Source organism: Chenopodium quinoa, unplaced genomic scaffold, assembly GCF_001683475.1.
Source record: "Chenopodium quinoa cultivar QQ74 unplaced genomic scaffold, ASM168347v1, whole genome shotgun sequence".
Lineage (NCBI taxonomy): Eukaryota > Viridiplantae > Streptophyta > Magnoliopsida > Caryophyllales > Amaranthaceae > Chenopodium > Chenopodium quinoa.
The window spans coordinates 2,419,256-2,491,344 of NW_018745684.1; the positions used below are offsets into that span (position 1 = coordinate 2,419,256).

Sequence of the window (72,089 nt, forward strand, 5' to 3'; positions counted from 1 at the left end):
CCTCTTTGGTCAATCATAAATCCAAGGAACTTTCCAGACTCAACACCGAAAACACATTTTTTAGGATTTAGCATGACATGGTGCCGCCTGAGTGTGGAGAATGTTTCTCGGAGGTCTGCCAGGTGTCCGTCTGAAGTTTGGATTTGACTATCATATCGTCGATATACGCTTCCACGTTCCTTCCAATTTGATTAAAGAAGACATAATTAATCATTCTCTGGAAGGTAGCAGGCGCATTCTTAAGACCAAACGGCATCACCGTATAACAAAATAACCCCTGATCAGTGACAAAAGCTGTCTTTTCTTGGTCCTTCTTCCATAGGGGTATTTGGTGGAAGCCTGAGTAGGCGTCCATAAAACTCATCAAGGCATGGCCAGTTGTAGAGTCGACTAGGCTATCAATTTTTGGGAGAGGATAGCTATCTTTTGGACATGCCTTGTTCAAGTCTGTGTAGTCCACACACATGCGCCAAGTTCCATTCGGCTTCTTTACTAGAACAACGTTGGCAACCCAGTTCGGGAAGTAGCATTGCCGAATGAACTTAGCTTCCAAAAGCTTTTTAACCTCGGCGGCAGCCGCCTGGCTTCTTTCCTCGCCATGGTTCCTTTTTTTTTTGCCTTACCGGCTTCTTTTTAGGATCCACAGCGAGTTTATGTACGGCAAGATCCGGGCTGATGCCTAGCATCTCGTCCACTTAAAAGGCAAAGATGTCTTTGAAGTCCTTCAAGAGTTGGTGCAAATTTGCACCAAGTTCGGCAAAAGCAGTCGTCCCAACCTTAACAGTTCGGTCAGGACGAGAGTCATCTAGGATAATGTCCATGTGTTCTCCAGCCCGTTGGGGACGAAGTTCATCCGGCCTCTGACCGGGCAGTGACTGCTATTTGTCTTTTTTCTCGGTCACCAGTTGGCTGACCTTTCTCTTTTTGCCGGCTGCTGTTGCAGCAGGCGCAACTTCTTCATTGGGGCCGCCGACCGTAGTGGTCTTGACATCAGAGAGATAGCACTCCCTGGCCATTTTTTGGTTTCTCCGTAGAGAGCCGACTGTTCCATCATCCCTCTCAAACTTGAGAAGCATAAGAGATAGAATGATCACAGCCTTAGATTGATTAAGGGTAGGGCGCCCCAAAATCATGTTATAGGCCATCAGTTCTTCAACAACTAAGAACCGGACCACCATGTGGCGTCCCTTTCCCTTCTTGCCCAGGCGGACAGGTAGGTCTATCCGACCTACCGGATAACTACACCACCCCCAAATCCCACTAAGGGATGAGAGACTTGATGCATACTTTCAGATTTGTACCTGAGCTTGGTCAGGCACTTGAGACTGATGAGATCGGAAGAACTCCCAGTATCAATAAGAATGAGGCCGACTCTTTAGTTGGCCACTTTGCATTCGATGACCACAGGGTCATCATGCGGTCTCTTGACCTGTCCCCGATCCTCTTCAGTAATTATGACTTCGGGGAAGGGGTCCTTGGACGCCTGTCCCTCGTCTACTGAGTTAATATCGAGGCCCCGGATGTAGTCCTTGTTACCCCGAATGGTCAGGCCACCTCCAGCGAAACCGCCTGCTATTATATAGATCGGAGTTTCATCCGTATCCGAACTATTAGCAGAACCGGGCTTCTTTTTAAGATGTTCCCTAGAGTTTGTTTGTAGGGTAACCTTTGACCTTAGTACATAAGACTTTAGTACCCCTTTATCAGCCAGTGGGTCCAACAAACGCTTGAGACTATAGCATTCGTTAGTGTCGTGACCGATATCCTCATGAAAGTGGCAATATTTATTTTTGTTCCGATTTTTTGCGGAACCTTTCATAGGGGCCGGCTTCTCAATGGAGACCCGGTCCTTTATTTCCATAAGGATGGAATAACAGTCTTTGCTGAATTCGTACTTTGGGGAGTACGTCTTCCCTTCTTTCTTTTTCTTCTGGGATGGCTGTTCAGAAGTCTCAGCCACCTAGACTTGTTTTCTTTTCAAATCTTCTTTTTTAGCCGGCTGCTGAGGCCGACTCTCTTTCTTATCGGACGTCTTTGAGTCCGACTTTTTTTCGACATTGTAGAGCTCGGTCGCCTGTATATAGGCATCCGCCTCCATCAATGCCTCTTGGAGGGTAGCAACCCTCTTTTTGACGAGGTCGAACTTGAAGGCCGACCCGTCTTTCAGACCCTTAAAAAAGTCTGTGTAGGCTACCTAATCAGACAGCCCTTGAATCTGAATTCTCATCATATTGAAGCGCCTGATGAACGAGCGCAACCCTTCCTTCTCTCCCTGCTGTATGGTGCCCAGATCAAGGCTCGTTTTCTTAGCGGGGATGTTCATTGAGAAGTTGGACGCAAACAGGTATGCAAGCGTCCTAAAATTATTAACGCATCTGGCTGACAAATTGCCGAACCACTGCTAGGCGACGCCCTTCAATGTGGCCGGGAAGCATTTACACCAAGTGGCGTCGTCCAACCCTTGTAAATACATAAGGTTGGTGTAAGCCATTAGGTGGTCCTCAGGATTGGTGGTACCGTCATAGGTGCCCACCAATACATTCTTTACCTTGGCCGGTTGTGCGACCTCTGTTATTTCCTTGGAGAAAGCTGTAGGCTGTTCCCCAAGTCTCTGCAGCCGAAGCTGCCAGTCCAGAGGCTAGACTATAGGTGCCGCCTGTCCCCCAAAAAGGGTAGGCTGCACATAAAATTGTCCATACGACCCGTATGGTTGCTGGGGCATATACGGGGCCGCCTAGAACAACTGAGGAGTGGACTGGGCGGACATGCCGCCTGTCTGACCCCCTTGGGGCAGATTGGAATACCCCATAGAGGTATTCCGAAAACTATCATTAAAGTTCGACGTGGAGGCCGACTCTAATAGTTGCATATTCTTCTTTTGCTGGATTATCATCCGAGCATCGGAATATGTTTTCTTGGAGCCATCCGGCTGAATATGTCGGATGGCTTTCCTATTTCCTGGCGCAGGAACTTTAAGTCCGGCCAAGGTTGTCGAGGGCTTCGGCCCTACCCTTGGCTTAGGGTAAGGAGTGGGCTCTCGATCCTTGACTGGCTTGCTCCTCCCGGAATGAGAGGGCTTTTTGGCCGACTGTTCCTTGGTGGAAACAACCGTCCGTTCAGCAATGAGATCCTTGATCTCTCCTTTGAAACTTGTCATGAGATTCATGAGCTCGTTCCTAGTAATAGGGGTGGATCCCTCGGCCTCCTGGGAAACGGTCGGCGGACCGGCTGTTTCACTGGGCCCGACGTGGCTGACGATCCGTTCCTTCCTTTCGGTGGGACAGATGCGTCGAGTCCTGAGGGACCCGTCAGGTGCCGTGTGAGTCACGACTTCATAGTCGTCATCTGTGTCCTGGTCTGAGGTGACCTGGCCTTCGGCCATGGGCCGCTTCTCACTTAGACTCGGTACAGGTTCTTGGGAAGCCATCTTAAATGTACTCTCCCCACAGACGGCGCCTATTGTTTCGGGGCTTTTTGATGTCCTACGGAAGAGTTACAAATCCAAGACTGACCTCTGGATGCCTATACCTGCAAAATAACGGAGACTCCTGTTGGTGGGAGCTCCACCTCCAGCGATCAAGTTAGAACGTGTATGAGGAGTTTAAGTGCGGAAAGTAAAGTCTCTCTTGGGGTCCAAGAGAGGGTCTGCAATGTGAATTGCTTAGTTTTGGGGTGTCAGGTGTCTGACTAGTTCTCTTTGAGAGTAAGAGTAGGTGTGAGAGTCAATCAGGATTGATATGAAGCTCTTTGAATGTGTTTGAATATTTCTGAATAGGTGTTTCCTTTGGGGAAAACACCTTATTTATAGTCTAGGAGACTGTGCCAAATATTAGGTTTCTAGGAAACCTAGGACTGATTGGGCTTGCTTGGGAAACTGGACCTTTGCAGACTGCTTTTCCTGACAGGCCTTTCTGTCTGCCACGTGTCGTGGCTTGATAGGTCCACTTTGGACCTCTCACAAGGTGACACGTGGCGGACTCTGATTGGTCCACGTGGAGGCCACATGGCAACGCATGATTGGTCCACGTGGCGGGGAAAAATCCCCTAATCACAAGTCAAATAAGTGGAGTATATGTAGTAAAAATAAATTAAGTTCAGCAAAAAATGTTAAGTTCAGTAATAAAAAATTTGATTTAATCAGTAAAAAATAAAATAGTTAGTTTTAATCAGTAAAAATAATTTTGCAAAAATATTTTAATTTTAGACCTTGTTCACTTCACCTTAAAAAATAACATTAAGATAAAATAATTTCAATGCAGTAAAAACAAAAATATACTTTTTAATCAGTAACTTTAAGTACTAATAAATAGAGATCAGTACAAGTAATTTTGATTCAGTTTTTTTAATTGAAAAAATCCCTTGGATGAAATTAAATAGAGTTGTTTTTTTTAAATATTCCTTTTAATGGGATTTTGTTGTAGAGTGAGTAATACATAATGTAAAATGGTAAAACAATAAAAAGCCAATTATTCTTGCACTTATCTGCTTTTTAGTTGATATGATTCTTTAGTCACGTATGAAAATACAAAACTTCAATAATCTATATATCTATCTACAAATAAGCAAAAATAATGTTTTAAAAAAGTGAATATTAATAAAATATAAATTAAAGTGAAACGTACAAGATCTCCCTCATTTGTTATTTTCACAAGTATAAATACATAGTAAAAAAAAAAAAAACACAAACAAATGTAAAACATGTGAATGATAAAGTCAAAATGTATCAATTAAAAAAACAGAGATAATAACACGGAGTACATGTTTTAAGGTTAGAATTCTTAATGAAAGAAAGAATATGGTCCCAAATTCAATTTATATCCGTTGCTTTAATGAATAATAAAATAAATGCTTTAAGGTTATTTTGTCGAATTATTGATCGATAAGGTTTAATATTATTCCTTATAGATCCTTATTGTCTTCACTAAAAATAATAAAAAAAAATATTATTCCTTATAGTATTAATGTTAAAATTCTTTTAATATTATTCCTTATAGTATTAACTAACCAAAGACATTCATGCCAATTCCAATATTCTAACTGTACGGATGTACCGTATGTCTGTATGTATAGCCGTATTTGTCCTTAAAAGAAACATAGGTGAGCCGTACGGCGTATGCGTAGTTGAAAAGGAGCCAAACATTATACGGTCCTTTCCTTAAAATTTAATTAAATAATATTTCTTTTAATAATAATAGACTTTGGATGATGTTGAGGCATGCAATTTGATGTGGTTGGATTCTGTAATTAAGCCTTGGTCCTCTTAATTTTTCGATAATTGTTTAATGGGTTTAGCCACTTGCTGGTCCAAGTAAAATTCTATTTGCAAAATAAGTTATCATTAGTTTGTGTCCGTACTAATAACGGAGAAAGCTTATTTTTAGCAATAACATTGAACTTCCCTCGTCTCTTATTAATTCTTTTTATTTTCACATACGTAAACTCTTCATTGCAACCAGTAATAACATTATAAAAAGTTGTTATTTTAAAAAAATATATTCATTGAGACGTATCGAATAAAATTTCATGTAATTAATTTTTATAGCAGATCACCAAATATAAAGATTACACAAATTTTTATATGTGGCTGGTCACATCGTGTGGCCGAGGTTATTTATTAAGGAGTTACTTATTCAGAGGTTACATACTCGGTCAGGAGTTACTTGGTCAGGGGATACTCGATTGGTCAGGGGTTACTCAATCAGGGGTTATTCAAAGGTTACATACTCGGTCAGTAATAACATTATAAAAAGTTGGGTTATTTTAAAAAAATATATTCATTGAGACACATCGAATAAGATTTCACGTAACTGATTCTTCTTTGAGTATAGCAGATCACCAAATATAAAGATTACACAAATTTTTATATGTGGCTGGTCACATCGTGTGATCGAGGTTATTTATTAAGGGTTACTTATTAAGGAGTTACTTATTCAGAGGTTACATACTCCGTCGGGGTTACTTGGTCAGGGGTTAATCAATCAGGGTTACCCATTAAGTGTTTTGGTGTGTGTAAGCCGACCACACAGAAAACGCATTAACCTATCGAGTAACCCCAGAATAAGTAACCCTTGGCCGACTGAGTAACCCCATAATAAGTAACCCTTGACTGACCGAGTAACCCCGACCACACAGAAAACACACTATAATGATTAATTTCTCTGATTATCAATAATAAGTAAAAATTTTATAAATTATACATTGATCGAGACGATTCTATCTAGATTTCACATACTTATTATGTTTTATCATATTTATAAATCAATATTTCTTTTTTAAGGAAAATTTATAAATCAAGGTAGATAAAGTATAAATGCATGGTATCAATTTACATATGCTTATTTTAATTTCATGTACTTGATTCCTTCAAACAATGGACAGTTGTGTTTCAAATGTCATGAAGGAGACATTAATCTTAAAATTTTGTACAAACATGGCATTGCATGTAACGTAATTAAGATCCATTTATTTTTATACATACTTGACATATAGCAAGAGTATATTCTTAGAAGATTACGGAGAGGATTCCAATCCGGAAGAATGTGTAAACATGATTTCCATTTAAATACTCGTCTTTGTTCCCTCCATTTCCTTCACAAATACAAATATTCTTCTACTTGAGTTTCTTCCTTCATAACGCACAGGTTGGTGAATTTAACTCTCTTTAGTATTTTTGTCCAATTTTATACATACCATAAATTTCTTCCATTGTGAATGTTACAATCGTTTAGAGTTTATGTGAGTCGATTGTTGGAATTGAACTATAGTAGTTAAATACGCAGTTGATCTTATAATTAATTAGTGATTTATAAATCAAATGATTAAATACTCTAATACAATGAATTTACCTTGCAGGGCGTGCATGAAGCTAGAAGGATAAAGTAAGTAAGAGAAGAATTTTTTTTTTTTTTTTAAAAAAAAAAAAAAAACCAAAAAAAAAGGATACATATCATGGTGAAGGGACAACAATTAGAAGTGCTAAATGCACTTGATGTTGCAAAGACGCAATGGTACCATTTCACAGCAATTGTGATTGCTGGTATGGGATTCTTCACAGATGCATATGACCTGTTTTGCATCTCCTTATTGACGAAGCTTCTCGGCCGCATTTACTACGATGTACCAGGTTCTGGTAAGCCAGGAGCATTGCCTATCAATGTCTCTGCTGCTGTAAGTGGAGTTGCCCTCTGTGGGACTCTAGCAGGCCAACTCTTCTTCGGTTGGCTTGGGGACAAGATGGGGAGGAAGAAGGTGTACGGTATCACCTTGGTTATGATGGTTGCGATGTCTATTGCCTCTGGTCTCTCCTTTGGGAGCACTGCCAAGGGTGTTATGACAACACTTTGCTTCTTCCGCTTCTGGCTAGGATTTGGTGTTGGAGGAGATTACCCTCTATCTGCCACCATCATGTCTGAATATGCTAACAAGAAGACTCGTGGAAGTTTCATTGCCGCTGTCTTTGCCATGCAAGGCATGGGTATCTTGGCCGGTGGGATTGTATCCCTAATTGTTTCATCCGCATTTGAGGCCAAATTCAAACCTCCCCCTTTCAAAGTCAACCCTATTGCCTCCCTCCCACCGGAGAGCGACTTTATTTGGCGTATTGTCTTGATGTTTGGGGCTATACCTGCAGCCACAACATACTACTGGCGTATGCAGATGCCTGAGACTGCTAGGTACACCGCTCTTGTGGCAAAGGATGCTAAGCAAGCTGCTTCAGACATGTCCAAAGTCCTAAAGGTTCAGATTGATGCCGAGGAGGAAAAGGTTGACAAAATAGCAAAGAGTGAAAGAAATCAATTTGGGTTGTTCACTAAAGAATTTGCTAGACAATACGGTATTCGCCTTCTAGGAACCACCAGTACATGGTTCTTACTCGACATTGCATTTTACAGTCAAAACCTTTTCCAGAAAGATCTTTTTAGCTCCATCGGGTGGATCCCACCAGCAGCAGATATGAATGCTATTAGGGAGGTGTATATGGTGGCAAGAGCTCAAACCTTGATCGCTCTATGTGGAACCGTCCCCGGCTACTGGTTCACTGTCGCTTTCATAGACGTCATTGGACGTTGGTGGATTCAGATGATGGGATTCTTTTTTATGACCGTTTTCATGTTTGCAATTGCCTTCCCCTACAAATACTGGCAACAAAAGGAGAACCGTATTGGGTTCATTATTATGTATGGGCTTACCTTTTTCTTCGCCAACTTTGGCCCCAATGCTACCACCTTCGTGGTCCCTGCAGAAGTCTTCCCAGCTAGGTTGAGGTCTACTTGCCATGGTATATCCGCAGCAACAGGAAAAGCCGGGGCTATAGTAGGAGCCTTCGGATTTGTGTACGCCTCACAAGAAAAGGATCCGGCTAAGAGAGATCATGGTTATCCAGCTGGTATTGGGAAGAGTAAGTCCCTTATTGTGCTCGGTGTTATCAACTTCCTAGGTATGCTTTGCACTTTGATGGTTCCAGAATCTAAAGGTAAGTCTCTTGAAGAATTAGCTGGCGAGGTTGAGGTGGATGATGTTGATGATGAGCGCAGAGGATCCGCTTGATCAATACTCCGGTGAATTGGAGTTGTTGCCTATCTACTACTTAATTAATTCAGCACATACTCGTTAATTATCTTTTGTTCGGTTCCAATATTTCTCTTATTTGCTACTTCAGTTGGTTTGTTGTTTGTATTGAGCTCTAATGTTGATTTGAGCAATTGGACTCAAATAATATATGCTTTTATTTTTTTGGTTGTTGTATTAATTTATTTAATTTGACACTAAAATGTGGCTTATGAATGCAATGAAATTTAATTTGAACAAAACTTTTAAAACTTTATGCGTCATTTGTTTATCTTTCAAATAACTAGTATCGTCCCTTGTTGTCACATTAATTTATCGTGAATGATTAAAATCACTACTAGAAAAAGGCCATTTTCCGACGGACACAAATTTCAGTCGCAAAAGTCAGAAATTCCGACGGAATTTTATTCCGTCGGACATTTACGACGGAATTGTGACGGGAAAAATATCCGTCGGAATATATGGGCTTTTCGACGGAATATTCCGTCGGAAAGACTATTTTCCGTCGTAAATTTCCGGCGGAATATTCCGTCGGAAAGTTAATTTTCCGATGGAATTAGAGTCCGTCGGAAATACCATATATTCCGACGGATTTTTATTCCGTCGGAAATTTCCGACGGAATTTTCTGTCCGAATCAAATTTTTTTAAAAAAAGGAGAACCCTAATCCTCCTTAATTTGTCCGCCTCTTTCTTTCCCTTTTCTCCTTCTCTTTCTCTCTCCTCTCCTATTCTCTTCTCCTTCCTCTCTTCGTCCTCTATTCTCTCTCCTCTATCCTCCTCTCTTCTCTTTCCTCCTTCTCCCTCTTCTCTGTCCTTCTCCCTCCTTCGCTCTCCTCTCCTTCTCCTTCTATCTTCTTCTCCTTCTCCTTCTATGCGCAACACCACGCACCGCCGCCGCTGCGCAACCAACACACCACCACCTCCTTCTCAAGGTTTTTCCAAGAACCATACGGTTTTTCATGTCAAATTCGACTTTGAAAACCCTAGATCTAGAGTTTTCATGGTCGAACTTGACCTTTAAAACCCAAATTCGAGTGGAATTGAAGGTATGTCTTCCTTTTTGTTTTCTATTAATTCGGTTTAAATTTTTTTTAATTTCTGTTTTTAGATTTAATTTGGTGGTTGTGGGTTTGGGTGGTGGTGGTGCTTGTGGGTGATTACGGGTTTGGTTGGTTTCGGGTTTAGGGTTTTAATTTTGGTGGCTGTGGGTTTGGGTGGTGGTGCTTGTGGGTGGTTACGGTTTTGGTGGTGGTAGTGGTAGTGGGGAGGGGATACGGGTTAGGGTTAGGGTGATGGGTGGGTTTTTTGGGTTATAATTAGGATGGTGGTGGGTTTTCTGGGTTACGGTGGTGGGGTGGGTTGGGGTGACAGTTGAGGGGTGGGTTGTGGGTCGTTGTAGGTTAGGGGTTGTAGTGGTGGTGGGTTGTGGGTAGTTGTGGGTTAGGGGGGTTTCGTGGGTGGGGATATGGGTTAGGGGGGTTTCGCTGGGTGGGTATGGGTGGGTTACGGTGGTGGGGTGGCTATGAGTGGGCTGGTGGGGGGTTTCGCTGGGTGGGTGGGTGGGTGTGGGCTGGTGGTAGAGGGTGGGGGCTGGTGGTGGGGGTGGGGGCTTTTTGGTGGTTTCAGTGGGTGGGTTTTTGGTAGGGGTGGTTTCGGGGGAGTGGGTTTTTGGTAGGGGTGGTTTCAGCGGTGGTGGGGTATGGTGTGGGTGGGGTTTTGGTGAGAGTGGCTAATGGGGTTACGGTGGTGGGGTGGGGCTGGTTTTTTTTTTTTAAATTCCTCTTCCGCCGGAATATTCCTGTTCCGACGGAATTTTCCGTCGGAGGTTAACTTTTCCGACGAACTATTCCGAGGAAATATCCGTCGGAAATTTGCGACGGACTGAAGTTGAAATTCAAATCTTCCTACGACGGAAATAATTCCGTCGGAAAGCCCCTTTCCGACGGAATTTCGCTCGGAAAACCCCAATTTTCCGACGAAGGGTTTTTCGGCAGACCCTTTCCGACGGAAAAATTCCGTCGGAAATCAGCTGTTTTCTTGTAGTGAATGTTCCCTTTAACATAGTAATATCCAATCCGTGTTTAATTGATTTTAACTTTGAAGTTTGTCAGTCACAACTTTGATTATCATTACATATATTCTTATTTACAAGTAAAAAATTTATAAAGAGAACTGATATTTCTAATTATGTTTTGCAGTACTTATTAACATTTTGTTATATTAAGTGAATAATATGGTCAAAGTAATGTTTGTGAGTATTGTGACTTGTGCATTTTGTGTAGTCGTTGATCAATACATTTAACCATTAATATGGTAAGTTTCATACCAACTTAAATAATTAGTGTAAACTAAGAATTAAGAATTTATGAGTAGTGTGAATTTATGGAAGAGATAATGTTGTTCACCTAAAACACCTAAAATGCCTTAATTTTTACTTATGGAGTAATATATATATATATCCTCAGACAACTAGCACCACCTCAAAATATTCACAAGTATTAATGAGAGCGAGATTGCACAGTCAATATATATATCCTCCTAACAAAATGCTAATTAAGTCTAGGATCTTAGAAGGGATCAAAAAAATTGTTGCTTTGTATTGGAAAGTTTATTTCTCAATAATATATATATATATATATATATATATATATATATATATATTAATAATAAAATGATACTTTCATTTTAATTTTTTTGGGTATGTAAAGGGGTGAAATCATTTTCCTTTTGAAAGAAGGGGATTTTACATTTTTCTCCATATTCTTAACATCTCTTTCCTCCCCTCCCATCCACCTTTCCTCTTTCACTCTACTTTCCTCTTCATCTATAATTTAACTTTTATTAAGGAAACAAATAAAGGAAAAATATATCTACATTTGTGTTTTCCTCAGCTCAAAAATTGTTTTACAAGGAAATTCATTTCCCCAAAAAATGTTTTCTACGCCATAATTTATGTACTGTAGAAATTGATAGTCACAAGGACTCACAACCCTTGCGTACAATAGTTATACTCCTTCAATTTAATTTTGTTAATCTTACTTAGAATCTCTAATTTTTGTGAGACAAAATTGATCTAAGTAGGAAAACAATATTAAACAAATGGAGTATAGTTTATTGTTCACTTTAAATTTCACACTTGCTGATACATAATTTCAAACATTTATACCTTTAATTATAAAAAATATATAGTATAAAAAAATTATTTTGTGAAAACAAATTAAATTTACAACGAAACTAACAAGATCCCATGTAAATATTTTATCCAACATATAAATTAACAAAGGTGGTCAAATGAATGTGATTATGTGAATGGTGCAACTATTTCCAAATGTTTCAACTGAAAGTGTACGGGGAGTATACATATTATCAAATGCTCTGGAAGTTTAGTGATTGATTGAGACATATAATACTAGTTTAACAAAAGATACCATAATTGAATTCATCAAACGTATGGTTGGATAGTTGTTTTCTAATTGTCATACACAACTATACAAGAAAATTTCATTCATACAAACATTAACAAATATTTGACTTATTGAGAGTGAGTATATGCGTATAAGATTACGGAGTATATTCTAAAGAATGTGTAAACATGTTTTACATTTAAATACTCGTATTTAATCACTCCAATTTCCCTCAACGGATTTATAGTGGACGAAGAGATCGAATTGTTGGTTTGTTACCCTTGCACGTACGTGCCAGGAACTTATCCAACCAACGTACAGAAAAAGGAGCAAGAAAGTGAGACATTATCTAATCGTTCTAATGCAACGGGAGGATGACTCGATTGGAGCTTTTCTTTCGATTTCAGGAGATTTTGGAATTAATTTTCATCACCTGTCTTAATGATTTTATAAAGACCAAAAATAAAAACATTATCTAATGCACTAATTTAGTTTGTTCCTTTCCAGAGTATGCTTTTTTACTTGACGTAAAATTTAAATAGAGTTGCAAGATTAGTGAGGTAGAATGGATTTGATTTCATGTATTGAATATCACCCACTAATTTAGTTGACATTATACTATTTTTACTTTCTCTGTTTTATTTATTTGAAGCAAAGCTTTAAGGCACGTTTTTCTAGGGGTTGGTTACATGAGTAGTAGGTAAACGAGCAACTTTATCAAAACAATTTTAACTCTGTAAGTAGTAGGTATTAAGTGTAAAGTATTTTCATTATTAATTTAGTAGTTTACAGCAGTACCTAATTTCTTCCTCAAAGTGCATGCCATTAGAGTGTGTTGCAAATAAAAGAAAACGGAGGAAATGTATTTTAATTTTATCTCTAATTTTCCATACAAATTATTAATTTAAATTCAACCAATATAATGTTATATTTTCTAAAACTTTCATTTAATTAGAGTAATCATAAAATAGAATACTTAATATGATTTATACGTTAAACAAAATATAATCATGTGGGATCTTGTTAGATTTGTCTCATGAAATACTTTCACAATATCAACTTTTATAATGTTTACAATTATAGATATTTAACATATAAAATGTGCTTTGGAATGCTTAATTTCATCTGTATTGCAATATTATTGGAACAAAGGAAGTATATCTTAATTTTATTTTATTTTTTTTAAAAAAAAGCAAATTATGTTCATTTTAGGTCTTTCTTAATTGGCGCATATAATGCCAAATGTACTCATGGGATTTGATAAAATGGATAGTTGTTTGGTTAACAAACAAAAGTAAAAATAGAGGAAGTGGAAATTCATGGTTATTTCAACTCTCACAAAACATGGGAAATATATTACCAAGTTTCTCCTAGGTCAATCAAAATTCATGGGAATTTTAAGTTCTCAAATTACCAACCAAACAAGTTTAGGCCCTATTCACTCCACCTTACAAAAATAATATTAAGTAAAAATAATTTCAATTCAGTAAAATAAGTTCAGTTCAGTAAAATTCAGTAACTTTAAAGAAGAATTATAATAGAAAGTCATTAAAAATAATTTCAGATCGGCAAAAATAATTTCAGTTCAGTAAAATTAATTTCAATTCAGTAAAAATAATTAAGTTCAGCAAAAATATAATTCAGTTCAGTAAAAATAATTTCAGTTCAGCAAAAATAAGGTGAAGTGAACGGTGCCTTAGGAAATTCCTAAGAATTTCATTAGAGAAATAAATTTCCATGAAATGCAAGTTTCTATGGGAATTTAATTCCGATGTCAACCAAATGAGACTTGGAAAAAGTAAAAAAGAGTAAAGGAAGTGCATAGTAATTTATTAAGAGAATTAATAGTAGTTTAACAAAATTAAAGATACTATAAATGAATTTATCAAGTACATGTGTACGATTGGACAGTTGTGTTATTATTGTCATACAAGAAACATGAGACTTTCCAGTTGTGGAAATTTTCTTTCATATAAACATATATATTTGCATGTAAACTCCATTAATAATTATTTGATAAAACGTGAAAGAGTATATGCTTATAAGATTACGGAGTAGATTCCGGAAGAATGTTCAAACGTGATTTCCCTTTAAATACTTGTCTTTCTTCCCTCCAATTTCTTCAAAAATTAAAATATCTCTCTTCTACTTCGGCTTCTTCTTCCTCCTCTACGAAACGGTTAGTCATGAATATTTCTTTCTATAATTTTTCTTGTCCTAGCTTTATGCCATAATCCTGTTATAAGTCTAGTGGTTTACTCATTATCGTTTGAGCTTGAGTAGTATAAGATCAAACGATCTCCTTCGATTATAGCATGCATGTGTGACCCTAAACATAATTGTAAATTAATAGATAAAAACATCATATAATTAACGTTACTTTGCTATAGTTTCTTGTTAATGTATACTAGAACTACGTATCATGCATGCATTTCTTAAATTGTATATATAGTCTTGTGATATTATACAGATATATATGTGCTACAGTATTAATGTCATTGCATATAATAATAACTTTAATTATGTGCTACAAAACTATTACACTATCTGTCACTAAACGATGTAATTTACCTTAGCTTGTAGGCCTTGTAGACCATAAAGTCGACAACGAGTTAGGAAACTGGAGAACAAAAAGAGACATACTAATGGTGAAAGGACAACAACTAGAAGTGCTGAACGCACTTGATGTAGCGAAAACACAATGGTACCATTTCACTGCAATTGTGATTGCTGGTATGGGATTCTTCACAGATGCATATGACTTGTTTTGCATTTCCCTGTTGACAAAGCTTCTCGGTCGCATTTACTATAATGTACCCGGATCAAATAAGCCGGGAGCATTGCCTATCAACGTCTCAGCTGCCGTAAGTGGAGTGGCCCTCTGTGGGACATTAGCTGGCCAACTCTTCTTTGGCTGGCTCGGAGACAAGATGGGAAGGAAAAAGGTGTATGGTATAACCTTGGTTATGATGGTTGCAATGTCCATTGCCTCTGGTCTCTCCTTTGGGAGCACTGCCAAGAGTGTCATGACAACACTTTGCTTCTTCCGTTTTTGGCTTGGATTTGGTGTTGGAGGTGATTACCCTCTATCTGCCACCATCATGTCTGAATATGCTAACAAGAAGACTCGTGGGAGTTTCATCGCCGCTGTCTTTGCTATGCAAGGCATGGGTATCTTAGCTGGTGGGATTGTTTCCTTAATTGTTTCTTCCGCATTTGAGGCCAAATTCAAGCCTCCCCCTTTCAAAGTAAATGCAGTTGCCTCCCTACCACCGGAGAGCGACTTTATTTGGCGTATTGTCTTGATGTTTGGGGCTATACCTGCAGCCACAACATACTACTGGCGTATGCAGATGCCTGAGACAGCTAGATACACTGCTCTTGTGGCTAAGGATGCTAAGCAAGCTGCTTCAGATATGTCCAAAGTCCTCAAGGTTCAAATTGATGCAGAGGAGGAAAAGGTTGACCAAATAGCGAAGAGCGAAAAGAATCAATTTGGGCTTTTCACAAAACAATTTGCTCGTCAATACGGTCTTCGTCTACTAGGAACCACTAGTACTTGGTTCTTACTTGACATTGCATTTTATAGTCAAAATCTTTTCCAAAAAGATCTTTTTAGCTCCATTGGGTGGATCCCACCGGCAGCAGATATGAATGCTATCAGGGAGGTGTACATGGTAGCAAGAGCTCAAACCTTGATCGCTCTTTGTGGAACAGTCCCTGGATACTGGTTCACTGTTGCTTTCATCGACGTAATTGGGCGTTGGTGGATTCAAATGATGGGGTTCTTTTTCATGACCGTTTTCATGTTTGCCATTGCCTTTCCCTACAAATATTGGCAGCAAAAAGAGAACCGTATCGGGTTTATTATCATGTACGGGCTCACCTTCTTCTTTGCCAACTTTGGTCCCAATGCCACTACCTTTGTGGTGCCTGCTGAGGTCTTCCCAGCTAGGTTGAGGTCAACTTGCCATGGTATATCTGCAGCAACTGGAAAAGCCGGAGCCATTATAGGAGCCTTTGGATTTGTGTATGCCTCACAAGAGAAGGACCCTGCTAAGAGAGACCATGGTTACCCCGCCGGTATAGGGAAGAGTAAATCCCTTATTGTGCTTGGTGTTATCAACTTCCTAGGTATGTTGTGCACTTTAATGGTGCCTGAGTCAAAGGGTAAGTCTCTTGAAGAATTAGCTGGTGAGGTTGAGGTCGATGAAGTTGACGACGAACGCAGGAGTTCTGCTTGATTAGTGCTCTGTTGTTTCGCGTACATACCGATCATGTTATTTATTTGGTCTTCAGTCTTGATATTTAATTTATTTTCTTTGTTCGATTCATATTTTTGTTGTTCGTGCCCCAAGCCAATGTTGATTTTTGTAATATTGGTTCGGATATGTTTTACTTTATTTTATTGTTTTCCATGTTTTTCCTGATTGTAATTTAATTTTTTTGTAAAGAAATTAAATTATTTGATTTGCTACTTGATGTAGCTGTTGAATGCAATAATGAAATTATTATTTTTATTTATTAGTTTCTCTCTTTTTATATATCTTTCTAAAAACTGCTAAATTATTGGTATCAATTTTAAAAATTTGTCAAAAACCGTGTAGTTATCAATCTTCTGTATTTTCTTGGTTATCCGCATCATATATTATTAATGTAAGGCATGTTCACTTTACCTTATTTTTGCTGAAATTGAATTATTTTCCCTGAACTGAAATTATTTTTGTTGAACTTAAATTATTTTTAATTAACTTAAACTATTTTTATTGAACTGAAATTAATTTTACTGATTTTCTATTATGTTTCTTCTTTGAAATTACTGATTATTTTTACTGAACTAAAATGAATTTTACTGAATTGGACTTATTTTTAATGAACTAAAATTATTTTTACTGAATATTATTTTTTTTAGGTGAAGTGAACAAGGCCTAGTATCGATCATCACTTATCTAATGCAAACAATTACATTATTTCTTCATCACCAATAACACAAATAGCACCTAATCACCCTATTTCCGGCTCAATCACCAAGGTCAAAACAACCCCTGAACCTTGGATATAACAAAGTGTCAAAGAGTGCATTTAGGTGCATAGGCCCTATGCTTTATACAATATCGTTAGAATATAGGTTAGTTGTCTTAGCAGTAATACTATATCTCACAATGGTATAATATCTGATGTATTATTTACATACTTATTTGTTTCATTAGAAAAATATTTTTACCATTATACCATAAAATAATATTATTTACCTATCTAGTGGTACTATATATGTTAATTTTTCCAACCTATTTGTTGTAAAATACGTAGACCCTATGCGCCAAGAGGTTTTTTTTATTTTTTTTATTTTAAGGTACACAGAAGTTAGGAAAATCTTCTCTTAAGACTAACTCCTAACTTATCTGAAGTAATCAAAAAAGAAAATTTACTATCTATAAAGGGATCTATATCTTGACGGGTTTGCATGTAATGACCCAAGGATGCAACATAATATGCTGCTCGATTGCCTTCTCCATAAATGTGCTTGGAGTCCACACAACAGAAATGACGAAGAAGCTCTTTGACATCATCCATCAATAGGTGAATCTTCCAGGGACAATGGGCTTTACCTTGCAAAATGTGAATAATAAGCAAGTTATCACCAAATATTAGAAAAATTATGGGCGCGGGCCAAAAGGAGCCCATTTCGAAGAGCTATAGCTTCAGCAATTAGAGGAGTAGTCGTTCCTAAATTAAACGCACGGCTATAGACGTTATTGTCAAAGTGATCTCTAATAACGATACCTGCAGCACCGGACCCGTCTCGAACAGAACCATCAAAATTAATTTTAACAACACCAACAGGGGGAGGGAACCAAGCTACATGAACAATTTTAATAGGAGTTGGGGCCAGAATAGGAGTAGCCTCAAGAGAGTCTAAATGAGTCCTAATAATCCATTCAGAGTAAATTACTTGAGCTCGAGAAAGAGTAGACAAGGACGAAACAGGGTTATTTTTAAAAATTAAGGCATTTTTGGTTTTTCAAATACTCCATAGGAAAGTAATAATCTTTTTTAAAGACAAAGAGAAGTTGCCTCTTAAAGTTTTACATAACAAAAAAATACCTATATCCAGGGGTAAAGAACCCAACCAATTGATAGTAGCCTCATGTTTCCAGAATGATTGCACAACATTACAACGAAAGGAAACATCCATACCTTTCAATACTTATGTCAGTGTGGATCATTATAGTTCTCTCTATTTTATATGTAGATCCAAAGACAAATTGTGTTCCCCATCATTCGAAATAAACATTTTCTCATAAGGTTAGCAACAATCATTTTTATGCAAGGGTTCGTTAGTTGTATCAAAATATCATCAATGTAAATAAGCACAACTAATAAATCAGTTCACCTTGAAAATAAAAGTGGACACTTTAATAACAATTTTCAAAAAATAACTTGGATAGTATTCTATCCTTAAGGTTATTCCACATGAGCGTTTATAAAGAAAATTTTGAGAAAATAAAGTTCTCGTTCATTTGGTTTCAACCTTAATTTCGTGTAAGCAACAAGAAAAAATATATATTCAACTAATTTATTATCTAGCTATGGGTGCAAAAATTATTTAATCAAATAACCTGACCTTGTTCCTTAGTGGTATACTCAAAAGTAGTTGCAATCATGTTTTGGAATTGATACCACGTGTTATAGTCAAGGTGTTCCAAATTGTCACAATGGCCTTGCTCCAGGATATTGATCAAATTGAATTTTGCTGTGTAATTTGGAACTTGATCCTTATTTGATCTACAAGTTCCTCACCATAGGGAGATGTAGCTAGATGTTGTTGCTTGACATATTTCTCCATCAGGAACTCCACTGTATAAAACACTAAGGGGGTGTTTGGTATGGAGTTAGTATAGGAAACGGAATGGAAATAAATTAGGAGGGGAAAAGGTAACAAAAAGTGTTACCCTTACTAGTTGTTTGGTACATCAAAGGAAACGGAAACAATTATCACCATTCCATTTCCTCTTGTTTGGTATAACAAACGGAAATGAAAAATAAGAATGAATAATATAATATTGTCTATGCTACATTTTTTTATGGTAAAAAAAAGATAAAAAAAAAATAAAATAACCTGTATTGCATATATATATATATATAGCAAAGTTGACACTCATTAATTATCCAAACATTGACTAATAATAAAATAACCTATATTGCTCAAGTTGCATATGTTCAACAAAAAAACAAAGACATTGCTCAAGTTGCTACTTCTTCTTAAGAAGATCAATTGCATATTGTTTTTTCATATTAAATGGTGCTTGATAGAAGATGCGAAGCTTATGTTCTTCCGCCATGAGAATAGTAGCAACCTCTAAAGCTTCGGATGGAGAAATGCCATCTAACTTCATCACCTCGTCCAATACCTTGTTCACCTTTTCATCCATTCTTTGCTCCCTTTCTTCCGCTTTAGACCATGCACTAGCCATAGTCCCGAGATTAACATTGATATTTTCAAATATCTTCCCAAAATTGTTGGAACAATCATGGAGGGAGGCCACCAAATCATCATCATCATTCCTACACAAACTCTTCAAATTTACCTTGTTCTTTCCTTTCACCTTAGTCTCCTTCGCCTTTATAGAGGGTTTTCCGGATTGAGTAGTAGAATCACTTGCGGAAGAATGAATTGTAGAAGCCTTCACTTTTGCCATTTTTGAAGGAGTTATATGATCATCCTCTATCTTCATGGGGCGTTTTCCGAATTGACTTGTAGAAGAATAAGTGTCCGAATGAGTAGAATTCACATCATCTTCTTCATCACTCTCGACATTGAATGGTTGCTTATCAATCTCTTGACCCATTTCTTCTATAGCATCAACAAACGACTCACTTGCATCTCCGGTAGCTTTGTCTTTTGCGTATATCTCCGCAAGAGTTTCATAGTGAATGAATGGAACTCCAAACAACCCTTTAGCTTTCTTATGAGTCTGCCATATAAGAGAATGCAACAAGTCAAAACATGAAAATCAGAACTGAACCAGGCAACTGTTAATCACAGAAAATAAAACAGCCCCAGCAAAGAAAATTACATAAAAAGTCATTCTGCCCAAGCTTCTTTTGCACTTATAACCACTAGCTATTGTGTAGCCTTTTAGCATCATCAATCCATATATCACCACAAGAACCAGATTTCATAATATCTCTTATTCTCCACACTTGCTTCCAATTCCAGCTTGCATTCTTAGGACACTTGAATCTCTTCCAGGTTTTTTTTTTAATCCATGAATAATCTGCAGAAAATTTGACAGCACTTCCCCTAAAACAGACATATATCTAATTTTTAACCTCGTAAAAACCTGCACAAAAGACCAGCCATGCTTCATACATGGCAACACAAAGAAACCAGGTATAGATTTAAAGCAAAATGAGCATTTGTAGCAGTACATAATTCATATATAAACTGTCCAGCACCTACCCCTCTCCCCTATCACCTATTCCCCTCCCTGCCCCCTTCCATTACACACACTGCTTCTCTCCCTGTCCAGCAGCAGTTCATACCTTCACCCATTCATACCTTTACACACAACTGTCCAGCAGAGCAGCAGTTCTAAAGTGTAATTGAAAAAAATGAACAAAGAAGAATGAAATAGCAGTTCATACCTTCACCCATTCATCGTACACGACCTTGTCTACTTGCAACAATGTCTTCTCAGCATCCCATCCAAATCCCGAGGTGGATAGCATTTCTGCAAATGCACTATATTTCTCCGACCAATGCTTGATCCTCGACTCAATGTGGGGAATTGCTCTCAAGCCACAATTAGGAAGTACACCATTGATCATCTCTTCCAACTTATTCATGTAACCATTCTTAAACCCATTATCACACTTCCACTTCGGATCGCAACTCAACTCATGCAAATATCTTATTAGAACCGCATCTTCTTCATACGTCCAATACCTTTTATTTTTACCTCTTCCTCGATTGCTAGCCTCCATCCTAAACAAATTAGAAATAACATAAGGCAGATTAGAAATAACAGTAGGCAAATTAGAAATAAAAAGAACAGAAGGCAGATGACCATGTCTATAATATAATCGAAGGTAAAAAAAATCATACATTTTTTGCTATTGACCATGTCTACCTCTCGCCCTCCAATCATTAAACATATCTTGGGATAATTTGTTTCTAAAATTGGTCCAATGATCCGAAGTAGCAACACTTGTAATAAATTCCCTTTCATCATCGGAATCACTTTCGGAATCATCATCGGATTCATTCAATTCATCTTCGTTTATATCATCCGTAGGCATGAATTTTCTAATTAGATTATGCAATAAACAACAAGCCATCACGATACGTCCATGAGTTCTTATAGGGAAAAATGAAGGACTTCTAAGAATACTCCATCTTCCTTTAAGTAGGCCAAAACATCTCTCAATCACATTTCGCGCCCTAGCATGTTTCATGTTATAGAACTCCTCGGCACTTTCGGGTTGTCGATCCGTCCATTCTTTTAAATGGTATCTTTGACCTCTATATGGAGCAAGAAAATCCTCACAATTCGTATATCCCGCATCAACCAAATAATAATTACCTTCAAAGTTATTAAAGGAAAGGATTACTACCTACCAAAACTAACAAAACTTATACACTCACAAAAGAATGAGCTTCACTTACCTCGAGGTACCCTAAAACCGTTTGGTCTAGAGAGAGCATTGCGAAGTACACGCATATCATGGGCCGAACCTTCCCAACCAGGAAGAACATAAATAAATTGCAAATTGGGTGCACAAACACCCAATACATTCATAGCAATTGTTCCTTTTCTTGTTCTATATTTTGGTCGTTCTTGTGAAGGCACATTTACATTAATGTAAGTCCCATCTAATGCCCCTAAACAATTCTACAAAAATAAGAAAAAATATTACTTACATACAATCAAAAATAAGAAAATCCTAGAAAAACTTAGGGGCTTAAAAAAGACCAATACCTTGAAAAATTTCCACCTTTCATCTTCACAATCATCTAATATTGGTGTGGGATTGTAAAGTAATACTTCGTGTAATTTGAGAAGAGCCCTTAGACAAAGGTGAAATTGTCGGCTCACGGTTTCTCCACTTCTAAAGAAATATTGTCCAATAGACCTATTCTTCTTGTGGTGAGCCAACGTGTATAAAAACATGGCTACGATCTCTTGAAGTGACATGTTTTTTGTTCCACTCAAACCACCAATGTCTCTAAGCATCTCACAAATAATATTGAAAGTTCTTCTATTAACGCGAAGCTCACTCTTGCATTTCACATCACTCTCTTTATAAAGCCCTCTCAAAACTAACATTCGTAGCAACTTTTTGTTTCTTTTTCTTTCTTTCAATTGAACACCCTTTATTGTAACAACACACATCATATGCCACATCCAATACATCATCAAAATAATAATAACCATTGAAATAACTAGTTGTATTTGTTTTAGCTTTTTCTTCCTTGAGGAACGCATAAGTCGGGGCATTGTAGAAATCTTGAAAAACTAGTCCAAAAAATATACAATAGTATCAATATATTACCCATCAAAAACCATTAAAATACAAGAAACAAATACATCATCGATCAACATAATCTGATTTTTGGCCGGATGGAGCAATAACATACATGAGGTAATCGTCTGCGATAGAAAACTAGAAAATGATTTTATTTATTATATAATAAGCACACAATTACAACATATAAGAGGTTGAATATATATAATAAGCACGCAATATCCTCTATCAATTAGATAGAAATAATTTGGTGTGTTAACAGCAATCAATACCAATTAGACATTCGTTTAAGAATTTATAAATTAATCTACCCAAGCCAACCCCTGTCCCCCATATAATAAAGGAAAAAAAAGTCATAACCAATATCATTTAGTTCATACATACGAATTATACATTATTAATCAAGTAGATGGCTTGATGGTATGATGTTTAAATGAAAGTTCAACAAAATTGGAGATTTAATAGTAGAAAAACTACTGCATTTGACTCTTTCCGAAAAACAAAAATAAAAAAAAATAAAAAAATTGACAGCTATTATGAATATCCAAATACTGCACAAATCGGATGAAATCATTCGTCATCCCATTGTGAATTACTCACTTGATACTGATACGTTTCCAGGCGTTCCAGGTAAAATATACTACCATCCTTAACTTCAAAACTCACCCAAAAACCACCATCACCATGACATTCACTTACCCAATCAAAAACACCACCGATCCTCACCACCAGAAACCCCATCCACCTCTCATAAGTTCACCTCCAACCCTTGAACCCGATAAACAGCAAAACAACAGCAATCAACAAAGAATGTTCCACCAATCACGCAGATTAGCAAATAAAACATAGTAATTATATCAATATCTAGTTAATCAACAAAGAATGCTCCACCAATCACGCAGATTAGCAAATACAACATTGTAATTATATCTAAATCAGAGTCATGTATATTGTCGAGCGAGTATAGCAATAATCAACAATTATAGCAATAATAGCAATAATAGCAATATACTATCAAATTCAGCAGAAAATCAACAAAAGATAAAAAAAAAATTCAATCGAACAAGCAAGTAAATAATTCAAACCAGAAACGGCAAAATTGATATTGCATGAACCCTAGAAATTGAACGAGAGAAATGAAGATAGCAAACCTGATATTTGCAGTAGAAAATTGAAAATTTAGGAGCAAGATCTGGAGAATTGCAGCTTTCCTTGTAGAATCGTCTAGCAAGATCTAGAGATTTGCAGTAGAAAATCGAGCGAGCGAAGAGGAGGGAGAAGAGTTTTCTGTATTTTTTGTGTTAAAGGAAGGAAAGAGAATCTGTTTCCTCACTCATTACGGCGGAAACAATTGGGTGGAAATGGTTACCACTTACTAACGGTTTGTGTTACTTTAGTCCGTAACCAAACACAATGTAACGGAAACACTAACATGATTCCGTTTCCACCCCTTTAAAAAACCTATACCAAACACCCCCTAAAATCATATTCTACTGTTTGCTAGGAACAAACAGGTTAGTTTCACATATATTAAGCATAGATTAGTGTTTTTGGAAACACTAATGAGATAACTTAGGCTATTCCCCCTTACTAAGAACAACCTTTAAATTTCATGTTCCAATAAGCTAGAACGTGTTCTCATGGTCTTCATGACCATTTTTCAAGCATCTGTGCTATGATAAGTAGGTTAGTCCAAGATATAAAAAGTTAAGCATAATAATAATAATAACACAACAAAAGAAATATTTTGTTTTGGAATTCAAGAAAAATATAGGAACTAGCTAGGACAGGAACTTTGTACATTAAATTCCTTAACATCTTAGTATCATATAAGGTTGTTCCTGTACCATTCATTTAGTCCTGCATTCACGAATTCACTACTAAGCACTGTTAATCAAGAGATGAAGCCTACAAAACAATTATAATTAAACTGCACAAAAATCATGAAGAGAGATGATTGCGTTAATCATGATATGAACAAAATAGACATCATGAATTAATATACGAAAAATAATGAGTAGTTGCAACATCATACCATTACTCATATCACATAAGATAAAATTCCTATAAAATGCTTAAAGGAACTTCTACTAATATATTTCTTATGAGTGAATTCGTTGATATGTACTGTTATCTTTGAAAGGAACATACATATATATATACCTGTTGGTGGAATTGGAACATCTTAGCTTGGTTCCAATATTAGTTCCTTTTGTCTGTATAACGAATCTAAAACGTTATCAAAGGGCACCTCAGCACAAGCCAATAAAGCGGCCGTCTAACTGAAATTGATTCGGCGTTCACCTAGTCCAAGAGCAATCATTATTATGATTTGATTAACTTACTAGTCGTCATACCCTTTAAGGTATAAAATCTACTAAGTTAATCAAACCTTCTTGAGTATGGACTAGGCGAAACGCCGAATAAAGGGGCATACCCCCAGTAAAAGCATTCGTACGCATAAGCAGAAAAATAAGGCATGAAATATTTATCAAAAATGCTAAGTATGAATGAAAGAAGAAAGCTTCATAAATTAAATCCGTAGAAAAAGACGGTGAAATAAAAAGTATATTACAAGACCGCTCAAAATAGGCGGCTAGAGATAAGATTGTTCTAAAACAAGGAAATAAAACTAAAGTACAGAAACCTTTAAAACAACAGCTGGAGGACCTAAGCTCTTCATTCAACTGACTTATCATCTTTGGCAGGCTCCTCCTTGGCCGGCTTCCCATCGCCAGTCGCAGCTTCGACAGGCACCTCCTCGGTCGACTTCTCCTCGCCGGTCGGCTTCAGCTCCTCTTCATTATCATCTTCCTCGACTTCAGAGTCAGTGGAAGTCTCATCAAGTTCGGGAGAGGGTTGCTGACAGCCTCGGCCTCCTCCTTGAGGGAGACGTAGTTGAGGCGCTTAGTGAAGCGCTCCTCATAATAGGCCCTTGTGCCCTCCTCAACCATCAGGGAGAAGGCCTCGTAGAAGGGGCTCTTCAACTTTTCCTCGGCTCTATGCTCTATACGGATGACCTCCATGGGATCCATCGGTCGAGGGGCCTTCAACTGCTCGGACAAGTCCGCAATGGACTTGTTCAAGCGCTCAACCTCAAGTTTGAGGGGGGAGTCTCCTTGATCCAGGGCCGTCTGAAGAGCTTCTTGGGATGAGGTCAACTCATTCTTCAGTTTCTTGGAGGCTTCAAAGCCCTCCTTCCACTGAGAGGCATTTGCAACTGCCTCGTCCCGCTCCAGCTGAAGCGCCTACCTGGCCAATCGTTCTCGTTGGAGTGCATCTCCAATCTTGACGATGTCCTCATTTTGCCGAGCTGACTTCTCGAAGAGAGCCTTAAGGGCCGTTTCGTAATGGATCTTCTACAGGGCCAGGGTACTGGTGTTCTCGTCTTGTAGCCGGTTGATGGTGGTCCAGGCCGCCTTGATCTTCTCATTCTCTTTATCCTTTCAATCAAGGAAGGCACTGAGCCTGAGGAAGATCTGCATTCGGACGGAAACAAGTCAACATAAGCAAACTAAGAAAATAATCTAAGTATGAAAGCAAAAATAAGTCAAGTGTTGTTAAGAGACGCGACCTCGGCGCTGCAGTTGATTATTGGGCCAAGGAAGCCCTCATTAATGCCACGAAATTTATCCCGCTGCTCCTTATGGACGGCCCGCTGCTTGGCCTCCCTAATAGCTTTCTGGTCAGGTAGCTTCATGTGCATCTCCTCGACAATGTCTGCACAAAGTAAGGAAAAGTGTTAGAGTGAACAAGTAAGTTCATAAAAACACAAGTAAAAGTCGTATGAATGTTTAACATATCGTCCGAGAAAGATGGAGGAGATGAAAGGTTGAATGAAAGAGGGGGGCATTGGCTCATTCCCTTCCTCTTGTGTGCGGCCGCGTTGTTCTCCGGTCGACTAAGAAGCAGCTTTCTGCCACTTAGATTTATCTACTACCTCGACATGCGGAGTTGAGGCCGAGTTGCCGATCATTTTTGCCGAAGACGACTTACCCCCATTCCGCATGGACGGACTCATCGTGGACCGCCTCAGTTTACGGATCCACGGGCTTGGAGACCCTACTAGGTGACAGCTGGGGTGGCTCTCCTTTAGACTGCTTTGAAGCAGTTTGCGGCGTGACATTGGCTGCCTTGGTGGAAGACTTAGCCTTTGTGGTTGTTGTCTTCCTGGATTTGAACGACTGGTCGTCCTTAGAAACAGAAGACGACTGCTTTCTCTTCGACCGAGGAGTAGGAGTGGCCGCCTAAAAGAAACGAGTTAAAGTCAGATAAAATGAAGTAAGCGTTCGAGCAAAGTTGAGAAGGAACCCCTTTCCAACCTATCAACTCGGTAAACATAGATAAAAGTGGTGTCCGAGTGAAATCAGATAGGATATGCTTCCCAACATATCAACTCAGCTTGAAGGCAAGTTGAATTGCGTCTGAGTGAAATGGGGAAGAATTCTTCCTCCAACACACTAGCTCGGCACAAAAAAAAAAAAGAAAAAAAAAAAAGAAAAGAAGAAGAACATATTGTCAGTATCTCCTTAGCATGGTTGTGCTGCTGTTGGTGGAGTTTTTACCACACTAAGTCCAGCTCGGACATGTCAACCTCCCCTTCCTGCTCAGGATCCAGCATTCCAAGAGCTACGTCTGAAAAAGAAAAGGAAGAGGAAAGGTGTTAGAATATTTTCATGTTACAAATAACTTTCGAACGGCTAAGTCACAAGGTTCCACCTTGAGGGAAGTTCTTATATAAGCCACAGGCTGACATGAATACCGGGTTCCTAAGCCACGCGGCCAGCGGGATCCAATTGAGCGACACAACCACTGTCTTTTCATCCCTAACTACCTTCCTGACTCCAAAGTAGTCCAGTTGGTGCATGTAATCAAGATGGACAGGCGACTTGCTAGGTCTTTGCTGCCTGCGGTCGAGCTGAATCGGGTCGGCATTGAACCGATTCATCCGTAAATTAAACTCTTCGTCACTTTTCTTAAGGTGGTAGAATCAGTGCTTCCAGTCTCGCCACTTGGATGGCCTATCCATCACCACTGTATAATCCTTCTAGGTGCTCAGAATAAACAAGTCGTCCGTGCCAGCATCCAGGCGGACCATGGAATGCATCTCACAAAAAACTGGGAAGTCCAGTTTAAAGCCTTGCCGAAGGCACGTCACCAGATAGCCAAAAATGTTTAACCAATTGTTCGGCACCAGTTGGAAAATTGCAATACAGTACTCGTCAAGGAGCTCCTAGACGAACGGATGAAGAGGGAAGCGAAGGCCTACTTACAAGGCAGCGCGGTAGACATTGAAGCATTTCTTCCACTGCCTTTTGATCTCCCAAGCGGCCACTGAGTAAGAATGAGTGAGGCTACGATTTCGTAGCCTTCTCCCAGGTGGAGGAACTTCTTGAACTCCTCAAACTTTTTAAGTGCAGGAAGGTCAAGGCAGTGTCGCTAACTATACAGGCGTACGAGTCCTTGAAATTATCAGCATTGGGCTCCTCGGCTACCTGATTGGCATCCGGGTTCTCAGCCTCTCCTTCAGCAGCTTGGGGAGCAGCCCCAAATTTAGAGGACAACACTGTGTCCAGTTCAGCAACCTCGGCTGCGCTCCATCCCCTGGAGCCCTGGCTGCCTTCAGTAACAATGGTGCCTTCAGGCACCAAGGGATTTTTACCTTTATCTTTTCTTTCCTCAGCGTCCGCCTGGTTTCCAGAAGGAGGAGCGCTGTGAGGAGGCAGGTCGGCCGGTTCTGCAATATGAATGCATTCCTAGGCTTGGCCAACCTAGTAGTTTGGATTAAGGGTTGTTGCTGAATTTGGACGGACGCCCCAGCGTTCGCTTGAAAAGACAAAGGATGCCTTCCAGAAGATGGTAGCTCGAACGACATCAAGACCGAGCTGGTAAGTTGTGAGAGGGGTGGTTCTGAATTCTTCCCCAACGCCTCCCTTAAAGAAGAAGTGCCTGGTTGATTTTGGCGTTCTTCAAAGGAGGCCATTACCTCAACCATGGAGCATGCACTACCACTGACAGTTGTTATGTTCGTGGTCTCCCCGTCCGTATTGCTCGGATCGTAGGGGACTAGGAGGTCCACCATACTCCCATTAGGGTTTCTGGGGACGTCTCGTTTGTACGTTTGCATCGTACGCGTCATGTTCAACTGCAAGGACAGGGAAGAATAGGTGGGGGTGAGTTGGTACGCACTAGAAATGGACAATCCATAGAGATAAAGACTCGTCCCGGTCCACTCTAGACTCCACAGTCCCAGGCGAACGACCGGCCTTATGAGGAGAAACGGACGAAGTCGAGTGTTATGTTAGTTACTGTTTATAAAAATAAAACAAGTAAAGAAAAAAGGAAGAATTGAGGAAGAGCAGGCGGTTACCTCTGTACATGTAGAAAACCTTGAAAGTCTTTGAAAATCTTGAGGGTTGACCGAAAAACTCAAAAACTTAAGGAACACGGCGGAGCTCTCGAAGGTTTTTGAAAAAAGTTACTTTCTCTCTCTAAAATGCCCTAACTTCTGTCTAGAATACGCAAATTTCCAAAGTAACAAAATGAAGTCAAACAAGTCCTATTTATAGGCCAAATTTATGAGGGCAAAATGGTAAAACCATCTCTCCCGTCCAAAAACTCAAATGGTAACTTTTGAAAAGTTTAATCTAGAGGCTTAAACGGTTAGAAAACTGCTCCATCAATATGTACGGTCACCCTAACGGCGCGCCAAAATAGACTTCCCAAAGTTGGTCAGCAGGATTCGAACGGTAATTTCGGAAATCACGGAAGACAGGTGTTTCACCCAAAGTTGGTCGGCACGCCCCGTCCGCCTGATTTTAAGACTCAGGTCCACTAATAAAATCAGGCGGACCAATCAAGACAGCCAGACCAAAGGAAAAATCCCATGGGTAGACGGACGGTACTGCCCAAACATTTGGCCAATAATGGATGGATAAAGATCAGAGGAGGCGGCCTGTATGGTACGAGTCACCCCCTCTAAGGGGCATATGTTTAGGGTAAAAATACCCCTATACGTGGTCTAATCTCATAGCGATACATGGCCCAATAAAAGAGCGACATGTGTCCCTATAGGAAGACGACACGTGTCAAACATAGGAGAACACTAAAGAGAGGAAATGTCTCCTTACATCAGGAGGTCCAAATCCCTAAAGCCGCAAAATGGCGCCACTATAGGACACATGTCCTAACCTGATTGCGCCGTCAATCAGAGTCCATCCTTTTAGGGCACTAACCCTAAAAGGGCACACTTTCCCACCCCTATAAATACTCCAATCATTTATGATGGGAGGGGTAGATTAAGACATATCATTCAAGATCACTAAAAGCTCCAACTTCTCTCTACTTTCTCTCTCTACATTTATTTCGTTTTTCAGTCACTAACTTGATCGTTGGAGGCGGATATTCCGTCAACCAAAATATTCGTTATTTTACGGATGTTCGCGATCGTTCAGCTATATTTTAGATCAGTATCACGAGGGATTCCTAAAAAACCCCAAAACAGGGTCTAAAGGAGCTAATTTAGCTAAAATATGAGAGATTTTCTGATGCATGCACTGTCTGTTACTAGTTGACTAAGAGCTATAATAGTAGTTTAACAAAAGATACCAAAAATAATAATGAATATATTCCTTTCAAAAAAAAAATAATAATAATAATGAATATATTAAAATATACCAAAATAAATATATCAAATATACATGTATGGTTGGACAGTTGTTTTCTTATTGTCATGTAAGAAACATAAGAATTTCCAATTGCGGAAATTTTCATTCATAATAAACATATATATTTGAATGTAAACTCCATTAAAAAAGTATTTGATGAAACGTGAAAGAGTATATGCTTATAAGATTACGGAGTAGATACCGGCAGAATGTTTCAGCATGATTTCCCTTAAATACTTGTGTTTTTTTCCCTCCAATTCCCTCACAAATCAAAATATCTCTCTTCTACTTCGGCTTTTTCCTCCTCTTCGAAAGGGTTAGTAATGAATCTCACTCGCTCTGAATAAGTATTTCTCTTGTCCTAGCTTATGCTTAATGATATACTCGTATATATAGTCTTGTGATGATATACGTAGTATATATTTATATAACTATGTGCTACAAATTACAATTATAAATTATTGAATATAGTAACTTCGATTAATTCGTGTTCATCAAGTTATATAGTACACTATCCATCCCTTAGCTAAATAATGTAATTTACCTTGCAGGTCTAGTACGATATAAGGTCGACCACGAGTTGGAAAACTGGAGAACAAAAGGAGACAATTTAATGGTGAAAGGACAACAACTAGAAGTGCTAAATGCACTTGATGTTGCAAAAACACAATGGTATCATTTTACAGCAATTGTGATTGCTGGTATGGGATTCTTTACAGATGCATACGACTTGTTTTGCATCTCTTTGTTGACAAAGCTTCTAGGCCGCATTTACTATGATGTACCCGGAGCAAGTAAGCCAGGCGCTTTGCCTATAAACGTCTCAGCTGCTGTAAGTGGTGTTGCCCTCTGTGGGACTCTAGCTGGACAACTCTTCTTCGGCTGGCTCGGAGACAAAATGGGGAGGAAGAAGGTGTATGGTATCACATTGGTTATGATGGTTGCAATGTCAATTGCCTCTGGTCTCTCCTTTGGTAGCACTGCCAAGAGTGTTATGACAACACTTTGCTTCTTCCGCTTCTGGCTAGGATTTGGTGTTGGAGGAGATTACCCTCTATCGGCCACCATCATGTCTGAGTATGCTAACAAGAAGACTCGTGGAAGTTTCATTGCCGCTGTCTTTGCCATGCAAGGCATGGGTATCTTGGCTGGTGGGATTGTTTCCCTAATTGTTTCATCCGCATTTGAGGCCAAATTCAAGCCTCCCCCTTTTAAAGTAAACGCAGTTGCCTCCCTACCATCAGAGTGTGATTATATCTGGCGTATTGTCTTGATGTTTGGGGCTATACCTGCAGCCACAACATACTACTGGCGTATGCAGATGCCTGAGACTGCTAGGTACACCGCTCTTGTGGCAAAGGATGCTAAGCAAGCTGCTTCAGACATGTCTAAAGTCCTCAAGGTTCAGATAGATGCCGAGGAAGAAAAGGTTGACAAAATAGCAAAGAGTGAGAGGAATCAGTTTGGACTTTTCACAAAGCAATTTGCTCGTCAATACGGTCTTCGTCTCTTGGGAACTACCAGTACATGGTTCTTACTCGACATTGCATTTTATAGTCAAAACCTTTTCCAAAAAGATCTTTTCAGCTCCATTGGGTGGATCCCACCGGCAGCAGATATGAATGCTATCAGGGAGGTGTATATGGTAGCAAGAGCTCAAACATTGATCGCTCTTTGTGGAACTGTCCCCGGATACTGGTTTACTGTTGCTTTCATAGACGTAATTGGACGTTGGTGGATTCAGATGATGGGATTCTTTTTCATGACCGTTTTCATGTTTGCTATTGCTTTTCCTTACAAATATTGGCAGCAAAAGGAGAATCGTATTGGGTTCATTATCATGTATGGACTAACCTTCTTTTTTGCCAACTTTGGTCCTAATGCCACTACCTTTGTTGTGCCTGCTGAGGTCTTCCCAGCTAGATTGAGGTCTACCTGCCATGGTATATCTGCAGCAACTGGAAAAGCTGGTGCCATTATAGGAGCCTTTGGATTTGTGTATGCCTCACAAGAGAAGGACCCTGCTAAGAGAGATCATGGTTATCCCGCCGGTATTGGGAAGAGTAAGTCCCTTATTGTGCTTGGTGTTATCAACTTCCTGGGTATGGTGTGCACTCTAATGGTTCCCGAATCTAAGGGTAAGTCTCTTGAAGAATTAGCCGGTGAAGTTGAGATTGATGAAGTTGATGATGAACGTAAGGAGTCTGCTTGATCTATACTATGGTGACTTGAAGATGTTATCCTTGGTTAATTCAAGACATACCAGGCTAATTTTTTTTTTAATTATCTTTAATTTGTATTGAGCACCAATGATTAGTTGGGTTCAAAACCCGCTTGCCTTAATCTATGTTTTAAAATTATTTACTTTGCTACTAAAAGTAGCTAATGAATATTCCAATACAAAGTACTCCGTATAACTTTGTACTCCCTTTTTCAAATTTATTATATATGTCTCCTTTTAATTCATTGTCACACTTTCATTTATGTCATGAACTCTTTTTTTTTTTTTCTTTTTGAGGAATGTCATGAACTCATTAATATCGAATTACTTCTCTTTTCTCACTACTATACTACATACTCAGTGAAAGTATTGTTACGATGCCTCTCTCTTTCTTAATTATATAAAATCTACTTTTTTTTATTATTACTCCCCCATCCCAAAATTGTTAAATATATATATATATATATATATATATATATATATATATATATATATATATATATATATATATATATATATATATAAAGCAAAAGACTAACTTACATTTGAGCTCTTACTAGGTATATTAAGTTTAAACAAGTTTAATGAAGAACTAAAATTAAAGGTTATTGTATAAAAGATTAAGCAGAGATGGAACAAGTTTACCTACAATAATACATAGAGATTAACAGTCTTCTACTGTAATAATTTGACTTAAATTTTAGTTTTCATTATTTTAGAACATATTAATAAATGATTCAAATTGGTAGCTTCAAATGATGAAGAACTACAATGTTTTTATTTTAAAAACTTTGTCTTTACTGAATTATTCCTCAAAACACACCTTATATCAACCTCTTGTTTTAATATTATTAATAATCCTTTAATTGAAATATCATGATATTTCGTTAAGAAAGTACACTCTATAACATGAAACTTTACCCAAGTACAATCATTGACATAATTTAACTCTCTTTTGAAAAACCTTTCAAATAAATGATTAGATACATATCCTGAAATATTCGCCGGAAATTTCAAGTGTTATTATGAGGAAGTTCCAAAACAAAGCATCTATGTTTATTTTATGGAATAACTATTTGGAAAAGAAAGAAATGAGAAAAGAAAACAAAGTTTTTTTTAGTAATGTTGCAAGAACTAAGTGATAAAGTATAAAACATATTTATGGGTCTCAACCATTAGTTTAAACTTTTGGTTGAGATGGTCCATTAACATGGTATCGGAGCGAGCGTTACACAAAGGTCACGGGTTCGAATCTCATCCACCCCCCTTCAAGTGGAATATTTCGCGCAAGGTATGCGGATTTTGGTTGAGATGATCCATTTAGCTTAAATACAAGTAACAAGCGAGATCAAATCTTAACTAATAATTGGCATTCAATACAAATAACAAAAATGAGTATAAAAAATCAAAAAAAAAGGAAAAAATAGGAAGAAAAAAAAAAAAAAAAAAAAAAAAACACTCCAAGTCATTGTAGAATAAATCAAGCGGAGCTCCTACGGTCATTATCAACTTCATCAGTCTCAACCCCTTCACCAGCTAATTCTTCAAGTGATTTACCCTTAGATTCAGGAACCATTAAAGTGCAAAGCATAACAATAAAGTTGGTGACACCAAGAACGATTAGGGATTTACCCTTCCCCATACCAGCGGGATAAGCATGATCTCTCTTAGCCGGATCCTGGTGGCATTAGGACCAAAGTTGGCAAAGAAGAAGGTAAGCCCATACATAATAATGAATCCAATACGGTTCTCCTTTTGTTGCCCATACATAATAATGAATCCAAACATAAAAACTGTCATGAAGAAGAATCCCATCATCTGAATCCACCAACGTCCAACTACGCTATGAAAGCAACAGTGAACCAATAGCCGGGGACTGCTCCACAAAGAGCGATCAAGGTTTGAGCTCTTGCTACCATATACACCTCCCTAATAGCTTTCATATCTGCTGCTGGTGGGATCCATCCAACGGAGCTGAAAAGATCTTTTTGGAAAAGGTTTTGACTATAAAATGCAATGTCGAGTAAGAACCATGTACTAGTTGATCCTAGGAGGCGAAGACCGTATTGGTTAGCAAATTCTTTTGTGAATAACCCAAATTGATTCTTCTCACTCTTTGCTATTTTGTCAACCTTTTCCTCCTCGGCATCAATCTGAACCTTTAGGACTTTGGACATGTCTGAAGCAGCTTGCTTAGCATCCTTTGCCACAAGAGCGGTGTACCTAGCAGTCTCAGGCATCTGCATACGCCAGTAGTATGTTGTGGCTGCAGGTATAGCCCCAAACATCAAGACAATACGCCAAATAAAGTCGCTCTCCGATGGGAGGGAGGCAATAGGGTTGACTTTGAAAGGGGGAGGCTTGAATTTGGCCTCAAATGCAAATGAAACAATTAGGGATACACTCCCACCGGCCAAGATACCCATGCCTTGCATGGCAAAAACAGCGGCAATGAAACTTCCACGAGTCTTCTTGTTAGCATATTCAGACATGATGGTGGCAGATAGAGGGTAATCTCCTCCAACACCAAATCCTAGCCAGAAGCGGAAGAAGCAAAGTGTTGTCATAACACCCTTGGCAGTGCTTCCAAAGGAGAGACCAGAGGCAATAGACATCGCAACCATCATAACCAAGGTGATACCGTACACCTTCTTCCTCCCCATCTTGTCCCCGAGCCAACCGAAGAAGAGTTGGCCTGCTAGAGTCCCACAGAGGGCAACTCCACTTACAGCAGCAGAGACATTGATAGGCAATGCTCCTGGTTTACCAGAACCTGGTACATCGTAGTAAATACGACCAAGAAGCTTTGTCAACAAGGAGATGCAAAACAAGTCATGTGCATCCGTGAAGAAACCCATACCAGCAATAACAATTGCTGTGAAATGGTACCATTGTGTCTTCGCAACATCAAGTGCATTAAGCACTTCTAATTGTTGTCCCTTCACCATTAAAATGTCTCTTTTCCTTCTCCCGTTTTCTAATTCGTTTTTGATCTTAAATCGTAAAGACCTGAAAGGTAAAAATTACTATATTTAGTAATGTAAGATCATTTAAATGAATATATAGCATATACTTGTATATATTAGGAAGAGATTCGAAGTATATATATAGCATATACTTGTAAATAGATGAAGGATTCGAAGTATATATATATATATATATATATATATATATATATATATATATATATATATATATATATATATATATATATATTTCTTCCTAATATATACAAGTATATGCTATATATTCATTTAAATGATCTTACATTACTAAAGGGTCGGGATTCGGTGAGAACAGGTCCTTATGTGAGAACACTACTGATATATGAGAACAAATCTAGGCCTTAGGATCAAACGTCATCAACGAATCACATCAAACGACCTCCATATCCATTCTGTCCTCTCCATTTCCAACTTTTTCCAGGTACTTCCTTTCTCCCTCCTCTCTATTTCCCCCATTTTTGGACCTCAAGCTTTTTCAGCAAGCTTTTATACTTACAACATTGGAGCTTATTGTATAGTCGGAAGGCTACAATGGTCCGAAACCGACCACAAATTTGGTCGTTGACTGGGTCTCTGTCAACGACAATGTTGCTCGTAGCTTGCCTATTTATGTCGGCGGTTTCTCTCTCCTCGCCGTCCTCTTCAATCGTACTGTTTCCGGCATTGCTCCTATTGCCGACCCCAGTAGGTTAGTAATTTGACTGGCGAATTTCCCGAGATTGTTGTTTGATTTAATTGTTTTGCCTGTTGATTTCATTGTATTTTGTTTATTAATTATCGCTTTGATTTTCGAATTTAGATGATCAATTTTTATCTGGAATTTGTATTTTTGTTGTTGTTGCTACAACAAATTCCACCTGAGATAAATTAGGGTACATGTGGTTTGATAATTGCTACAGATGATATTGAATATTTTTGTTTAGTCATGTTTCTGATTATTGCATGAATGAATCGTATTATGTTGTAATTGATAGGACTAGTTTTTAAAGTTAAATATTGGTATTTTAGTTGATAATTGAAGGCATTTCAATAGTGAAGGTTATGAGAATGATTGAAGGCATTTCAATGGTGAAGGTATTGAGATGCTACTACCTAGGTTAGAATGTTGTGGAAAATCGTTCCCGGCATCCTATTTGGAACCGAAAACCAGAAATTTGATCTACGGAGAGTTGTGAATTGTGAGTTTTTATAGGAAGACTACAGGTTGTGCAAGTATACTGTAATACTGCTAGCATCTGGAAAATTTTGCAAGTATATGTGAGTTACGTCATAGGTTACGTACTGATTTTGAAGGATTCCGTGATGATGTATGGCACATTGGCATGAGCTAATAACAACCTAGTGCTCTTAAGAATAAGAAATTTCCATCAATGATGTTTGTTAATTGTCAATATCTTCTTCCTGATACAGTAAAAATGATGCATAGCTTGCATGCATTTAGTTTTTTCTGTTTTGAATGCATTCCATTACTAGACATCTTAATCTATACTTATAAATATGTGTTTGCAGCTCACAGTTAAGGGAAGATCTGTTGGCTCTTGGATTGGCTGTTACACTGGATAGATGCAGTAGCAAGATCTAACAATCTACCATGTACAGGTTATGCAGAGGCCCGGCAGTAGACTTGGAAGAGTTGCCACTTCTGCCATTGAGGTGTTTGTTGATGAGGAATGTTCAGAGTAAGTATTGATTATGCATTTTAGTAAAGTGAATGTAAGTTGTATAAATTTTACTGAATAAGTTCTTCAAAGAATTGTAACATGATCAAATACATCATTTTTAAATTGTAACATGAGAAACTTGCAACTCTTAGTTCTTTAATTTACAGTATGCTGGTTGCATGAGAAACCTGTAACTTCCTGATAGGATGGCGAATTATTTTTCACTATCTCGTACAGATTGCAACAAACTAGTGATTCTCAAAGCATTACAAATTCCCAATTGAAGGACAGGGAAGAAGTTAACCTCAAAAGGTATGTTTTCCCAAACTGCTATTGAAGTGTTATTGATTTGGCATTCCAAATTATAACTGAAATACTATCTTGCAGAGAAACTGAATTACTTAAGGAAAACCCACTGCGTAACTTTCCTGCCAGCAGTTTCCCTCGATGATTCCATTCCTATACGGTTCTAGTCTATGCTCTCAATCTTTGGAGAATCTGGAGAAGGGAACAACAATTTTCTTAGAGCAGTTCCAATTTTAAGGGTGAAATCTTGCATCTGTTTCCTCTTTGTATAACACATGTCTACATCATACGACATAAACAATCTCTATTGTTGTTTTTATCATTTGTCAAATGAGCAAACTATTTAAAAGGCATGACTTAGCGCACTTTGATGAGCAAAACGTAATATTATAACATGTGATAGCATGTTTAAGGCCTTGTTCAAGTCAATTGTAAATATAATCAAAGTTTAGAATGCAACATTGATGAACCAATTATCAGTCAATAGAGCCAATTATCAATAGCAACCAAAGTAGAATTTTCTAGCAGAATAGAGCAAACAGTTTGGCTGGGAAATTTATATGGGCAAATGACCAGAACCAGACAGTAGCCTTGTACGAAGAAAGATGTCCTTGTGGGTATAAAAGCACCATCAACTAGGAAGCCTAACAGCCTAAAAGAGCCTTCAACAGCTAGAACACTAAGTTTTTGAACCGGTAGGCAGGAACAGACACATGACAACAGTATTATACAATCACATCTAGATTTGAATGAACTTACTTCTGGTACCGCCTAGATGCAAAGTACCAAAAAGTGACCAACCTAAACTCCTCAAACAATTGAGCTTCGAAATCCGTTGTGTTTCTAAGAGTGCAATCACTGCAATGAACCTGAAACTTCTTCTCGAGGTGCACATATATCTGTTCTTTTACATCAATAGTTATCACCAATAACACCATAAATTAAATGAGGCTGACATCTTAAATGTGATGCAGACTGTAATTAGACATCAATTTGACTTATAACCTGAAACCTTATGATAAGAATTCTTCAGACCTTCATTTACAAATTTATCAAAAAGAGCTAAAAATAACAGACAATCCTTCAAGATAGTCAGAGAAGTCCACAAAAAGGAGACAGTGACATGCTGATAAACCAGCCAAAAAAAGCAGAGAGATATCAATGAAATCCATAAAGAAGACTTACATGCCCCTATTTTAGACAAGCATCTAGGAAAATAGGATGGTAAAGGGCTAAAATGCAATAAGCACATACAACCCTTACTAGTTATGCATTATACATTTCATGATACCCATATGCCTACATATTGAAAGCAAATTTTATAATCATCATCTATAATTTGAAAAAAGCATATACATGAAACTAAATAAAAGAGATTATTTCAATAAACTTTAATACAGCTCATACAACCCTTACTAGTTGCTAGTCAGGAGAATTTTCTCTACATTATTTCAGCTGGATAAGGTTCATTATAGCATGGATATGGCCACCTAACATGAGTATACAATTGTACACTTTCACTATGATTCTTAATGCATATGGTGTCTCCAAAAATATGCAAACGTTGGTGGCTGAACCATACAGGGCATTAATAATGGAATCCATGCTTTATACATTTCTATAGGTTAATAATTATTTTGCTCATTTGACAAAATGCAATAAACACATACAGTATCTTTCAATAAACACATACAATATATGTAAACTGCAATAAAAACAGCCCAAATGATTAAATAAAAAAAAATTATAAATCAAATATGCAAAGCTAAATAAGAAAATAAACACAATTGATGAATACTGATTTAATCGTCAAAAATAATGGAAAGAGAATCCGAAGGCCAGGTTTAGTAATGTGTAGACACTGATTTCCTCATACCATCAACACAAGAACAACTAATGGGGATTCTGAGGAACAATTTTACACAACACAAGGTCTTCTTAAAAGCAACCATTATCACTCAATTTGTTACTAAGCTAAATGAATTGCAATTTTCGAACAGATAAATAATGGAACAAAGAAACTAAAAAAATTGAATAGAAATCGCAAAAATTGAATAAGTTTAGAGAAAATTTAGAACATAAAAACAAAGTAAAATGCCCAAAATCAATAAATTGATACTTACATCATATCATTCGTTCATAAGTAACAATAGCTTCGGTTGAATCCGTTTGATGAAGAATTCGCGATTTCTAGGGTTTCAACAAAATCACAAAAACCTTATTCAATACCAAAATTTGAACAATTGAAGCCAAATATCAAAGGAAAAAATAATTGAAACATCAAATACCTAACTATAGTTGTAGGTTCAAGTCGAAATTCAAAGATATCTCAGCATTACGATCAAAGCAGTATTCGTTCAGAAAGTTTTGGGGAAAGAAGAGAAAGGAAAGACCTAGATCAATATCTAGAGAGAGAGAAAAAGCTGGACAATTTTTTTTAATTTTTCTTATATACAATCTATAATTTACAGTAATGCCATTATATTTTGACCGGGGTAGATGTGGAGCGTTGGATCTTGTTTGATCCAATGGTTATAAACTATTCTCATATATAAAGTGTTCTCACATAAGGGATGTGTTCTCACATGATCCCATTTATGTGTGTGTATATATATATATATATATATATATATATATATGTATATATATATATATATACTCACTCTCCTTTTTTCGAAAATATGACTCATTTACTATACTCTTATTTTTAGGAATGCTTGAATAAAGTGAATGAGAATAAGAGGGAGAGAAAAAAAAAAGCATATAAACTAAGAGAGATTATGTAAAAGAGTGTAAGGGGGGGGTGTAACAAAATAGATGGATAAATTAAGAGATAGTGTAAAAAAAAATTAGGTGTAAATAGTATAGGGTAAGAAGGGTAAGCTAGAGAAAGGGGTTTTTCAAAAAAGAATAAAATAGAATAGAGTTGAACTATTTAAAATGAAAAGAAAATGTAAAAACAACTCGAACTTTCAAGAATGGAGAGAGTATACGTATAGAAATTCACCTTCTTGTTTTTAAAACACTAACGACTAATGAAATGTAACATCCACTATAAAAGCACTCTCATAATTGGCTCGTTTTTTCTTTTTCTAGTGGAAAGACATTTATCTCAGAGAAAAACACATAAAATTTTTTCGCTAGAGCTCATCACTGAAGAATGGTGGCTTGACTTTTTGGAATTAAAGAATAACTTCTTCGCTCGGGCAGCGTACGTACAAGGCTGTTCGGACCCCTTCCCTCTTTGAGGCGCGTTGCCATCGTCACTTTCTCCTTTTTCCGTTGCAGGTATCTAAACATCTATTAGTTAAGGGGGTTGGGGCGTGAAGCGCAAACCATTTTTTAATCAAAATGGAGGGAGTAATACAAGTATATTTAAATGGAAATCATGTTTACACATTCTTCCGGAATCCTTTCCATAATCTCATAAGTATATACTCTATCTCAATTAGTCAAATATATCAAAATTAAAAGTAAATAATGTGTTTTTTTTCCCCAAGTCCTTTACTTGTATACAAATTCTTAAATAAACCTGATCCACAATAAACTTATTGTGGACCAGCTACCTCTCATGTGCGTGGGGGAGGAGGCAACCTATTCAGACTACTTATTTTCTACTCTGTATTTATAACCTTCTTCCTTTTTTCCCCTTTTTTTGTTTCCTCCATTTTCTCTCTCTTCAAGGCTTTCTCTCTCTTCACAACTACAACTTCAAGATTGCTCAATTTCTTCTTCAATGGTAAGAACAGTAGGTTTGGAACGTTTACAAGGAGAAAAGGCCTCCGTTCTTTGGACGCTGTTCTGGTACGATTATTTCTTCGAGTTGATTTCTAATACTTTTATGTTGATTAATAGTTGATTTTCTTCAATTAAAGCTATTTACATGAATTTTTTGTTTGAATTTTGTTTTGTATTGAAGATTTTGTGAAGATCTAAGGTTTTAGTTTATTCGATTCATGTTTTATTCTGGTGTTATTCGGTTTTTTGAAGGTTTCTTCTGGCTTTTTAGATTCAATTACACCTAGTATCTACGAATTAGGTTTTTTTTTTTTGGCTTCACTTAAACCTATTATATACGAATTAGGGTTATAGTTTTTAAAATTCATGATTAATTTCAATTTCACTGTTTATGTTTTATAATTAGGTATTTAATTAATTTATTTATGGTTTTGATTTCGTATTTTACTGTATTTGCTAATTTGGAGAGTGTAGTTTGGTGATCGTTGATTATGAAGAGCTTAGCAGCTAGTTGTAAACACTATTTAGAATAAACTGTATACTTCTTGCTTTCTATACCGTTTATGGCATATGTTGATAGCTTGAACCACCGAATGAGATTATTGGTAATGATCCGAACTAAAATTTGCTTCTCTAAACTGATTATTTGTTGACTCATTTTGCTGGTGTTTAAGGAGACTATGTCTTGGGCAAGTGAGGCGAGTGTGTGGTGGTTTGTGAGGCCTGGTTGGTGCGGCAATGTTGGTGAGGTGTGTTGATGATTTAGAGTGTTGTATGGTGCGCGCCCGCGCCTATGTTAAGCGCGCCCGCGCATGGTAGGCGCGGCCGCGATGAGAGCGCGCCTAAACCGCGCACCTCTCTGGAAATCAGCATGTTGAATGAAAATGGGGGGGCGCCCGCGCTTCAGACCGTGCTAAAACCGCGCCCCTCACTGTCTTCAAGATTCATTCGCAAAGATTCTGGGAGGAGCGCCCGCTCCAATAAGTGGAGCCGCTCCGTCATGTGGAGCGCCCGCTCCTCCATGTGGAGCGTCCGCTACTCCAGGAGGTGAGCCCGCGCCTATTTGTGTCGCACCCGCGCTTCTTCCCAGTTTTACGGTTATTTGCTGACGGTTATTTCTCTTATAAAAGAGAATTTCGTGAGAGGAAGAAAGGGACAACACATTTTCACCTTATCTCTCCAAAGGAAATCTCCACATTTTCTCTCAATTTTCTTGCAAAGTATTGTGAGAAAACTCTTGAAATTTAGCTTTCATTGTGAATTCTTCATCGTACTTCGATTCTAGTGCTAAGAACGAAGTTTGCTGTCAATTGTATCTCAAAGAGGATTTCCGGTTTAACCCAAGCACCGTGTGGGGGAAATAAACCTCTTTAGAAAAATGTTTACACGCCTTTGACAGTGTATCAAGGTTTGAGACTCAAGTGGACATAGTTTTCTCGTGTTCATGTTCATCATCATCAAGGATTGGAGTTGAGGCAAGTCTAAAATCTTTTACATTAGTGTTTTCATTTGTATTTTTCTGAAATACATTGTAATTTTGGTGTTTGGTTGTAATACTTTGATTAGTATTTGATTGTTATACACGGTTTAGGTTTTGTTCCCACAATTTTTAAGTAATTCTTAGTTTTGAATTGTTGTAAAACCTAACAGGATGACATGTGTGGGCTGCTAATAGCAGTCGTCGGTGGAATTGTTGGTGGTAGCAGTTGGAACTTAATTTAGGGGGTTAGAAATTTTGTTGCTGCTGTTGTGTGGTGGATTGGTTGAATGTAGGGAGGTGAGTGTGGTGTTATTTAATTTAGGGGGTGGTGGTTTATGATAAGATTAGGCAAGCTCGCTTGTTTGTTGCTACTGCCTGTTGCTTAACATCAAGGAAGTGCAAAGTAGAATATGCAAATATTGATTATAGATTTATAGTCTCTTTTTATTCAAAGCATCACTCTAGATAAATAGAGTAATTATGATTTTAAAAAAGGCTATTATTTTCAAAATGGGAGTTTAGTTTATTTAAGTCTCAATATGTGAATAAGAGGATCACTATATGCTATTATGTTCCTAATTTTGTGAGATGTAGCAACTCTTTTTAATGAAAGTGTTTATTTACTCTTTTGTTATAATAGAGCAACTATGATTCCAAAAGGAGTTACTATGTATATGAATAAGGTTGTTTAGTTTATTTAAGGGTCACGATGCATATTAGACGATCATTGTGCAAATAATAAGGTAAGGCTATATACTCCCTTTGTTCTAAGAACTTGAACTTCTATTGGGCTTAGGTTTGAACATGTCAACTTGAGCCAGTTATTACTTTCAATTTAAAGAATGTGGTCTATCACCTTAGACAGTTTGACATTAATTAATGTTGTCTATGACTAAGATACTTTGTTTGTTTTAAGGGTGTCACGGACTCATGGTCATTCTTCTTATTTATGTTATTGTCAACAAGATTTTCTTTTATTTCAATATTTGGTTTAAGCAACCAAGGGACAGATAGAAGGATTGTCCATATATATATGTGTGTGTGTGTGTGTGTGTTATTAGCTTAAAAGGGTAGAGCAATGTACAATAATGTACATGGTGTGGGTTCAAGTCCCACATAGCCTAAGCTACAACAATGCTTGTGTGTTGTTATCATTGATGAGTTGTGTTTTGGTCATTGTATGTAGTAGCTTGTTAGCATCAAAGTGCATAAACAACTATTTAGCTTGCATTGTATCCTATATTGTAGTATGATGAAGATAACATATGATGATAAGATAGTCAAATTTTATTAATAAAGCTGTCTTTTTACATAATATAATCAATAGCCTATGTAGGATTTGAACCTTCATCTACTGTGAAAATTTGAGCTAATAGGCATAACTATACATTAGTTATCATAAAAAGAGTAGCACCGAACATGTAAGCATTGACAATCCATTCTATCAATTGTTATCTCCACGCTGAGTCAATATATGCTCTGACAAAGGGAATAGATGAAGATTGAAACTTTGAAAGTAGTCTAAGAGCATAATATTATCATGAGTATTTAATTATATGCTAAAAAGGTATTTATATGATATAAAAAGGTCCCTAAACTCCCTATGTATTAAAAAGGGTAACTTTGATATGGTAATTTAATGTAGCTAAGAGTGACTATGCTTTTTAAAATGGTAAGTATAACAAATAAAAGAGTTACTATATTTTAAGAAGGGTGACTTTATGAGACGAAAGGGTCACTATATAGTGTTACACAAAGACCACTATATTATTAATGAGGTTACTTTTCCAAATATAAAGGTTACTATGTCAAAATTAAGAACTATATGTTAATTAATGGTGAAAAACTGACAATATAAGGCTATTAAATGAAGATTACTATTTAGAAATAAAGATCCACTATATTATAAAAAAAAGTTACTATTCCAAAAATTATATATCTCAAAATTAAAGTTACTATGTCAATCATAAAAGACACTATATCATAATAATTAGTATTTAAAAGATTTAAGCATTTCATTTTCTTGATTTCTTATCTGTTGATCACAGGAAATCTTGATACAAGGGAAGGTGAACAAGAAAGCTTTAACAACAAAAAGTAGCCTTTGGTGTAGTAGAGCAAGCTACCAATTATATTTCACACAGCAACAAGCTTAGAGAAGGAGGCTTTGGGTCTCTGTGTGTATCAGAATACTCATCTGCCTACTTTATTACTTGTTTTTTAGCACTGGAGGTGACACTATGTCTTTGTCAGATTTGGGTTGGATCGCAGTCAGATGATGAGTTATTTGGGTGATTTGGGTTGATTTTTGGAAGTAATCAAGTCAAAATGGATTTTTGTACATTACTATAGTAGTAGATTTCAATTGTGGGATGAGTAGGATCTCTGTTGTACTTGAACAAAGCATGCCCTTGTTTCAATCATGGTAAAGATGACACTATCCGATACTTCTCAGCTCATGAGCTCAACAACATAAAATGTGGAGTTCTGACATTATAATTGCAACTGGTACCAAGGTTCTTTGGAAGGGAAAGATGTGTTGGTAAAGCTGCCAGAAAGTTTACTTGGTGCCGTTGGTGGTCTAACTTGTAATGACAGTAATGTGAGTGTTTTTCTATTAATCATGTTAGACAAAATGGCAATGCAGTTGCTCGCTTGTCTGCTAGATTAGTTCCTGCTAATGGTGTAGAACAATCCTTTGTAAACTCTTTCCCCAAGGCATTTTAGCTTTCTTGGATTTGGACTCTGGTTGATTAATAATATTGCTTCCATGTTTTCCCCTAAAAAAAAGCTTTATGGGCATGATAAGGGACAATAGTGTTTGTTGGGTTGATTTACTCCGTGAAATTTCTACTTAATTAGTTTGATTAGTTGTAGTTTTTGCTTTAATGTTTATGCTTGTATGAGTTTTGTTTAAAGCTTATTAGTGTAACTGGTAGAGCATTGTGCAAGTGCACAATGATTAATTGTTGGTTGGTATGTACCATACGCCCGGATCAAAACTAGTTTAAAAAAAAAGTGGAAAGAACATAACTTATATTTGTAATGAACATCACAACTTTATAAAAGAACACATCATTGAAATATAAAGAGCGTGATAATTTTGATAAAACAGTTTTTTTTTTTATTTAAAAAAAGGTCACTATATTCAAATAGGGGTTATTACATGTTAAAAAGAGATCACTATATTTAAATAAGGCTACATATAAAAAATAAAAAAATAAAAATTAATAAAAAAAAAAGGTCACTATATTCAGCTAGGGGTTACTACATGTAAAATAAAGGTCACTATATTCAAATAGGGGTTACTACATGTAAATAAAGGTCGCTATATTCAAATAGAGGTTACTACATTTAAAAAAAAAAAAGTCACTATATTCAAATAGGGATTACTATATGTAAAAAAAAAAGGTTAACTATATTCAAATAGGGATTACTACATGTAAAAAGAAGTCACTATATTCATATAAGGGTCATAACATCTGTGAAAAAGTAACCTATTTGTTAAAAAGGGTCACTAAATGTCTAAATCTTATTAGCTTATGTAGGACTTGAACCTACATTCTTTGTGCCAATAAAAATATACAGACCAACTAAGCTTATAAAGTTTTCAACTACTTCCTCCGTTAACAGTTGTCTGCAACATTTACTAAAAGTAGGTGCTACCTATTATTTGCATCACTTCCATTTTAGGACAAAAAATATCTATGTTCACACTGCAAATACCCAACATACCCTTACTTTTTCACACTTACTTTTTATTTTATCTTTACATTACATGGACAACTCTCTCTTACTTTTTCCCACTACCAAATTTTCCCTAGGCCTCCGTGAACGGTACACTTGTTGCAGATAACCGTTAACGGAGGTAGTATATATAATTCTCCAAATCCTACAATACTCTATTATAAAGGCATTAATGTCTTTGAGAACAAATTAGTTTTATCAAAAGCAAAAGAGGGATAGTACCAAGCAATAAGCCTAAGCCTATGAGAGTTAGTAGGTATTGAAGGCAGCTATATAGAGCAGAAACTCAATCACCTAGCTATATACAGTGACCCTTAAATAATATAGCAACCTTTCTACTACACTAATGTCATAATAGACATAGTGACCTTTATTTAAGCATGTTGTTAGCCTCCTCCCAAAGTCTCTATACTTCCATTTCACAGGCCTTCAACTAGCCGAAAACCATAGAAACCCCAATTTTTTTAATTTAATTTTTTTTATTATCTTTTCCACACCAAACTTTACTACTAACACTGCATAATTAATAAATCAGAAAAATAACACAAATCAAAATTCTACTCACAACGTAAATTATGTAATTCTCCATCCTTGAAACTACATAAAATTACCAGAACTAACACCATCAATCAATCAGTAAGACCTCAAATTATACGCTAACGAACCTCATATTAATCAAGAAAATTCCAATCGATTCTTGTTTAAGAAAAATTAAAAGCCCTAAGTAGACAAAAATCTGATAATTTGGGCAAAATTAAATCAAATTAAGAACATAATCAATTTATATTCATGATAGTTAATCGAATTTTTGGCAGAATTAAATCAAGATAAAGAGTAATTGACACCTTCATTGTTATTTGTGTTTGATTCCAATTCATAAATTGATTTGTTGAGATCAATTGCAGTAGAATTTCGTTCTTCAATTGATGAATTTGCTTCGTGATTTCGGGTCGATGATGTTCGACGCAGAGGAAAGAGAATACAATTGAGGCTTTTGTTTTAATTAAAATGATAAGAGGACTAGGGTTTTATAAGGACTTTTGTTAGAATTGGGCTGGGTAGGTGCACTGGGCTATTTTGTTCTGACAATGGCACGTGAGACTATAAGGTCCACAATAAATTCATTATGGACAAGGTCCACCCAAGAGTTTTTGGTAACTAATTTCTAAATTAGCCATTAATTTGCCAGAGCATTAGATGATATCATTCTCATTTTCTAGTTCTCTTTTAGTTGGTATCCACTTTATGTAATTATGTTTTATAATTTGGTTTATGTTATACGTACAGGTTTTTGACATGTCCCCAACACTTTACTTTGAGAAGTTATTATGTACTCTATATGTACACAAGGATTTTAGCATGGTTCATATTAATCCGGGTAAACTTTCGATTTAGTAGGACATCTCTGCTTACCCCCAAAAAAAAAAAAAAAAAAATAATTAAATAATAAAATTATGTGTTTTACGGTTATTGTTCATGCTGCACAAGTTTGCAAAATTTTATTTTTTTTCTTTCCTTAGCCATGATAAAAGAAGGAGATTAACAATATATTCAACAATCATAAACTCATTAAGCCTCTTGATCTTTACATAAGACCTTTGTATGCTATTTTTTTTATTTTCAATTGGTTAGCAAATTATAATTGGGAAATTCTACATGGTGGCCTCATAGTTTTGCGTTTTCTACATGGAAGACGAACTTTTTTCCAGCTCTCTTCAGTGACACCAAGGTTTAGAAAAATTTACATAGTGACCTTTTTTAGGTTTATCGCTAACCTTTTTAATTAAAATGGTTAACCTTTGATTTTTTTTATTAAAAAATTATTTAAATTATATTTTAAAATAATAAAATTTTAAAAAAAAAATAAAAAAATTCAAATTTTATTAGAGAGGAGAGAAAAAGGTGGGGTTTTTTTTTTAAAAAAAAAAATTTATTATTTCAAAATATAATTTAAATATTTTTTTAATAAAAAAAATCAAAAGTTAACCATTTTAACTAAAAAGGTTAGCCATAAACCTAAAAAAGGTCATTATGTAAATTTTTCTAAACCTTGCTGCCACTGAAAAGAGCTGGAAAAAAATTCGTCTTCCATGTAGAAAACCAAAACCATGAGGCCACCATGTAAAATTTCCAATTATAATTTTATTAGAAATTCTTATACGTACGTGGCCCGCCACACCGTGTATGGGGTTTACTTCTTTAGTGTTATAGGGGTTACTCGGTTAGTGTTACAAGAGTTAATTGATCAGTCTTACAGGGGTTACTCGGTAAGTGTCATAGGGATTATTTTGTTTTTTATAAGCGGTCACAGGGTGTGGCTAGGCTAGCCGCACACAAAACATGTTGTAGTTTTATTTTTATATATAATTGTGTGCATAGTAAAAATTATGAAAAGGTATTGGGAATTTGTGTACGGCAGGCTTGACTGATATATTTCACTTGTTGGCTGGTATGTTTCAGTTGTTGGCTGATATGTTTTTGTGTTAGCTGATATATTCCTTTTGTTGGCTTATATGTTTTTTTTTTAATGTTTAATATGTTTCTTTTGTTGGCTGCTATCAGACATTAGTTGACTAATATGTTTCTTTAGTTAACTGATATCTTTATTTTGTTGGCTGATATGTATATTTTAATTGTTGGCTTATATGTTTCATTTTGTTGGTTAATGTATTTATTTTGTTGGCTTAAGTTGCTTTTGTTTGTTGATTTCATCCTTATGTTGGCTGATATGCTTCATTTGTTGGCTAATATGTTCCTTCTGTTGGTTGATATGTATCTTTTGTTGGATTATATGTTCCTTTTGTTAGCTGACATGTATCTCTTTATTGGCTTATATGTTCTTTTTGTTGACTGATATGATTTTATTAATGTCTAATATGTTCCTAATATTGACTTATATCAGACATCAGTTGGCTGATATGTTTCTTTTGTTGGCTGATATACATGATATCACATCAAATTATAAAAAATATCATCCAACTTATAGATGATATCATCCAACTTAGGTTTTTAATTTCTACTAGTTATAATTAATTCATGTATTAATTATTCTTCTCTGATTTCTTGTTTTCCTCACCGAATTCATGCACTGCCATTAGTGCTCTAGTTCTTCTTTTTTACTTTTATCAATTGCATTTACCTCATTAAGCTGCACATTCGAGAACTCATAAGTTCGACCACCAATCAGCCATGGCCAAGGACTCTGACACTCCACCATCGCCTTCTCCATCATCGACAGAGATGGAATTTATTTTATATAAATAATAAAAATAAAAATAAGATAAAAATAAAAAGGAACCTGGAAAAATGAAAAGAGTGCAACTTTCGATGCATTGGCAGAAGTAATGGCGAAAGAAAGCGGAACCATTGCTGCCGCAAGATCCATTTTCCTATCAACCTCCGCCCGCAGTGCCGCCGATAAGTTCGTTTCTAGCATGAGCTCGCTCTGTCATTGTCGTCGTCGTCGTTGTCATTGTCATCTTCTTCGCCGCACGAAACTATTGGACGCTGATTGCTGCACCCAATAGTTTGTGAAAAATTATATATAATTCATATGCTTTTTTTTTTCAAAAAATTTATGTATTCTTTGTCTTAATTTACTTGTCACATAATCATTTGCACATTAAAAAGTAGAGAGAAAAAAATGGCTAGATAGGTATAGAACCCAACCCAATCCTAAATTAAAAATAAAAATAAATAAATAAAAAATAAAAAATAAAGAAAGTAAAGGTTTATCAAAAAGAAAATAAGGGTAGTAAATTGGACAACAAAAAAATTCATAAGACTACTAGACCCTTTGTCTTGTACTCTTGTTCACTTGAAAAGATTTATTGATGTATTGAAGGCGAATTTCAACGTACTTTGGGACTAATTATGGCGGCTGGGCTTGCATCATATTTGGGCTTTAAACCCATATATATGTCCAATCTTTATTATTATTGGACCCTGAATCCTTAATATGCCACCAGTGGCCCAGTCAATAGGCCCTAAAAATAGAAAGCCATTTATTTAATTTGAATGAAGGCATGAATGAAGCACAGAAATGCAATTATATGTCACAAACGTGCGGGCAAGTACGAAGAAATTAACTCCAACATCATTTGATTGAGTTGCTGTTAAAGGATCCGTAAGAACGTGTTGGCATCACTTTTTATTAGAGTCAAGGCTACAAATTAGTTTAGCTCCCTCCGTCTCTTATTTTTTGCCCCATTGTAAAAATATAGGTCAAATTTTTTAAATTTGACCATAAATTCTTGTTAATCTATAATGATAATATATTAAGGAATCTTATTAAAATTGTCTCATTGTATAGTTTATTTATATCAAATGTTAATAATTTTTACGCGTATAAAAATAGAGATATATACGTTTGAAGATATATCTTGAAAACCGTGAAAAGTCAAATGAAACAAAAAAAATAAGGGACAGAGGAAGTAATAAATACTTTATTACTACGAACTCGGCTTATTCAAAAAATGTGAAAATAATCCAACAGTGCGGATCGAACCAATTTACACTATCTTTTGTTGCACTATATACACGCAAAACCATTTTTTAAAGTAGTATTGAAGATTTGAGAGCGGAAAAGAAAAACTTTTAACCAAAAGAAAAAAAAGAAATTAACTAAAATTGAGATAAAATTTACTAAATTACATTGTTGTCTTTATAATTTTAAACATACAAAACAAATTAAAAAATATATCTTTAATAATTTTTTTATAAAATAATTCTTGTTTCATACAACTATTGGCCTTGTTGGCTTGTTCAATAGCTGTATGTAGCATTGACCCTGAAACATAGCAGAGCAACCATTGTTGTAACATGTATTGACCTGAATCATAGCCTTCTTCTTCTTTAATATTTCTTTCTTCTGTTCTTTCGTAGCGTGCGTGGCAAGTAATTTCTATCCTGCTACATTAATCAGGTTAGATCTTTCTCTTCTTTCGGCGATTTTTCCACATTGCAGAAATTACATGCTTGAAGGTCAAAACAAAAAATAGAAGCTTCAATATTAGCTAATTAAGTGTGTATTTTAATTTCTCATATTTCTTTATACTTTGTCTAGGAATGTAAAATTCTTGCTAGATGTTTTTTGCAGGGCAAGTACTCCGTATTATGTAAAGATCGAAATTAGATTAATTAGGAGGCTGCTGAAATAACAATTGATCATTAAGTAGTAAATATTAAGTCATGTTGGAAGGGCAGCTGCAAGTGCTTAACGCGCTTGATGTGGCCCGAACACAATGGTACCATTTCAAGGCCATTGCGATTGCTGGTATGGGATTCTTAACGGATGCATATGACTTGTTCTGCATCTCAATGGTAGCGAGGCTGCTCGGACGTTTATACTACACTGTACCTGGCGCAGACCACCCAGGGACCTTGCCTATCAATGTTGCAGTTGCTGTAAATGGGGCCGCGCTTTTTGGTACATTATTTGGACAGCTTTTCTTTGGTTGGCTTGGTGATCATATGGGAAGAAAAAAGGTGTATGGTATAACACTGGTTTTGATGATCTTTTCGTCTTTTGCTTCGGGACTTTCCTTTGGGAAAACTGCCAAGGGTGTAATGGCTGGTCTTTGTTTTTTCCGATTTTGGCTTGGGTTTGGTGTTGGAGGAGAATACCCTCTTTCGGCTACTATCATGTCTGAGTACGCTAACAAGAAGAGCCGTGGGACATTTATTGCCGCGGTTTTTGCAATGCAAGGCATGGGTATATTAGCCGGTGGGATTGTGGCCTTAATTGTTTCCGCGGCCTTTGAAAGGAAATATAAACCTCCCCCTTTTAATGTAGACCCTGTGGCGTCTATCCCACGGGAAGCAGACTATATTTGGCGAATTGTCTTGATGTTCGGAGCCTTTCCTGCTGCCCTTACATACTATTGGCGTATGCAGATGCCTGAGACTGCTAGGTACACCACTCTTGTAGCAAAGAACCCTAGACAAGCTGCTGAAGATATGTCGAAAGTCCTCAATGTTCATCTAGACGCGGAGGAAGAGAGGGTTGAGAGGCTAGTACGAAGTGAGAGGCATAAGTTCGGGCTATTCTCACGTGAATTTGCTAGTCGGTATGGTATCCGCCTCCTAGGAACCACCAGTACTTGGTTCTTACTCGACATTGCATTTTATAGTCAAAACCTTTTTCAAAAGGATCTTTACTTCTCCGTTGGTTGGATCCCACCAACGGATGAGATGAGTGCTATAAGGGAGGTTTACCTAATAGCGAGATTTTCAACCTTGATCGCTCTTTGTGGAACTGTCCCTGGGTACTGCATCACTGTTGCTTTCATAGATGTAATTGGACGATGGTGGATTCAGATGATGGGATTCTTTTTCATGACAATTTTCATGTTCGCCATTGCCTTTCCCTATGACCATTGGAACTCAAAGGACCACCGTATTGGCTTCCTCATTTTATACGGTCTAACCTTCTTCTTTGCTAACTTTGGTCCGAATGCTACCACCTTTGTTGTGCCAGCTGAGATATTCCCTGCTAGGCTCAGGTCCACGTGCCACGGTATATCAGCTGCAGCAGGGAAGGCCGGGGCTATAATCGGAGCCTTTGGGTTCCTCTACGCCTCCCAAGAGGAGGACCCGAGTAAGAGAAGTCATAACTATCCGTCTGGTATAGGCAAGAAGAAGTCCCTCATCATTCTTGGTGTGATCAACTTCATGGGTATGCTATGCACTTTCTTGATTCCTGAACCAATGGGTAAATCTCTTGAAGAATTGGCTGGAGAAGTTGATGTTGACAACGCTGAAAATTACTACAAAGTTATTGTTTGATTACACCAGTAAAACTTTGTGATCAACTAGGCTTTATTGAATTGCTTTGTTATTTCTTAATTAGCATACACATATTATACAGCTCAAAATTAATTTGCTTTATTTTGGGGCCTTTTTCTCTATAAAAATTGATTCAATTTGGCGTACATCTTAGCTTGGTTTTGTTGTTTGCGTTGTGTATTAGCCTCACTTTGATTAATAAGGTGTTTCTTTTTAACTTGTATATACTTAATTTCACAATTTTTTATTTGCAAGACCACTTAATTTTAGTTAATTGTGATATCCAGTACTCCTTAAGGTAGATCCTATATACTTCATTCCTCAATTTTTATAACCAACATTTAGAGTTTCACACTTACCAATACACATTTTATATTATTTATGTCTTGAATTAACTTAAAAATTGATATTTTGAATATATATTTAATATATATTAAAACTAATCTAATATATCTCATATAAATATATTTTTTCAATGTATAAATCATTAAAGATGATCAATGAACTAATGAAGTATCCAGGAATAGTGTAGAACTCTAAATATATTGCGATTAAAAGATAGAAGCATTACTATAATTTGAAGTCTACCAACGCCAAATTATGTTTAATGAAAAATTAGGCCATCTTCTAATAATTTTCCTAATTTTAAAACTTCAAAATGATTAAGTTTTGATTAGCAGAAATCGATTCTATCTAATAAGCTAAAATCAACTCTAACCAGTGAAAATTAGCTACACAGTATTGTATAATTATTTAAGTCTGTTACCTTATATACGCGGAAAGTAACAATACGACTATACGAGTAATCATTTTATCCAACAATTTACTTTCTCTATCTGTTTAAGTGATGGTATTGCTTATCGGGTTTTTTTAGTGTTACTGTAAACACAAATTTTTTAGTCTACGACACTTAATCAAATTTCCGTGCTTACAATTAAATGTAAAGGATTATTCCTTGATTTACACAATTAGGTTGATTGTCAATGATTTCCGTGACTATTGTCTAATGTACCTAGAGATATACTCTAATGTATCTAGTCATAGTTTAATGCTTACTTATGTACTATAAATAATTTTGTATATACTTCAATATAATTAAGCTTTCCAACATTCTCTTTCTCATAACTCTATCATGGTATCATGAGCTTTTGATCTATCTTTTCTTGCTTCCGCTACTACAATGGCTACACTATCAAAACCCTTTGCCGACACCGACAAATGATGATGACAACTTCTTTCTCGTTAAGCTTCAAATCAAAATCACACTTTTTGCTCAACTCTTTTGGCACCCCGTATTATACTAAGAGGTGTCAATCATCATATTTTTTTTTTCTCCAAACCCCTTACCGAGAAACAAATTAGGGAGAGCTAAAGCCTAGATTATGTAAGATTTATTGCTTTGAGAAAATTAGTTATAAATAAACCATAAAAAGTAATTTTAGTACTCGCATAATCAGCCAATAATTTTTTTTTTCTACTAATGGGCCTATTCAACACCAAAACTCCAAAGAATATTACGGAGTATTTACTACCTTGATCTTTCTTAATTAATACTCCGTAGTTTATATAATCTTTCCCAAAGAGCATCGATTAAAATTGTAACATTGAAGGCCCAAACCCAACGAACTGAGATGGGCCAAAGACACCTAAAGATACCTAGTTGTCAACCTTTTTTTATTTTTTTTTTATTTTTTTTTTTTCTTTTGGAGCATTTGAGAGCATGGAATCTCAAGAATTAATTCATCCTTGGCATGCAAATTAGTGGGATTCAATATTGCTTTTTACCATTATACTTGAACGAATATGGAAGGAAAAAGTGATGTAAGAAAGAAAGAAAAAAAATTTAGGAAATAGAAGGATGTGTAACCTATTTTTAGTTTTAGATTGGGGTGAATTTTGGTGCAAATATTCAAATTGTGAGTTAAGTTTATAAGTGTTTAGCTATGTAAGCCAAGCTTGAGAGTAGGGAGAGGGTAAGGGAATCCTCTACTCCAAAGCAAAAGTAGGTGATGATGCTCGAACTAGTGAATTCAAAGTTATAAGGTGAGTTCCCTACCACCTCCGTCAAACATGCTTGGTTATTTCAAAAACATTTTAATCCGTACTTTTTTATTCTAATTTTACAACAGTATATCAGATCATGAGACCAAATCGGATTAAGTTTTTAGCCTATTCCCATACCAACTCTCCCTCCTTGTCCATTCTTCTCATACATATTCTCAATCAAACAGCTAGACATGTGGTTTAAATCATGTCTTACAAAGTCAACTACTATGTACAAACTTGGTACACTTTATTTAATAAAAAAAAAAAAAAAAAGATTATCACATACGAATGCTTGATTAGTTCAAACAAATAATTAATTAATTGACACTTAAGTTTACAAGTAAGTTACATGTACTCATGTAAGTGACAGTTCCAAATCGTGGAAACATTCATTATTAAAACATAATTAATTAGTAAATGTCGTAAATGATAATCAAGCAATGTAAAGTAAACTCAAAAAACAATTGTAGTTGACTGTTAGACTGAAGTATATGCTAAAAAGATGCCGGAAAAGATTCAAGCATAAATTATACGAGTATATGCTAATTATATGCCGGCGATATTTCCGGCAGAATGTCTAATTTATACGTACTGTGTTTCATTGCTGTCCTTTAAAACCTTCACCAGTATTAAACTCCCTCTAATTTAGAGTGCAACTCTTGCTTTTGACAGGTTTGCACCTTTTTTTTTTCTTTGTCTCTCCTTCTCTCTTCATGTTAGGGTATTTTATTTCCCTTTTTAGTAACTTGAACTTTATTTATTATTTAATTAGAAACCACAATTTTTAAAATAATGTTTTAAATTTAAGTTGTTTAGTTGTTTAGATAGATTTTATAAAATCATTAACTCCTAAAGCTTATTAAGAAGTTTATGGTAAGAGTCCTAGAGTAATAATGATGACTGTCGTTATGTAGTGAAATCTCTTAAACGTTAAATATGACGACGCTATATTTTTATTTATTTTTTGTAGGTTGAAGAATTTAGGTTTAGCCGTGACAAAGTAATGACCACGAATGCTTGGCTATGTGTGTGCGTGCGCAAAGCCATGGGGATGCAGCTAAGGGTTACTTAGAGGCACCATTATATTGCTTAGCTTGTATCGCTCATGTTGAAATGTCATACTAAGACATGTCATGGCCTAGATGCAGTCTGCCAGGCAGATAAGAGCATAGCGCATGGATTCAACTCGATCGGTAAATTAACATAGCTTCGTAGCAAAACATACGAGCGAATAATATATACAAATGAAATCATAAATTAATAACGATGAGAGACAAAACCAATCATGCCAAAATAACTAGATTTGAGGAGAAAATTGTTGAAACCATTTGCTATCCACATATTAGTTGTTAAAAACCACTTTTAAAGCATGAATAAATTTTAAAAATAAGAAAAAACATTTACAACTAATTTTGACATAAAAAAATAAATAAAAAATCAGTCAATTAAACATTAATATAATGATAGTCATCTTAAGGATGACTAGACTACCATAGAATTTTTGGCCATTCATAACTAGATATTTATATCAAGTCATTAGTTAAGGGGTTTATCTTGGATGTTATTCATTCCTAATGAGGATTACAATTGTGTGCTATTTGATGTTATTCACTCCGATCCTCCACTGCACATTCACTTAGCATCTAGCTTGTCCTTAAGAAAACAAAATAACACTACGAGTTAAACCTAAAATACATTAAATTTCAACTTCATTCTCTGTGTTTCATATGAATGAAGGTTCCACTAAGCCTAGCTTTAAACCCTTAGAATCCTCGATCAAGTCGCAAGCAAGCGAGGTTTTGTCAGGAATTCAGGATTATTATAAGGGTATACCCACAATAGCCAACCAACTTTACGGAGTGATACCATCCAAGAATCAATCAAGAACAATATAATGCATTATTGCAAATGCGCTAACCTAACATAAACATGAATATGTCCTAATAAGAAATAATTATGTGTCCTTTGTTGAAGCATAGTCTTCAAAATTTAACAACACATGTGAGTGTCCCATATCAATGAGTGTCCCACATTATGACAAATACTATTAGACTCGAATTCACATGTTTCAAGATAAATTGCTACATATAATCCTTATCTAAATACAAGTATATTACGTAGTATTATAGTTTAATGGCGAGATATGCTATCACACCACGTAATTGCTACTCAACCACCAAAATAAATCACAAGCCTTCACTGGCAAAAACAGAAAAAGCTACAAGCTACAAAAAATCAAACCTCCTAAACTATCAATAGTTTGGACAATGGGACATTAATATGTCACACATTTTATTAGAAGGGTTCACAGTTTTCCATAATGCTTGAAGAACATGTCTATATACAAGTATGTCTTTCAATCGTTTCATTTTTATATTGGGTTCGGCGATACACAATATAATTTCACTTGAAAAAGAAAAAAAAAAAAAGGACACGTTAGGCCTTGGCTCATAAGAATTGCTATGATCTATCTTTAAAATATTATTATTTCAATGAAATTTAGAAGTAACTTACCTTGTTGGTATCCTGAGTAAAAAAAAAAACTCTTATCTTGCCAATTGAAGATAAGGGATCGGATGACTTAATTTTATATCATGATATTTTTTTTCAAATGAGATCGAGGTTTTTTTTTTAAAAATCATTGTAGCATCAAAAGCCAACTACAATATAATCGTGTTAGAGTATCAAGCGTTGGGAATTGGTTGATTATATTCATATACTCCGTACTTGGATATAGTTTGATGTCATGATATTAACAATCTTTAAACAATATTGAGACGAATTTAAAGATATTTCCTAGCAAGTATGCGCATTGTTTTAAGATGCTCCTAATCAAATAAATTTTATTTAAAATATTATTTATCAAGTTTATCTATTTTATCAGCTACGTGATCGCACATCATGCACACATAAGATCACCTTGGGATAATAAGATCAATATAAAATTTAGAAATAAAAATTCTAAACTCTTTTGTAGGAATATAAAATACTTTAATATAGGCATGTTGCTTGAGTTCATGTATCAGGGTTTCAGACGTAACAATTGTATCACTGCAGCAAATTTGACTTGTATGTTGGATTTGGAGAATATTTTAATAATAGTAAAATTTTTATAAGGATTAGCCCCCCCTTCAAGTCAAAGAGTAACCCCTTTACAAAGTTATTTTGTACAGTATGAAATAATGGGGCGACTAATTCTAATACGTTAAAATGTTTTAGCTAATGGAACGACTAATCTAGTACGTTAAATTGATCTAATTTATTGTATAACAAGAATAAATTATTGTGAACTTATTCTATACAATAGTATTAGCTTAATTGTTACTATGGACTACTCTCTACAGCTAGCTCCCTCATCTAGACATCTAGTCCAAGAACATTTTAAAATATGAGTTATAATATATGCGGTGTACATATATATAATATACTTCGTACTTTATAATAACTATCCTTTCCCACAAAAATCAGAGAGATTTCGTGAGTAATTTTTCACTAAGAAATGATTTCATCAATGATCGATCACAGATCGAGCATAAGGAAATTTGAGAAAAAGAAAGGGAGCGGCAGTACTTTAGAGAAGAAGTATTGAAGGTGAAAGTGTATGTATTTTCTAATGTAAAATTAGTCTTGGGTACAAATTTAATGCTACGTACTAAAATTAAATAAAATTTCGAAGTATAGTAGCTACAAAATAAGTATAGCTAGTTGTAGTAACACTATCCGAAAATTATATTAAGCATAGTATGTAGCATACTATAGAGAAAATACAAGTGACATCAATGGGGACTAGCTCCTATACTACATATGCTCAGATGCTATCCCAATTGTTTAGTTAACGTGCATATATGCTATTAATGCTAACATCTACATGCAACATGCTACAACAACACATAATTAAGCTTGCAATTAATTGGTTGCATTAAAATATAAGTGACATGAAAATTATGAAACGTAGACAATGCAATATTATGTTCTAGTTGCCTACTTGGCTTACAAGTTGCGTTAGACTACTAAAAATATCGGCGATATTGAAGTGTAATAAGTATTGACTTTGGAGGCAAATCACGTCAATTAAGTTCATCATGGCATAATTATTATTACAGCCATGCAATTCAGAGACTTAAAAATTGAATGTCGATCATAATTTGTATACCTTAAAAATTGCACATAATATTTAACGGAGATAATAGATTTTCCAATATCGTTTTTAATTCTTACTAATATACAAAAGAAAGAGAAATATTATACTTTGTATTAAAATATTGATTAAAAAAGACTGTATCAGATGATTGCAAAGTATTAATTCGTTGAGTTAATTGGTGACATAATGAACAAGCTAAATATTGGTAATTTAAATACTTACTACGAATAAGTGGCCGTACTAAAATTCTACAAACAATTACTTATCAAAGAATAAGAGCGTAATCATTATTTAATTATGTTGATTAGTTTGGGCTTTGGTGGATAATATGATGATTAAGTTTCTACTTTTGGTTACAATCATCCGCTTTTAGAAAATTTGGTATTGATAGTTTGATACGTAGCCCTTTTGACTTTCTATAGAGATACCCACCCAACCCCCCTAAAAATAGTCAACGGAGAGAACGAAACCCAATTATGATCGACAAAGTTTTAGGGAGGCGATAAGTACAAGTATTGTACTTAACTAATATCTACGAAGTGTACATATAAATTAAGGATTGACATAATAAACTTATTGCATGGTTTTCCATATCAAACTAATGATTCTTGATTTTTAGCCTATGCAACACACTAGTGATATTGATGATTGTTTGTGTACGAACATATTCAAATTCATCACCCTTATTTATATTGTTGAATACAGAAGTTATGAATATGGAGAGTTTATATTTTAACTAAAAGCAAGGGTGCGAAGGGATGGGAAAGACATTAAATAAAAGGAACTTTTAGAGGATGATAAGCAAGCTGCATTCAAATTTTCCTATTATAAAATAGAAATAACCACTTTAATTAGAAATTTTAATTAATGAAACCTTGCTTGATAAGAGGACCAAAAAAGAAGTAGTGAGATGTACCCAGTTTCCAATTTCAGAGTTGCGATCTCATATACTCTCTTCATCCCTTAATTTTGTGCTCATTTTGATATTTACAAAGCTTACCAAGTTTTTAAAAAGTCATTTCATGCATGCATACCCGGCCCTTTAGCCTGATTTGATTATAGTTACTAATTCAAACTATTTTTTTCCCCAAAAAGAAATATGAAGTTAATTGGAGTATATTGATTAAATCAATAATTCCACTAAACACAAAAAATTAACTATTGTTGACTTCCACATATCACACAAAAATAATGATAATAGTAATAATACTCCATATAAAAATATGGATCGGCCTAAAGAAGCTTTGCCCGCAATATAAGAAAAGGACATGTAAAAGACTTTTCAGAAACGACAGCATATATTAACAAATTAAGCTATAATATATACTACAACTTATAATTAATTAATTCTATAATATGAACTTGTGCTGGCATATATCATGCATATATATACACAGCATCTTCCACCGTTATTTCCCACAATTCAATCTCCTTTTTTCTCTAACTTTAATTAGGAGCTTCTCAAGCTCCATTTTTCCATCTTTTCACTAATAATCAGGTTGGTCTTAATTAGTAATTTAATCTTGTCAATATATATACAAAATAGTACTTTTAATCATAATCTATATATATATATATATATATATATATATATATATATATATATATATATATATATATATATATATATATGAAAAATACCTTATAGTATATATACTTCGTATATATATCTTTCTGTTACCTAATAGGCTAATACTACGTAATACAAGTTATAAAAAAAAAAAAAAAAATTGATTTTTCCTATTTTGCTCTCAAATGTGTAGCCTTATTATTAATTATATGACATGTTTTTTCTTTTTTTTTTCACCTGCAGATAAAAAAAAAAAAAAAAAAAAAAAAAAAAAAAACAAAGCTAAGAAGCTATGGCGAAAGCAAAACAATTGGAAGTGCTAAATGCACTTGATGTAGCAAAGACACAATGGTACCATTTCACGGCAATCATCATTGCCGGTATGGGCTTCTTCACGGATGCCTATGATCTTTTCTCCATTTCACTGGTCACCAAATTGTTAGGCCGTCTCTATTACACTCACCCGAATCCTACACACCCTGGCACCCTCCCTATCAATGTCTCTGCCGCGGTTAATGGTGTGGCCTTGTGTGGTACCTTAGCCGGCCAACTCTTCTTTGGTTGGTTAGGTGACAAATTAGGAAGGAAAAAAGTCTACGGTCTTACTTTGGTTATGATGGTTTTCTCTTCCTTGGCTTCCGGCCTCTCCTTTGGTAACACCGCGAAGAGTGTCATGACTACTCTTTGCTTCTTCCGATTTTGGCTTGGGTTTGGTATTGGAGGGGACTACCCATTGTCCGCCACCATCATGTCTGAGTATGCTAACAAAAAGACTAGAGGTGCCTTCATCGCGGCTGTCTTTGCTATGCAAGGTGTTGGGATTTTAGTAAGTGGTGTCGTTTCCCTTATTGTGTCTTCGGGTTTTGAAGCCCGGTTTAAGCCACCTACCTTTGAAGAAGATCCTGCTGGTTCTCTTACGCCGGAAGCCGATTACATCTGGAGAGTCATCTTGATGTTTGGTGCTTTCCCTGCTGGTGCAACATACTATTACCGTATGCAAATGCCTGAGACTGCTAGGTAATTAACCTGTTACATCCTTGTTTATGTCAATATATAAATTACAATGTCACATACTAGTATAATTCATTAATTCTTCTGTTTTATAACGTTTCTTTATTCATGTTTGTCAATGCATAACTTCCAACTCACTATTATTATTTTCAATCCATTAATAAACATACTTCGTATTTATAAAATTTGAAATTAATAAATACATATTAAGACAAATCTAACAATAATTATATTTTTGCCTAAAAGGTACACGGCCTTGGTCGCGCAGAATGCTAAGCTAGCTGCAGCAGACATGTCTAAAGTTCTACAGACAGATATTGGTGCCGATGAAGATAGATTAGCAGACATAGTGAAAGACAAGAAGCAACAATTCGGTTTATTCTCAAAGGAGTTTGCAAGAATTTACGGCCTACGTTTAATCGGAACAACTACTACTTGGTTCTTACTCGACATTGCATTTTACAGCCAAAATCTCTTCCAGAAAGACATTTTCACCTCTATTGGTTGGATCCCTAATGCAAGCAAAATGAGTGCTGTTAGAGAGGTCTACAAGGTGGCGCGAGCCCAAACCTTGATCGCTCTTTGTGGAACAGTCCCTGGATACTGGTTTACTGTCGCCCTAATCGATGTCATAGGGCGATGGATCATCCAACTTATGGGATTCCTAATGATGACAATTTTCATGTTTGCGATTGCCTTCCCTTACAGTTATTGGAGTCAAAGGGAACATCGTATCGGATTCATTGTTATGTACGGGCTTACTTTCTTCTTTGCCAACTTTGGGCCTAATGCTACTACTTTCGTGGTGCCGGCTGAGGTCTTCCCGGCTAGGTTGAGGTCTACTTGCCATGGTATATCAGCCGCAGCTGGTAAAGCCGGGGCTATAGTAGGAGCATTCGGATTCGTTTATGCTTCCCAAGAGAAGGATCCGGCAAAGAGGGATGCCGGCTACCCGGCCGGTATCGGAAAGAAGAACTCATTGATTGTTCTTGGTGTGATTAACTTCATTGGCATGTTGTTTACTTTCTTGGTGCCAGAAGCTAAGGGTTTGTCATTAGAAGAGGCAGCTAATGAGAATCAAGAAGAAGAGGAAACTAATGTTGTGGGAAACAGTGCTAATGTTTCTTCAGTATGATTTAATTGAGCTTTAATTAAAAGCTCGATGTTAATGGTTTTTGATGTACTATTAACTTGAAGTTTTTATTGTGTCTTTATTTTTTGGTTTGTTTATAAGCACAGATAAACCTTCATCTCTGAATTCTATTATGTATGATTATTATGTATTTTTCAGTAACTATTATCATTTTTAAAAATTTATTCGAGTGGTATAAGTATGACTATGATGATAAATATTAAGTTTATAATCATACATACTCCTTCTATCCTCTTTTTTGTAATTTAAGAAGATAAAATTATTATCCATCACGCTTGTTGAGTAATTTGTTAAGCTTGAAGAGAGTTTATATTTGGTCAAATATGTATTTACTTTTGCTTACATCCAGCAAAGAGTAAACGAATAAGGTTAAGCCACACAACAACCTAAAGGTATAGTAATTAATTTTATCTTTTTTCCAAATTTTAATCAAGAAATTAAATCAATTAACAAATAATTACAATTTTATGTTACTTAAAGAATATAAAAACCAGTTGGACAAGACCATCTTATTATCATTTTCTATCAAAAAAGAAAATCAACGAAAACATTATTGTTCGACGTTACTATGCCAATGATCATACCTTAGAAGGAATTTAAATATTTTTTTTGAAAAAAAAAGTTACAATGGATCTTCTTTTTGAATTAGTATGTGTTTTTATATTTTACTCTAAGTTTGATCTGTCCAAATCGAACAAATAGCATTTATTCAGTTCGATTACCTTGGAAATCAATTAAGTTCTTGTAAAAAGAATTTCGTGGTTCTTTTTTCTACTATTTTTTTTCTAGGATTGTCACTAATCATCAATTTTAGCCCTATGAGTCGAGATGATATTCTCCAAAATATATAAGATATGGTACATGTACTTGAAGTTCTTGTTTGAGGCTAACAATAATACTCTAGAAAGTTATACCTTGGAAGAATTTTGTGAACTTTTAATGATTGAGTTTGATAAAGCTCATCAGATCATTATTCCTTTGAAACCTACTCCGTATCAAATTTAGCAACCTACTTCATTTCATTTTACTTGCTTTATGTTTCTTTTTGGAGTACCCTAATTTAATTTACTTGTCCTATTTTCTTGTTAAGAAAGTATTACTGTAAGAGGCAGCTAGGTAATACCATGAGCAAATGTCTATAAGATGGGTTACTTGGAATGGAAATAATTAATATACTCGTATTTGATATGAAATTGCGAAGTGGAATATAATTTAAATGCTCAAATGACACAGTATAATGTTTATGATCACTTAATGTACAGTTTTAAATGATAAGATTTTTAAATATGATGTATTTCATGTTGTTTTCACATGATTTTTTGTTCGTCAAAATTGAAAATTGACTAATATATTGAAACTTAATTACCCATATCAAAAATTGATTAATAGGATTCATGTTGTATTACTGTAATTAAATTTGAAATGATTTTTGTTAGAAACTACCTAATAAAACGCAAATTTCGTGAGAAACTACCTAATAAATAAAATGTTGTAAGAAGCTAAGCTACCTAATAAATGGTAAAATGTTGTAAAATACTACCTTTGGTCGGATTTTCACCGTCGATCTAATTTTCTGGCATTGACCCACCTCAAAACGCCCTCAAAACCATCGCAAGGGTTGGTTTTCAAGGTAGTAATTAAGGCTATTTTTCGGGTGATTTGGGGATATTACGAGTTGGTGGGGGCAGTGGTTTTGGGCTACGAGATGGTGGTTTTATGGGTGTTTTGAGGTGGGTCAACGCCGAAAAATTAGGTCAACGTTGAAAATTATGTCACAGCTGAGGTAGTATTTTACAACATTTTAACTTTTATCAAGTAATATTTTAAAACTTTTTTTTATTAGGTAGTTCACACAAAATCTAGGTTTAATTAGGTAGTTTGTGACAAAAATTCCTATTTGATATTATTAATTAATAGCAAGCTCCTTTTATCTAAACTTGAATAACCTTATATGAACTTAATTATTATTAGCCCTAATAACATATTTCAGTTATAAATTGAATATAGATATTCTTATTAGCCCTTCAAAAAAAAAAGAAAAAAAAAAGAAAAACATGTGTGATCTACCATACATTACTTTCTTTTTCTTTCGTATTTTTCCTAATCACTTTCACCTAAAATGACACCTAACGCGTATTACCTTATCACTTAGCTAAACTGTTGACTCCACATTGACCTCATATTATGCATAATTGGGGTAGCTTAGATATGACCGATAGACAAGCTAATTAAGAATTGTGAAAAGCCACTCTTGGACCACGATAAATTTGGCCATATTATCTTGGAATCTTATTAAAGTCTATATTATTAACTAACTTAAACAACTATTCGGATTTGCTTACATAAATTCATTTTACGCAGTTTTGTATTAGATTAACAAAGTTAAGGTACCTAAAAATTGTGACAAAAGATATGAATTTGGGTTCGTGGGACCACTCATGGAAGGGGATGGGGAATGGGAATCGGAGATGTCCAATAAAAATGAAACCATCCAAGGCTCCATTGCATCTAGCAGTTAGAAAGTGACTATAATATGGCGACAATTGCATCATCGTATTGCATTTAAACTAAATTTCATCTTTGCTTAGAAAATTCTCCACTTTCTAGTAAGGAGTATTATTGTTGTACTCCGTAGAAGGCTAAAATTTGGTCTTAGACGAATTCAAGAGCATGTACATAATAACCAATTAATTGATTGGCGTGTCCAACATATACCATGTAGCCAATTGAAGGCATGTATATGACAAACGATACACATACACACATAAAAATAATATTTCGAATAACAACGTATGTGTTCTATCTTTTTTAAATATACAAATATAATATTGAACCAAAGAGCTCTACACTCTTAGAACACTAAAATATCTAAAATATAAACTCCCTACAAATTATTAATTAAGACGGACTTTTATTAACTTATTGTAAGACGGGTTAAAAGTACACTAAAAGTATAGAAAGTTACCCTATTATACTATAAAAGTTACAATTTTCCTAACATAAATTTTACTCTTAGAAAAACACTTATAATGCATTAGATTAATCATATTACCTTTTATAACATGTATTCATTAGAAAATACACATTAAACAAAATTAAACTCATTACAAATTAAAAGTTGCTCTTAAGCAAGTTAAAATTACTATAAAAATGTTAAAGTTACCCTCAAATTGACCGTCTTACTATAAAATTAACATAAGTTCGCTTTATACAAGACTTATTATAAACTCACTATAAAAAAAATTCTAGAGTTTTTTTTTTTTTTTTTTTTTTTTTTTTTTGTAATCAACAAATCCAATAAATTGCATATTATAAAAAAAAGATGATATTTCGAGTCTAATATAGAGTAATATCTCACCGTCTCACGTAACTATGTTATGTATGAATTATTAATGAAAATTTGTTCAAATTTTTAAAGTTTAACCATGAAAAAAAAAATACTTATTTTTGGATGTACATAAGGCACCACCAAAGCCATCCCCTAATTAAAGAGTTGACTTGACCTTAAGAAGAAAAAAATTATAATTAATGGAAATTGATTGCAAAACCAGAGCTGAATTTATTGACTTGAGGAAAGGTTTGTTGACTTGAGCTATTTCACTAAAGATCAAGGGGTGGATCCCATTAGGACGTCAGCTATTCGTCAAGTAATTAATTTGTAAAAAGGACAAGTTAATTCCATGAAGTTGTTGGGCAAATTATTCTGAATTGAGGCTTGGCTTACCATGATATCATCCCTCTATCACTTTATGTTTTAAAAAAAATATATTGTCAGGAATTAATTTTTCGTGGTTTGTATTTTTATATAACAAGGTATATATATATAACCTAGAAATGTATTAGACCTAAAACATTGGCCCAAGGACTAAAATACAATATTAGGGCTCAACACACCCTCTCAAGTTGGAGCATGCAAATCACAAATACCTAACTTGTCAGGTAAATACAAAAAATGTTGTTTGCTTAATGCTTTAGTGAATATGTCCGCAAGTTGATCAGTGGTCTTCACATAAGACAGACTAATAACTCCTTCCTAAATCGCATCCCTAACATAATGACAATCAACCTCAATATGCTTAATACATTCGTGGAAAACCGGGTTCTACACAATATATAACACTGATTGACTATCACAAAACAGGCTCATCGCACGTGGATGCGAACTGTCGAGTAACGCCTTCAACCATTTCAACTTTGAAGTAATTGACGACATAGAACGATACTCTGCCTCTGCAGAAGACTTAGAAACAGTATGTTGCTTCTTGGTCTTCTAAGAAATAGGGGAATCACCAAGAAAAACCAACCAACCAGAAATCACACGTCTAGTCAAAGGACAACTAGCCCAATCCAACTCACACCAACCTGTCAAATGTAGATCACAATCTAAACTCAATAGGATCCCTTGACCCGGAAAACCTTTCAAGTAGCGAACCGTACGAAGTGCTGCCTCCCAATGATCTTGACGAGGTTGTTGCATAAGTTGACATGAGAATGAACGGTATACGCCAAATTAGGTCTAGTGAAAGACAAATAGATCAAACGACCCACAATAAGAGGTGTCTTTGATTTTTCCGATGTATGATTTTGATCAATCGGAGTACCTGCCGAGCGTGCCCCTAGTAAACCAGACTAAGCAATAATATAAAGAGTATATTTCCGTTGACATAAAAATATGCCCTCCAGACTACGTGCAACCTCAATACCAAGAAAGTACTTCAACACACCCAAATCTTTCATATGAAAACAATCACTCAAATATGACTTGAATGTTGAAATCGCAGAAGTATCATTCCCAGAAATAATCAAATCATCAACATACACAAGAACACTGAGATGGATAGCCTCATGATTCAGAGTGAATAGAGAATAATCAGAGTACGACTGTGTGAAACCGTACCTTTTTAGAGACTCGACTAATTTTGCAAACCAACACCGAGGCGCCTGTCGGAGACCATACAAGGACTTTTGAAGTCGGCAAACCATCCCCGGTTTGGTATCATGAAATCCGGGAGGTGGCTTCATATACACCTCCTCATCGAGGTCACCATGAAGAAAAGCATTATGGACATCCATTTGGTGCAATTCCCAATTCTTCGCATAGGCAACGGCTAGGAAAGCACGAACGGTGACCATTTTGGCAATGGGAGCAAATGTCTCATTTTAATCGATACCTTCAACCTGATTATTACCGAATATAACAAGATGAGCCTTTAATCTTTCAACGATGTCATCTGAGTTAAGTTTAATTTTGTAGACCCATTTGCACCCTAGAGCTTTCTTCCCGGGAGGCAGTTCTTCCATCACCCAAGTTTCATTATCTTCCAAAGCTGATATTTCTTTCTACATTGCTTCTCTCCACCCTTCACTTTTCATAGCTTCTTTGAAATTACGAGGCTCAACTTTCGCATCAATAGCTGCAATGAATATACAGTGTGCCATCGAAAATTTATCACAATTCACAAAATGTGCTAAGGGATAAGGAGTACCTGAAGAGCAAGGAGGGGATGAACTAGTAGATGGACTCGAAATAGATACAGTATGTGCGACGTAGTCACGATGCCAATCCAGTGGACGCCGTTCACGATTACCACAACCAAGATCAAGTGTAGGAGTACAGTAAGGGGCGGCAGTAGCAGCCAAGGGGTGGCCGTGGGTGGCAGTAGCAGCCACGGGGTGGCCGTGGACAGAGGCAGTCCTTGCGGCAGAGCTGCTTGCAAGATTGCTCTAAACCGAGGGGCAGTAGCATCCGTAGGGGTGCTACGGCCTAGGCTGGGTACCACAGGTGAGTTACGGTCTTGGCTGTCCGGGGTTGGAGGATCAAGTGCATCCTCCCCAACCTGTAAAACAGCTTCTAAATCATCCAAAAAATCTGAAGGTTCAATGGGCACTCAAGAGGGGGGGTGAATTGAGTGTTAAGTAATCGTTAGCGATTTTTGCTTCTTTTCGGATTATGTGTAAGGAACCAGTTTTGCTGGTTCCCTTATGCAGCGGAATAAAACAAAGCAATAAAGAACACCACAGATTTAACGAGGTTCAGCCAACTCTGGCCTACGTCCTCCTATCCTAAGTCCTTTATTAATCTACTCCGAAAAATAAAGACAAAGAACACTCTACTGTTTCCCTACTCCGGGAACCAGTAAACCCCACACTCTACTCCGAATGTGCTCTAAACTTACCCTCGTAAGTTCCTAGTGTGTTTGAACTCACAAACACTCACCAAGTCTTCAACCCCTCTGTCAAAGACTTAATACAAGATCAAGAACTCTCTAATGATCTAACTCTCAAAAGTCAAATAGAGAAAAACGTTAAAACACTATTATGCTCTTGTGTATCATTTAATAATTGAATTAGTGCTTTTAGCTCTCAAAAATAAAACTCTATTAAAATGCGTGAGAGCCGTCTCTGATTATTCAGAATAAGATGTGTTTTATAGGTTAGTTAGCTAAACCCTAGTTACCTTAAATCATGCATATAAGATATATACGATTTATGGTAAGTATTTATCTTAATTGATTTGATCACAAGATAAAATCAATTTAAGATAAAATACTTCCTAGTTTTTAGCTAACCAAAAATATCATCTTTATTCTTAGCTGCTTGGATATATTTTAAATCAATATTTTTCGGAAAATATCTTTTTATAAAATCTTTATAAAAACGACAGCTTGAATAATCTGTTCAGTTAACCTGGTTCCCTGGCCTGGTTCCCTGGCCTGGTTCCCTGAACTGAATATGTTATGAAATTTGTTCCAAACCTTGTACCAAATTTCATAACGATATTTAATATACTAAAAGCACTTTATATACTCAATTATATAAGTTATACTACGGAGCATTTACATGAAGTTCCTAAATAACTCTTTGAGTGTAGTCTTCCTTCATGCATTCGTTAAGTCTTGAAAGCTTCCATGAATGAACTCAATTATTGACCAAAGGACCTTCCTTTAAGTTGATCGAAAATCCTTTCAAGCTTCCAGTCTTAGAAATCAACTTAGATACAGTGCATAGCTCATTCATCATCTAACTGTTCCCTGTATAAAGATAAGTTAGTTCAACAAATATCTCATATAAGTAATAACTTATCTAGGGAAACAGTGTTCTATTTTAGCTGGTTCCCCCAACTGTATTGAACACTTTCAAAGACCTGTTTCCCTTAGCTGTTTGTCATCATTCAAAACTATCAATCAAAACCTAAGGGACTCAACAAATTCCCCCTTTTTGATGATGACAAACATTTGAAGTTTCTGCACCTGTGAACATACTCAAAAGAAAGTAGTCAAAAACTTGTCAAAAACTTCAAGGACTCAAGACTCAATGGAACAAGTCAGTTAAGCCAACTGGTTCCCTCAACAGAAACATAAAATAAAATAAAGTCAAAGTAAAAGTAAAAAGACTCAAAAACGACTCAATCTAAACTAGTAAAGACTATAGGCTTCAACTTCAACTATTTTCCCCCTTTTGGCATCATTAAAAAGATATGCAAAAGTAGCCTCTCATGCATAAAGTAACGTGCTAAACCATCCAATGGTATCAACCATTATACAAATAAAGTGCTGCAAAAGAAGGTCAGATTAGTCAAAGTAAAGCCATGCCAACAATAAATATCATAGTTTAATACAAACCATCAAAAGTAAACGATAGAGCCCAAATCCATATCAAAACAAATTCATGGATTGGGAGGAATAAAAACAGTCCAACAGAATCAGTTATTCAGAATATAATATAATAAAGGTAGGCTAAATGAAAAAGAAAACAGATTCAATCATTATCATCATTTTCATCATCTTCTTCCTCTTCTTCAGTGTCAGCCTCCTCAACTGCTTCATCCTGGTTCTCCTCCTCTTCATTGTCATCTTCCTGGTGGTCTGTTTGCTGGTCCTCCTCAACTTGTTCCTTCTCAATTCCAGAACTACCAGCAACCTGTTTCTCTAACTTGCTCATCCTCATAATAAACGAAGTAGATAAACCTTCCACTAAGGTCACTAGCTTGCTAAGCTGATCCCCTACAGCACTCATCTTCTCTTCCTGACTCTCCAGCCTCTTAAGAATAACTTTCTGACCTGCTGGTTCCTCTGCCTTCTGTTTCTTCTTGGCAGGCTTAGGAGTCTCTACTGGTTCCTCCTCCCTAAACTTCAACACCCCAGCACTTATGATCAACCCCTTTTGTTTCAGAATACCTTTGGTAAACACTATTACAGGAGCAGTTGATCCACTAAGAGAAACATTATTCTCTTTAAGAAGCTTAGTTATGTAAGAACCATAAGGAAGAGAATGGTGGGAGGAATTATAGCAATTCATCATATGGTTTATCATTAGGGAAGGGAGACTTATCTTAATTTTATTCATCAGCAAATAATAAGCACCATTTCCATGATGCGCACAAAACCCCTACCTTGTGCTCGAGGAATAATCATCTTGTTACACAGAGAATGAAGAACCAGCATCACTGGTTCCTTCAAGCTACCAGTTTTAAAAGTTCCAGCTTTCTTTGGAACTTTCCCTCCAAACACAAAGTCATGCACTTCATCTGGACTGACCCCAATAAGTGTGGGCCATCCATCTCCAGAATACTCATCAAAACCATCTCTGGGTATATTCAACAACCCAGCCAAACTTGCAACAGACACATTTACTTCAACATCATTCACAGCTGAACCTAACGACCTGTCCACCATTTGTTTCAAATTTATATAAAACTTTCTAACACCATCAATATTAGCATCACAGACATCAAACAAAGCCATCCAACCTTGATATTCTAACAACTCTTTCACATCACTTAAGGCACTTTCATCAAAATAACCAACTTCTGTTTTACAACCAGATAGCACAACCCTAGAACCTAAATCAGTCATACCAACAGATGGAGATTCTACTGACATACCTCTTGTAGACTTCCGTGCTGTTCTCTTTCGTTTGGTACCAGCATAATCCATCGACTGTTCCTCCACTACTACTTCGCCAATGTTTTTCAGGGAAGACCTAGTCACTCTGCTGTGAACCAAGGGTTTTGAAGTCCCCTTTTTCTGCCCAATAATCTGTAGATCCGCTTCT

At 36.0% G+C, this 72,089-nt stretch overlaps 6 protein-coding genes and 1 pseudogene across 7 annotated transcripts; 6 read left to right on the top strand and 1 right to left on the bottom strand.

Annotated features, from left to right (window-relative positions):
• Nucleotides 1-6,804: 6,804 nt before the first annotated feature.
• Nucleotides 6,805-8,824, top strand: LOC110718135 (probable inorganic phosphate transporter 1-3). Its single transcript, XM_021896932.1, has one exon. It carries the CDS (start codon nt 6,949-6,951, stop codon nt 8,545-8,547), a length of 1,599 nt encoding a protein of 532 aa, XP_021752624.1. The 5' UTR covers nt 6,805-6,948; the 3' UTR covers nt 8,548-8,824.
• Nucleotides 8,825-14,561: 5,737 nt separating this feature from the next.
• On the top strand, nt 14,562-16,563 carry LOC110718177 (probable inorganic phosphate transporter 1-3). The gene has a single exon (XM_021896984.1). The coding sequence runs from the start codon at nt 14,619-14,621 to the stop codon at nt 16,215-16,217; it is 1,599 nt and encodes a 532-aa protein (XP_021752676.1). The 5' UTR covers nt 14,562-14,618; the 3' UTR covers nt 16,218-16,563.
• Nucleotides 16,564-30,783: 14,220 nt separating this feature from the next.
• Nucleotides 30,784-39,061, top strand: LOC110717565 (probable inorganic phosphate transporter 1-3). Of its 2 annotated transcripts, XM_021896298.1 has the most exons (2): nt 30,784-32,337; nt 37,344-39,061. In XM_021896298.1, the coding sequence occupies exons 1-2, from the start codon at nt 30,784-30,786 to the stop codon at nt 37,392-37,394; spliced, it is 1,605 nt and encodes a 534-aa protein (XP_021751990.1). In that variant the 3' UTR covers nt 37,395-39,061. The 2 variants fall into 2 exon arrangements, with proteins under 2 accessions (XP_021751990.1, XP_021751989.1); XM_021896297.1 differs by lacking the exon at nt 37,344-39,061 and having other exon boundaries at nt 30,784-32,803.
• LOC110717567 lies at nt 33,501-35,394 on the bottom strand (annotated as a pseudogene).
• Nucleotides 35,651-39,061, top strand: LOC110717568. The gene is made up of 4 exons (XM_021896299.1): nt 35,651-35,817; nt 35,915-36,084; nt 36,996-37,075; nt 37,295-39,061. Exons 1-4 carry the CDS (start codon nt 35,719-35,721, stop codon nt 37,339-37,341), a joined length of 396 nt encoding a protein of 131 aa, XP_021751991.1. The 5' UTR covers nt 35,651-35,718; the 3' UTR covers nt 37,342-39,061.
• A 12,059-nt stretch (nt 39,062-51,120) lies between these two features.
• On the top strand, nt 51,121-53,311 carry LOC110718146 (probable inorganic phosphate transporter 1-3). The gene has a single exon (XM_021896945.1). The coding sequence runs from the start codon at nt 51,519-51,521 to the stop codon at nt 53,112-53,114; it is 1,596 nt and encodes a 531-aa protein (XP_021752637.1). The 5' UTR covers nt 51,121-51,518; the 3' UTR covers nt 53,115-53,311.
• A 7,783-nt stretch (nt 53,312-61,094) lies between these two features.
• Nucleotides 61,095-63,140, top strand: LOC110717783 (probable inorganic phosphate transporter 1-3). The gene is made up of 2 exons (XM_021896547.1): nt 61,095-61,888; nt 62,129-63,140. Exons 1-2 carry the CDS (start codon nt 61,164-61,166, stop codon nt 63,015-63,017), a joined length of 1,614 nt encoding a protein of 537 aa, XP_021752239.1. The 5' UTR covers nt 61,095-61,163; the 3' UTR covers nt 63,018-63,140.
• Nucleotides 63,141-72,089: the final 8,949 nt, after the last annotated feature.

Excerpts from the sequence above, each read along its gene's own strand:
- LOC110718135 (XM_021896932.1), top strand. The coding sequence starts at position 6,949 with ATGGTGAAGGGACAACAATTAGAAGTGCTAAATGCACTTGATGTTGCA.
- LOC110718177 (XM_021896984.1), top strand. The coding sequence starts at position 14,619 with ATGGTGAAAGGACAACAACTAGAAGTGCTGAACGCACTTGATGTAGCG.
- LOC110717565 (XM_021896298.1), top strand. The coding sequence starts at position 30,784 with ATGGTGAAAGGACAACAACTAGAAGTGCTAAATGCACTTGATGTTGCA. Across the intron at positions 32,338-37,343 it reads TTGAAGAATTAGCCGGTGAA|GACAGGGAAGAAGTTAACCT; the intron begins GTTGAGATTGAT and ends TCCCAATTGAAG.
- LOC110717568 (XM_021896299.1), top strand. The coding sequence starts at position 35,719 with ATGAGAACAAATCTAGGCCTTAGGATCAAACGTCATCAACGAATCACA. Across the intron at positions 35,818-35,914 it reads CCATTTCCAACTTTTTCCAG|TCGGAAGGCTACAATGGTCC; the intron begins GTACTTCCTTTC and ends CTTATTGTATAG. Across the intron at positions 36,085-36,995 it reads CCTATTGCCGACCCCAGTAG|GTTATGCAGAGGCCCGGCAG; the intron begins GTTAGTAATTTG and ends TACCATGTACAG.
- LOC110718146 (XM_021896945.1), top strand. The coding sequence starts at position 51,519 with ATGTTGGAAGGGCAGCTGCAAGTGCTTAACGCGCTTGATGTGGCCCGA.
- LOC110717783 (XM_021896547.1), top strand. The coding sequence starts at position 61,164 with ATGGCGAAAGCAAAACAATTGGAAGTGCTAAATGCACTTGATGTAGCA. Across the intron at positions 61,889-62,128 it reads CAAATGCCTGAGACTGCTAG|GTACACGGCCTTGGTCGCGC; the intron begins GTAATTAACCTG and ends TTTGCCTAAAAG.